This window comes from Coenobita brevimanus, chromosome 71, assembly GCF_032717465.1.
Source record: "Coenobita brevimanus isolate Jiangsu-jjx chromosome 71, ASM3271746v2, whole genome shotgun sequence".
Lineage (NCBI taxonomy): Eukaryota > Metazoa > Arthropoda > Malacostraca > Decapoda > Coenobitidae > Coenobita > Coenobita brevimanus.
In genome coordinates this window covers 2,247,888-2,319,976 of record NC_137024.1, presented here as the reverse complement: position 1 = coordinate 2,319,976, position 72,089 = coordinate 2,247,888, and the positions used below count along the sequence as shown (strand labels likewise).

Here is a 72,089-nt window from a genome sequence, read left to right as displayed (position 1 = left end):
CCTCCCTACATACCTACCAGCTTCCCATCACTCCACAGACCCCTCCACTTCCCATCTCCCCATCACTCCACACCCCTGCATTCTCATCCACCCATCATTCCACATATCCCTCCACCTCCCCACATACCGCTTCTACCCCACTACACCCACACACAACTCCACTTCCCCCTCTGCTCCCCTCCATCTTTCCCCCTTAACCCTTCCACCTCCACACACTCCGGTTCACCCTCCTTCACCCGTGCACCACCACAGGACCCCGCACGTCTTGCATGATACCTTCCTTTTCTGCCTTTGTTCTTATGCAATAATAACCCTTGTAATGGCAGACAAGCAGGAAGGTAGACAGGGAAACAAGCACAAAGGCACACAGGAGAACAGACGGGCAGGCAGACATACACAGAGACAGCAGTGAGGCAGTGTGTGGGTAGTGTCAGTGTAGCGTAACAAGTCATCACCGTACTGAAACCAAATACTCTTCCTTTCTGACTCACTCCTAAACTTTCTTTACTCTTTCTAGCAGCTGCCCTTCCTACCCTTATATTCACCCCCAGCACCCCCTTTGCCTCACCCTCCAACATAACCAACTCCACCTCTCATGGCTGGCAGTACTATATAATTCTTTTTCCATCTCAATCAAGACGCGTTTATTCATCTGGGAGTGAGTTTGACGTTAGAGCCTGAGAGTTTTTACACCATCACCATTAACTTTCATGATCCGGGCAACTTAACATTGTATTCCAGCCATGTGGAGAGGATGGAGAGTGAGAGACTGACGAAGAGAGTGTATGTGAGTGAGGTGGAGGGGGGAGAGGGAGGGGGAGGCCAAGGATGAGATGGAGGGATGGAGTGGAGAGGTATATGAGAGCAGGGGGTGTGAGCTGGGAGCAGGGCAATGAAATGGCTGAGGACAGGGCGACATGGAGGCAATTTGTTTGTGGCCACCCCTGACGGGATTAAGGCGTCTGGCAATGGATAGGTAGATAGATAGACAGCTTTAGACATAGCTGAGAATACGTCAAAGGAAGCTGGTAGTGTTAAGTCCCAGCCTCCCACACTTTATCACACTTATATATATTTTTCATTGCTGCCCCACTGAGTCATGTCTACCAGGATTTTAAAACGTGGAAAATACGATCAGGATGGCCATTCTCGTCGCCAGCAGTGGTGGAATGTGTCGCCCAGTGTGAGCATAGCAGGTTAATTTATTTATGGAAAACCGCTCTGACGTGTTCACAAAATATTACCCTAGATGAACTCGAATCGACAATGGTCATTAAAAGACTGTCATTTCTTTTCTGTCCGTAGCTAGACACCTTATTCCCTGATGGGGTGGTTGCAAAACAAGTCGCATTTCATGTCAACCTGACCTCCGCCATTAGGCTGCCCTTCATCCAACTCACACCACCCTTTTTCTTATATCTTCACCTTGTCCCTCCACCTCATCCTCGCTCTCCCCCTCACCATCCACTCAGAGTGTAGAGCTACCATTAGTTTATTCTACAGACCTGGAAATACAAACACGCCATGACAAGACCCAGACTACTTAAAATTCCTGGCATCATATAAACTCCATAGTGCGTCTGCTGGCTGTAGTGAATAGGCCTGGTTGGTGAGTGGCCGGGGCTGGGATGGGGAAGGTGGGGGAAGCAGGTTTGTGCGGGTGTTTCAAGGCTACATGTGTGGAGGCTAAGATTATGTATTTCTTTATTTACTTATTTATTGCCATATTAGGGATCAAAATCCACTGAGGGATGCTTTGTACGCTGTTAAAATCCGTCCCATTAACACTCAGGCTATTGTTACTCGTCCTTAGCGGAATAAAATCATCTGGTGTTAGCGGGAATAGACTACTAGAGTTGTCCCGACTATGAAAGGGGTAATGGAAGCAGTACAAACACTCATGCTCCTGTGGCTAATCTGGAGTTAGGAAATAATATAAAAGTTCCCTCGCCCTTAAGGGATATTAAAAAAATATGTATCGTGGTTCTAAACGCCCGCATATGCTCTTGAGGACGGTGATGTTAATTTCGGAAAAGCTCAAATGAAGTTGATTAAGCAGTCCATTCTCTCTCTCTCTCTCTGACACACAGACACACACACATACACACGGAGAGAGAGAGAGAGAGAGAGACTGCAAATCATTACCCCTGGCTAGTGACTACACAAGGCCAGTCTTCACCTTCCTCAACCTTCTGCATAACTGATGTACTGAGTCATAGCCAGCCAGCCGTCCACAGTACTCCCACCTCTCTGCTTAGCCTGTCCGCACCCAGTAGGGACCTAGATTGTAAATAGATGGTTGCGTGTGGGTAGTCTGGGGAAGTGTTTGGGTGCGTCCATTCTGTGTGGGTGGGTGGCCTTATCATAACAGGGGACAGTGCAAAGGTGTAGACGAGCTATCATTGACGTTATCTGAAGCATGTAATGATAAGAGGGTCCCTAATGTCCTATCATCTCTAGCCAGACTCCATAATGTGGGCTGCAGACAGGTCACGTTAATCGTAGTTTTTGCATTAAATGAGAGCCAAATTTTCGTGGCTTGGTAGTGTAGTCCTCATAATCTCATTCTTCTTTAGCTGTGACTCATTTGTTCTGCCTCTTGCGCTCTGAAACTACATAAACGGGTCCTGCTTTCTACTCATCCCCGACCCACCGCACAGCCACACCCCATATCGTGTGAGTCATGAGCCACTCACCGCCTTCGTCGTTCCCAGGGAGTGAGGGAAGATAATCCTTGTAGACTGCACAGACCTTCTTCATGGTGCTATTGATTTAAGTTCAGAAATAATTGACATCCTACCCGCAACACACACACACACACACACACACACACACACACACACACACACACACACACACACACACACTGAGAACGTTAGATTTTTACACTGTCGGTGCCTTTATAGAATGGCAAAAATTCTATCACCTTTCACCACACACACAATTAAGAAAGAAACGCGGGTTAAATATTGTTAGTGTCAAGTGAGAGAGAGAGAGAGAGAGAGAGAGAGAGAGAGAGAGAGAGAGAGAGAGAGTGAGAGAGTCCCATTTCACTGGACGCAGGAAATGCCGGTGTGGTGTGAGTTGCGTACGATGCTTATGACAAATATGAAATGTACACTACAAGAACAGCGATGGTAAGTAGGAGGTCGAGAGGGAAAAAGGTGAGGGATTTGAAACGAAGCAGTGACGTGGATATAAACACTGTGGAGGGTTGCGTTAATCAAAACAAATTACGAAGTCTACCAACGCTATGAAACGATTATGGAAATTTTACGACTACACAACGGCCTCTCCCTGCTGAATAAAATCGTCAACAGTCAATGGCAATATCAAAATCGCAGTGGGAGGGGTTGAGGATGCTGAGAGGGGAGGGAGAGAGGAAGGAGGAACTGGGGATAGGTGGTACGGGGGAGGGACATACGGGGAGCGATAGGGAAGGGGGAAGATAATAGCTTTAACCGTCACAGCACCGAACGCCACAAAGAATTTTGGTGTAAGGTTGAGATGCACCCACTTAATTTTCACATCGATTACGATATGATACAGCTTTATCAGGGTTTATCGCACAACCTTAGAGTAGATTACACCCCTCTCGCTGATTGCCGTTCTGTGTACCGTTTTTGCACCGTACTCAGGAAAGGCTAGGCTAGGTTAGATTTGTAGTTAGGTTAGGTAAGTTTGTTAGTCCGGTAAATCTGTTAGTTAGGAGAGGTTGACAGGTTAGAGAAAAACAAAAAATGGAAGAATGATCATACTGGGATAATAAAAGAGCATAGTGCATAAATGGTAGGCTGTACCGGTACAGAACAAATGTGCACTAGTCTACCCTTTCAACACCCATCCATCTCTTCTCTCCATCACCTCTACTCTTCTCCACCTCCACTCCTAATCTGTTTACACTCTCCGCATTCTTTTCGCTCCTCCACATCCTCGTATATTAACCCTCCTCCTCCGTTACAACTCTCGTAACATAACACACTCTTCCACCTTCTCTCTTCGAATAATTTACACCCCTGCACATCCTCAACAACTTTCCAACTTCATTTCTATCCTTTTCACCTCCAGCGTCCTTATAACCTTTCAGTTCCAGTCCTGATCTCTTGTACCAACGTTCACCTCTAATGTGTACCCTACCAACTCTATCGCCACTTCCTCTACAACCCTCCATATCCTCTCCTAGTCTTGCTGCCCCACACCCCTACCTCCCCCTCCCTGTAGATTCAATTCAAACGGTAGAGTGGCGGGTCGCGGGATGGAGGGAGGGAGTACTGTGGCGAGAATGGCGTGGTGTGGTGAGTGATGTGGTGCTACAGTGACGTCATCGGCTTTCCCGCCACTTCACGCTCTCCCCAGCTGCACACACACACACACACACACACACACACACACACACACACACACACACACACACACACACACACACACGTGCTATACCCACAAGATTAGTGTGTTTCTCATTGTGTTTGGTGCCAACGTGCGTGGCTGAACAAACCAATCCTGGATCCGCAGACTTTGCCACACAGACTGTAGGCATATCAAGTCCGGCTTTGCTGGGAGAACTCAATTTTGGTTGTGCCTCTGTTGTCTACGTTCTTCTCTGACCAGGTTCCGAACTTCTTCGAGATGAATGGTTCCTTTCCTGCAGAGGGCTCGCCATCGTATTCTGTCAGAGGCATTGGTGTCAAGGTCTTTTGGTGTGAGTTACAGTTCTTCAGAGTTGTCCTGATAATGGTCTTTGTATCTTTTCTTCAGTCCTGGGTTGCGACGCTGCAGGGAGTTGGTCATACAGAACCTGGCGGGAAAGGTGGTGCTCAGATATGCGGAACACGTATATACTCGACCCATCCCAGGTGCTCTTTTGGCAGCATGGTTTCTATGCTGGTTGACTTCACCCACTGGAGAATTTGTGAATGAGGGACTTTATCCTCCCGTGTGAGTCCTAGGATGCTCCGTAGGCATCCCATGTGAAACGAATCAAACTGTTTCATGCGACGCTGATAGGTAGTCCAGGATTCAGCACTGTATAAGAGGGTGGAGAGGCATACAGCTGTATATACTGATGCCTTTGTCTCGATTCTCAAGTTGGTGTTTTCAAAGACGCAGGATTTGAGACGTTCGAAAGAGGCTGAGGCGTGGTTGATTAGTGCAAGGACTTGTGCATCAATGTTAAGTTTATATGTGAGCACACTTCTATGGCAGGTAAAATTCCCCACCTGTTTTACATTTTCGGCGTTTATCTGAAATGCAAAAGGCTTTGCTGGGTTGTTTCTTTGAGATATCATTTCTGTTTTATTGACATTTATTCGGAGCTCCGTTGCATGGTAGGCTGTATATTAGGGACGATGGTAAGACTCCATTGTAGGACTTCTGGGGTATGTGCAAGGACAGCACAGTCATCAGCATATTGTAGTTTTTGGAAATGAGCCATTTCAGTCTTTGTGCATGAAGACGTCCGAGATTAAGCAAGTTACCGATTAGATGGAAATGGATTTTTATTCCATCATCAAGGTTCATTTGTTGGTTACTTAAAAGGGTGACTGCAGAGAGACAGACGTTGAAAATGACAGGAGCCACAGCACGTCCTTGCATTACTGCCCCCCCCCCACACACACACATACATTAGCAGGTAGCTCATTACATATCACCAACACACTCCAGTCTTTCCACCAGTCACTGACTTCACAGTGTACATTTCACTGCGATAGATCGATTCATGGGCATTGCTTTTAACCCCTTCGGTGCGGGAGGCCTTACCTGAGCGGAATAAAGTTGTCTGGAGATGGCAGGAAGATAACATTAAACATCATCGTAACGAAAGGATTAATATGTATCTTGCGTCTCCGTATTTAATTCCCTCCCATTTTTCCTTTTTCATGTATTACACTTCCCATTCTTTTGTACCACTGATCGCAGAAAAAATAGCGATTCAACCAGCTGTAGACTGAGGAAAGGGGATGCCAACTTATGTCCCAAATCAGTTTTCTATGTTGCATGCACCGGTACACATACATGGCGTGCTGTAAGTTAGTACATGAATATTAAGTGGTAATGTAAGCACGGTCGTAACCTGCTGATCCACCACTGCTCATAACCTGTTGATTAGTTTTCATTCGTATGTTATTTTCCATACCAAGTGGTAGTTTTAAATTCTACTGGCCTGATGCCGTATATGCAAACATTCTAGCGCTTAAATCGTGTGTTTGATTGTTTATACTTCTGTTGTTTCTTATGCATATACTGTATCAAACATTTCACAGTCGAACTAGAGAACATATTAAAGAAAAAATAAAAATAAAAAAGTTCTGGAGACATTTGATCCGGTCGAAATCGCATAAAACTAACGCTTCCACACTACTAAACAAAATCGTCTGGCATTTCCGGGAACAGAATGCTAGAGTTTTCCCGACCATATGAGAATTAATGCTACCTATATAAACACCAGGCTCCTATGACTCACTCAGGTAGATTAATCGTCAGGCATTACATGAATTTGAATACTAGAGTTGCCCTCATTATGAAAAAAATAAATAAATACAAACTGTTTCTGATGGTATATACATTTTTTTTATCCTCGAAATAATTTTAAGTTGTTTGATAAATACGGAGGCAAGTATCCGTGGCGCCGCGCTGTTTTGTTCATGGACAGGAAACAGAGGAGCGTGGCGGATGTGTGTGTGATAGGCACGCATGGCTCAGCACTCTCTCTGCTACGTTACACACAACAGCAACACTATACTGCTCACACTACAACACTTTATAACACTCCATCATTATAAGTCACCTTTTTGGACGTCTCAAGTTAAAATATACACACCACAACACTTTATAACACTCCATCATTACAAGTCACCTTTTTGGACATCTCAAGTTAAAAGTAAAGTACTGAAGAATGCCCCACTAAAGTTCAGTTGTTACCTATAAAGCCGATTTATTATTTCCCCTGGTTTTGTTGGAGGAGGACGCCTTCACGTGGTAGCACAGATATAAACGGTCGTCCTCCTGTGCCCAGTTTTTAAAAAGTACCTCAGCTTCTTCGTTAAGCTTAAAAAGAGGGATGGTGGACTGCAGAACGGTAACGTCAGTCTACAGCTCATATTGGAACAAATCGAGGACAGATAGCATCATCCCCACCACCACCACCACCACCATCACCAGCAACAACGAATTCCCTCAATGTATAGTGTATAGTGCTAGTTGTATGGAAAAATCATTGAGGTTAGAGTACATATTTATAACCAAGACTGCCTGTACTATATCCACTTTAACTTGGCCTAAAACTGCCGTCTCCCCATCTTGAGTGCCGAGCTGTAACAAGAGCTTACCATCAGAATATGTTGCTAGTCGCGAAGAAGTGCTAGGGCAGGGATGTAGACCCGTAGTATTGCGTTCTTCAGCTACTGGACCGCGGGAAATGAAGCTGCAAAATGACGAAAATCTCCGCCAGGCTAAGGTGAACGAACTGGAGGCTACACCACATCAACACATCAAAATATTTACAAACCTTTCAACTCTAGGCCGAGGATCTCATATTCACTTTACTCTTCCTTCCTCCAGACGATTTTAGGGAGCTTTAGGAAAGAGCTTTTGTTATGAAGGGGCAAAGGTTAGCTACATCTACCCCATCGAGCTCAAGCAGGCTCTCCCAAGCTGAAAATAGTCACATGAAAAAACACGTAAGTCCTCACCGTATCCACCCAGACACAACTCCCTTCACCTCGATTTCGTCATTTTCATTTTTCTTGCCATCCCAGACGATTACATTAAACTTCGAGGAGACAGCTTTTAGGCAAAGGTTCATGGAGGCTACATTTAACCCCTCCAGTCTGAAAAGTCTCTCCTAAGCCGAATAAAATCGTCTGACAATGGGATGAATGAAGAGAAGGTACAGGGTCATTGTAGAGGCGTGAACCCCACCTCTAGGAAGTATTTCATTTTTTAATTTTACTTCCTCCAGACGATTTTATTCAGCTTAAAGACATGAACAAAAGGTTAACCCCTTCACACCTAGAGGCCGTCCCTAACTTGAACAAAATCGTCTGGTGGAAGTTTGATTCAAATAGATCCGTATTTTCGTGGGGTAAGGAAGCTCCCTAGCACCTCTTCCTTAGCGATTTATTTCCAAACTACCCATTAATATCATTTTGGCTTCTTATATCGCTTTAAAATCGATATAGATTGCATGGACAACACACAAGAATACAGCAACGGAGCAGACACAGGAATAAACCGGCAAGGAAGAGGCGTTAGTAAGCTTCATGTGGTAAGATTGTGTGTAAAACTGCTTGTTCGTACTTCCATACTCACCCATACAGCAGCCAAATACTACACAATCAAGCCACATTCAATATTAAGCTGAGTGTACAATTGTGTATGTTTTTACCTTCCTTCATGTAGCAACCTAATACTTGACATCCCAGGCTGAGTGAATCTTGCAGTGAAAAAAAATACGATCTGGCTTATTTCTGACGATTTACTTCTATGGAGGTTTGTTCATCTTAAAAATTGGGTGAATGAAGTGTTCAGGGGGGATCTTACTCATTTTAACGGCAAACTAGACGTCAAAGCACTTCATTATTATCGTGAATTATTTTGTCATGTAATTTTCACTTTCAGGGTGCGCCTTCACCTGAACAGCAGAACGGAACGAGCAGAAAGCGCAAGGGCAGACCGAGCGAGCGTGGGTTAGCTGTTTTTGGCATGTTCGCGAGTGTTTGTGTTATTCCCACCTCTTTTCACAGTTGAACCATTTATCTCTGGCAGAAGGTACAGTTGGCATTAAAAGTCCTGTTGCCTCTCTCTCTCCACGATCTTAGAAATATCTGTGTGGTGGACCTGAAAAAAAAAAAAAAAAAAAATGTGGCATTAATTTGAGGCCATCAATGTAGGCTGCTCCAGATTCACCACAGATTGCATGGAGAGAAAAGCGAGAGAGGAGACAGGACTTTTGATAGCTACTGTACGTTCATTATTAGTCACCCTCTAGCAATATATAAATAAAATAAATGAAAATAAAGGGATGTTGAGAATTATTGCACTGTTAAGGCAACTGTTGGCTGGACTTCATACCACGAGTACGTCTGTTAAATAAAACGGATCCTTGTTGTCTGAAAAACAAGAAGACACCATAAGACTTTCAAGCATTAAGTAACCTTGTAAGAGGGAGAATTATGAAGGAGACAGTATTCCGAAGAGGCGTGCCTGTCAAAGATAACTCAGTGTTTTCTAGGCACAGGGAACTCGCACGCCAACATACAGATTTACTTAGGGTAGCCAAGCAGTGAGTGTGATAATCAAAGGAGCGTGCACCGCGTTGAAGCCGTAAAGTAATAAATAAGGTAGCACTAAAACATTAATGTTGTAATAACAGGGATTTCATTAAAGTGTTGGTATACGTAAATATTATATGCGCCTGTTGGTGCAAGATGCCCCAATGATGTATGTAGGAAATGAAGTAAACGAGCTTTATGTAATGGAAACAAGTATGCAGTATAATATTAAGAATACAGTTAACTATTGCAGCCCAGTTGAAAAGCAATTGTGACTGGGTATCTACATGGGTGAGAAATGGAGTTTGGTGAGGAGTGGGTGCAAAAAAATGAGTGGATTTCGTATGTTTCAGGGGAAGGTGTGGAGTTTGGTGAGGAATGGGTGCAAGAAATGAGTGGACTTAGTATGTTTCAGGGGAAGGTGTGGCGTTTGGTGAGGTGTGGGTGCAAGAAATGAGTGGACTTAGTGTATTTCAGGGGCAGGTGTGGATTAACATGAACCAGGTGTAGGGATACTGGAGGCTGAGGTGGGACATACAGAAGAAAGTCTGGCTTCCATGTCAAACTGCCCCATGTCAGCACTAAAGAGTGTGTTGTTGATCAGGTGTTGCACTATGGACCTCGTTTTTGTACTGTAGTTCCTTAATTTGTTAGCCACATGTTGGCCAAAGACGTTACACTCATCTTGTTGAGAAGAAACACTTGCAGCGACACCTTTTATGATGTTCAGAGTTTCGTCCAGGCGTGGGTCATCATTTAACTTGGCTTTCTTTCGCTTCGTCTGTTTATTTGTCTTGGTATCTGGTGGTGGGATGAATACCTGGGTGGCGTCGTCACTGTCGTTTCCATCAGTATGCGTAAGTGTCAGTACTTTGATGTCGTCAGCTGCTGTGTCCTGTTGGTTCGTTGTCTCGTCGGTGTCACCATCCGGAGGCTCATCCTGAAACACAGACAATAATTAAGCTACAGTATAACTCTGCAAATAAGATTACTACCAAAAGAAGTTGAACAGACACACAACCATAAACACACAGTATGCAGTACAATGCTTGCCTCAGCTTAGTTTTAGATGCGGAAACATCCTTTGGAGTGGCCCCACAGAGGGTGGTCCTGTCTGTCTGTCTGTATGTCTCTCACTTAACTATTTCGGACTCAGGGCGTTTCACCCCCGTAGACTTTAACGAAGTAACATCACACCACACCGCACCATGCCACACCCTCTCACACCGCACCACACCATCCCAAGTGCACTTTGGGAAGCGCTCTGAAGCTTCGCATCTAGTGCTTTTGTACTTTCTTTTCAGGTTTGATCAGCACCCAATCTCAAGAAGAAATATAGTTCCCTCACTGTCGTGGTGCAGTAGACAGGAAACATGTCATCGTTTAAGCCCCATTTCATAGCATCAGTGATTTCTATAGCAGCCTATAATTACAAGCCTAATTTCAGCACCGTTTTGTTTGTATTCGTAGACGCGGAGTACAACTATACGAGTATTTGTTCGTGGCAAGGGCTAATCTTACTGTGGTGTCTTTAAACACACCCAGCTCCGCAGTGCTGTATTGCCTGCGTAGGGTGATGCCATGCATAACTGTGGCCGACAGTGCGTCCCTGAAAGGGGAATAAGGTGAAAAAGTATCAATACACATCAGTCATGCAAGAGGATTAGCTGAGAATACCTTTAGAATCCCACCTTCAGTTTTCCGAGTGCACAGAAAAGCCATGCTTTTAAAGCCAGAAAGGCACAAGTTGTTGTCATAGCAACTGCTTGTGTGGACACTTTTCTTAGAAGAAATCGGACTCTGGAAATGTTTGCACGCCTAATGGAATCTTGAACATAGCGACGAGGAAGATATTTTTGTGCAGGCACGACGATAGTAACAATTAGTACTCTCCCACCCCCAGCAAAGTCACCTTTTGCTGTCTTCATCCTACCTTCACTGCTTCCAGCTTTCGGTGCTATTTTACCAAGAAATGAATGAGTCATTCGCTTGTCCAAACTTTGTCAGCGGAGGAGGTACTGAATATTGCACTCCAGTATATCCGGCGATTGGAAAGCATTCTGAAATGTCATCCCAAGAACGTTATCACGGAAATCAGCGAACACACGCACAAAGTGATGCTCTGGGCCAATACGTTTCGAGAAACAGGATGTGTATGTGACGGAAAGTACAGGAGGAAGTGGTAAGTTACAGCACTTATGTGCTTTAAGTTACCGGTATTTCACGTGAGAATGTTATATGCACAGTTATTTACCTTTATTTAAATTGGTAAAGACATCTATAGGACGTGGTAACGTTAATAGCCGATTGGCATTTTTCTTGTGCTTATAAAAACTCGTAATTCATGTTTTATTGTAATGCAGCAAACATTTCAAACTGTGTCTACTCATTTACTCACCTCCATGGTATTCTGACTAACTCTGAGTTCATCCCTCTCTAAAAGAAACGACATCCGCTTGAAGGCGTACCATTTCGACACGTACTGGTACACTTCATGTGCACCTGTAAGAAAAAAGATAATTCTGGTAGTTACTAGTGTGTGTGTGTGTGTGTGTGTGTGTGTGTGTGTGTGTGTGTGTGTGTGTGTGTGTGTGTGTGTGTGTGTGTGTGTGTGTGTGTGTTTAACGCATTATTTTCAATCACATCAGTTTGACGTTTCGTAGTTAATGACTAATCAAGTTTACCTTTACCATTGCCGATGATCTTCCTTCCCTTTGCTCTTTCCCTCCTGAAACTGGCAAGCAGACTTTCCATTTTCTTCCTTGCTTCCTCTATCGTACAGTCCATAGCGTAGGCAATGTCCACCCAGCTATCATGCTTCCTGACTTTACTGTAGTACTGGCTATGCAGATTATTCCACAGCTCCGGATGCTTCTCATATTCATCCAGCAAGGCTAAACACTTCTCCCTGTCCCACTCCATAACACACAGCACATCAACCACCGCGAACACCTCAAACACTGCCAGCACCCCCCCTTACGGCGCACCACCAAGCAACTGATTCCCTTTTAGCAGTGAGCACGCACCACGACAAGCCTTGGAGAACAGTCGGCACGCTCCGCTCGGCTCGGCTCGGCTGGGAGGCGCGCCCTTATTGGCCGAATACCGCTCGGCACATTTTGTTTTAGTTCGTTTGGGCTTACAGGGCTTAAGGCGCACCTAACATCCGCTCAGTTTCGTTCTGGTGTGTGTGTGTGTGTGTGTGTGTGTGTGTGTGTGTGTGTGTGATAAACAAGCATCCTCATACACGCCTCAACCTCTTCAGTATAATACCGTCTTTCATACTGACTTCTTGCTCTCTCTAGACAGTTATATTTTGCCGGGAAGACTAGACAGAGCCTGCACAAATCCCATAAATCCGTTGGCGTGTTTTTGCATGTATTTTTTCACTTACAGACGATTTTATTCAGCTTAGGGGAGACGTAGGGGAAGGGTTTATGGAAGCTGTAATTCGTAAAATCCCACTCAAGCTAAATAAGAGTCTGCTGGTAATGAGAATGCCATGGAAAATACGTCGTAGGGGTGAAGGGGTTACTCAAGGCTAACCGTTAACCCTTCCACTTCTAGGGTGCTCTCGTGGGTAAAATGACTGTTAAATTACTGCTACTACTACTACTACTACTACTATTTTAAAACTGTAAATATTGCTACTCGCGCACCACCACCACCACCACCACCAACAACAACAACTACTACTACTACTACTACTACTACTACCACCACCAATAATAATAATAATAATAATAATAATAATAATAATAATAACAATAATAATAATAAAGCCATCGCCAGACTGAAGGATGAACATAAAATCATACACCAGGTAATCAGGACATTTCTAGAGCCGTATTCTGGTGTAGGAGGGTTCGTAGCACATCCACATCACCAACTTACTTTTTATATCTCATCATAAAAATTCCTGGCATGATATTTGTAACGAGTTTGATATCGACTTAGTTTGCATCAGTGACACACTAGAGAATGTTGAATTGCAATGTGCCGAAAAAAAAAATCGCCAAGGAAGAGGTGTTACGAGGTGATAATCTGCCGAAATATCCAGGATCAGGAAGAAAGAAATTCGCGGGAAGTTTTCGTCCTCACGGTTCCTTGTCCTTACTAAAATAAATAAATAAAGACGAAGGATAAAGGAATAATGTAGATGTGCTGTTTCTTCGTGTGCATTCAGAGAAGACATGGAAATTGCATCCTGTGACACGCATGCCGATTTGAAAGAATTACAAAATAGTAGTAGTAGTAGTAATAGTAGTAGTAGTAATAATAGTAGTAGTAGTAATAATAGTAGTAGTAGTAGTAATAGTAGTTGTTGTAGTTAGACGATGGAAGCCCAATCTAAAACATGTGCTAAGATATCAAAGCGATGTCTGCTATCCTTCCTCAGTGTGTATCCTTTATAAGTTTTGGAGGGGCCTGACCCCCCTAAACATATTGGTTGAAAATTAAGGAAGCAGACGAACTGACCTGAAAAGTCACGTTGACATCCATGCTCTCATTTCTCCATATTTCCGATTGTTTTTATTTTGGGAGGGGGGCCAAGAACCATCGGGGGCGCGAGGGGGATCACGCACCCTAAATATGGCGTTAGGGATGAGAGTCAGTTGTTCACCATTTCCTAAGATGTCAAAGCCTTATCTACCCTCCTTTCACTTTCTGAGATTTTTTATTTTGGTGAGGGGGGGGATGACGCTGTGTAAAAAAAATCATGGCTGGAAAATTGTATGTAATGGAAGACCTTTCAAGTAGCCAGACGAACTCACCTGGGAAGTTTCAATCAAATCAGTCAAATAACCTAGGAGGAGTTGAGGCACACACACACACACACACACACACACACACACACACACGGGGGAGGGGAGGGGAGCTGTGAATCTCGCGCAGCAGTACAGGGCGAGTTGCCAAAAATGATACCATTGATGAATAAGTAAATAAAATGAAGAAAGAAATACGTCCGTAGTGTAACCGAGATTTGTTTAAATAGAGCATAAACAAGGGAGGAGCTTGCTTTTTCCTTGTGTCCTCCCCCCCTCAAAGAAAAATTGTAGCAAAGGATAGTTGATTGTGAGTTTCTTTGTGAGTGTGGGCCATGGAAAGATTTTCACCTCTTGGTCGAAACATTTATTCCAGTTAGCGACATACATTTTTATTAAGTCGTGTGTCATAGGAACTCCAGTGTTAGTATCAGCATCATTAAATCGTGTGGTCGCAACAGCTTGATTATCCTCTCCCCGGTAACGCCAGACGATTTTTATGCAGGAAAGAGTGGATATGGAGGGCATGAGTCACTGTGGTAAGGGTTAGTGGCGACGGTTCCTGTGATTAATGCACACTCAGGCACCGTCCCTGTTTCAAGACTGCTTTGTCGGTGATGTAACTTCCTCTTTTATATTTGCCCTCTTTGCTAAGAAGTAATAAACTCATCACACAGCAGATATTTCCTGTATATCTGCGAATTTTATCATACATTACATGCTGCATTTTAATTCAGTGATGTACAGTTACGGATATAAATACTTATTCACTTTCTTACAATAAATAACGAGGCACTGAACAGTAATTTTCGAAACCCAGTTATGTGATCCCCGGATCCTAAGAAACTTATATTGTGCTGAGAGTTTCCCAGTTGTCCGCGTCCCGGAGAAGGGAGACCATTCCCAGTCCTCTATACTGTCGCCCAATTGCTTCAACATCCTGTCTTTCTAAAGTTTTTGTTAATCCATTCTGACCAAGTTAATAAATGAATACCGGTAGCGTCAAACACCTTCCCTGTCTTAACATTCATTCCTACCGCCAGCGACGCTTCACTGGCGAGCTTCCCACCTTCCTTTCAGACTGTTTGTCATCTCCATTTCGGGACTTTGACGAAAGCTTTGACGTTGCACTTGACATCTCAGAGGCTTTCGATTGAGTCTCGTTTTTTTTTTTTTTTTTTCCCAAACTGCCCTCTAACGGTTTCTATCTTTCTGTTTGTTCCTCCATCTGTAGCACCGTTTTTCTCCCAGAGCTGTCAGTAGTGGTGTTCCTCAGGGTTCTGGTGTGTCACCAACTCTTCCTTGTATTCATAACTGATCTTCTAAGCTGTACATTAAACCTTATTCACTCATACGCTGATGACTCCTTCTTGCACCTTTCCATTCGCTTCTCGCGGCATCCATCACAGCAGTTACTCCAACAAACACATGATGAGGCTATGGCATTGCCAGTATTTAACTTGGTTCATAGCTCTGATTGAGGTAAAAGCAACCTTGTTGTTTTTAATACATCAAAAACATGGTTTCTGTATCTTTCGATCCACCAAAATCTTCCACAGGAGTGCCCTTTGATATTTAATATCCAACTCAATACTGTAACTGCCTTGAACATACTTAAGGTTTCATTTTCTCGGGATTTATCTTGAAAGAATCACATTACCTCTTGTAAAATCTGCTTTCAAGAGATTAAGTGTGCTAAGCCGACTGCATGCCTTCTTTACCCTCGCATAGCGGTTGACTTTATGCAGGTGTTTTGTTCGCCCCTGTGTGGAGTACAACTCTCATGTGATTGTGTGTATGTGGTGGGGGTGGGGGGTGGCTCCCAGCATACAGCTTTTCTCAGTAGGGTGGAGCCAAAGGTTTTTCGTCACATTAACTCACCTTTTACTGGCTTCCTTCAGTCTCTGTTTCTTCGCTGCACTGTTGCATCTTTACCTCTTTTCTGTCGCTGCTTCAGTGATCTCTGCTCTTGAGAGTTGTTTGCTTTTTCCCTCCATTACGGCGGCCGCGTGGCACCCGTCTGACAGCAAATTCTCACCCTCCTCTGTACTCCCAGGTCAACTTTGGAACTGTCTTCCTCTATCTGGACTTCCTTCTTCCCATGACCTTCAGTCTTTTAAATGCAATACTTTCAGGTCTCTCTCTCTCTCTCTCTCTCTCTCTGGAACAGTTTTGCGGCCTTCTATTAGTTCCATGTTAAAAAAAAAAAAAGATAAAAAAGTAGACTGCTCGTTACTTGATTCGTGTCTAGTGTTGCGCAATACCGTCTGGCTCCAACAACGCACAGCCACAACGTCTACGATGCTAACTAGATATATTTGCCAGCACACAAAGTCAAGCCCGCGTTGTGCCTGCATCACCGCTTACAAACAATCCCTTTCTCATGTTTTCTCTTGCATTTAATTCCACCTAACACAAGACGATTTTATTTAGGTGAGTACAGGAGCATGGGGGAGTTCATACCGTCCCCATTAACCCTCTCATAGGAGTGTGTTTCACCTTCAGACGATTTTTATTTAGCAAGTAACAGTCGCCTCGTTGGTCGCCTTGTGGGGTAGAGAATTAAATCTGGGACTGTATTCATAAACTTCCCTAAGCTAAGGTTGGGTATAAGATTGTATATATGTGCCCTTCTCCCATATAGCCACCAGACGGGTCAATCAAAGTATAGTAGAGTGAATATTTAAGTGAAAATATACGAAAAACAAAACGAGCTGTGCTATTAGTTAGTTTTTTTTTGTCCTGAAACTGGTTAGACTCCTTAGCCAACACGACTCCATGAGGCAGTGCTCTCCCCGGCAGCCTGTGTTCACCGCTAAAGTCTGTCATAATACGGTCAGACGCCTTCATCCCAGAAAGGCTGGCCACGAGCCAGTCTCCTCCATGTTGCCCTGGTCACCGCCAAAGTGCTGATCCATAATTCAGGCGGGGCGGCGACCACGTGGCTCCTCTCTCTCAGATATCAATACTACAGTCTGGCGAGAGGTTCTTAAACGGGTTCGGGAACACCCAGGGGTATACAGAAGGGCTTCCAGGTGCTACACCAAGGGCTGAAAAAAAGTTAATAATGTACTGTATTTACTGAATCGGTAGAGAGGCGGCCTGCAGTCCTAATGGACCCAGGATCGAATCCCGGCTGGGGCAGGGAACAATTTGAGGATTTGAAATTCATAAAAGCAGAATTTACTGATCTACCAGAAGATCGGCCGACATGTAAAAATAGCCCCGCTAATACCAGTACACCAGTCCTTTATTAGACAGCCCTAACTTGTGTTCAATATGGACGGTGGGTGCCGAAGTGGTGACATGTGGAGGTGTGTAGGAAGACTACTGGGCCTTGGGATTGGCCATGAAGCCTTTGCTCAGAGTTGACACACACACACACAAAAAAAAAAAGATGGAGTGATATTGAGAACTGTCAAAATTGAAGTACAATAATGTTAATAACAGTACTTATTTACTTCATATAGCAGTTATAGCTTCAATAGCTTTACAGTATCCCTTGTAGTACTAAATGTATGTTTACGTAGTACATGTACTGTACCGTTCTGTATTCAGTTTGTCAGTAGTGGGGGCACAGGTCGATATTCTGATACATCCGCCGGTACCTGGTGAGAAGAAGTTTGAGAACCCACCGCTTTAAATGTTACTTGGTGCATGGGCAGCAAGGTCCTCGGAGTACAGTAGACACACTATTAAGAGTATGAAAGTGATAATAGTCTCACCAGTAATGCTTTCGTGGTCGGAGCAACTCTATTAATCTATTCAAGCTTACACCAGACGATTTTGTTCAGTTGAGAGTAAATCATGAGAGTCTGAGAAGTTCATACTACCACCATTGACCCTCTCATGGTCGGGACAACATTATTTGATTCAGTTGAGTTAATATAGAAGCCTGAGAGTGTTAATCATGGTCAGAGGTCAAGTTACTGGTACTGGTATTTGCCGAGGTCGACCCGGAAGGACGAAGTAAACGGTCCGATTATGAGAATTTAGCCTTGCCAGGTATAATTTGCCACAAGACCCACTGACAGCACAAATCCCTCAGCCACTGCCGTCACACTAGCTTTGACTCAGACAACCCTAGCATGTATTCAGTAAGGTCGATATGGGATAAGTGCCTAAGCTATCATATATGAAGGTATATACTGTACAGTTATATACACGGTACCTCCTTGTTTCATGCTCGGCCTAAGAGTGCCTAGTGTCTACCTGCTGCGTATCCGCGTATCGCATCATCGTTGCATATCACCCGTTGATACGAGACGGTGCAACAGTGTCCTAAATCGGATAATCACTCCTCCGTATCATCACTGCATATCCGTATCAAAACAGAGGACATTGTTCTTCTTCCTGTAGTTGATGCTGGCTACAACTTCATGTTTGTGGACGTGGGTGCCAAGGAAGAATATCGGACGGTGGAGTGTTCGGAGACACAGAGTTGTACAAACAGATGGAGGAAAAAAGCCTAAACCTACCACAGCCTACTTCTGTTAACGAGAGAAGGTTTTTTTTTTTTTTTTCGGAGGTGAAGCTTTTGCTCTGCGTGAAAACCTTATGAAAGTTTATCCAGGTTACTGCACCAAAGGGTCAAAACAAAGAATTTTTAACTGCAGGCTTTGTAGAGCCCGCAGAGTAGTTGAAAATTACTTCGGTATAGTATCATCAGTTTTCCATGTGCTAAGGAAACCCATGCTGCCGGAACACGAAAAGGCTTCCCGTGTTACACTGTTGCCATGACAGGTGTTTTGCTACACAACTTGCGACGAAGACCTGATTCAGCTGCATTGTACGCTTCACCACGAACATTTGATTCTGAAGAGGCAGATGTTGTGAGAGATGGACTTTGGAGAGGAACAAATTATGAGATGGGTTCACTTCTACCCCTGAGAATAGTTGCACGTAGAATAAAGTCTAGATTATTAAGTGTGAGGGAGGAACTAGCTTGCTATGTTTTGAATGAAGGGAAAGTAGTGTGGCAAGATGACTGTGCGTAGAAGACAAGCAGTGATGAAAAAGTACTTGTGGTTTTGCGTTTTGTTTTTACAAGCAAAATTACAATAATTGTAATGTAGCGTACAGTAAATGTAATTTAGCTTTAACATGATTATTATTTGATTAGGCAAAATACGGTTTACTTACTGTACTCAGTGTTGGTCTCGGCTTGTTCTTGTCCCATATAAATCTCATACTGTCAAAGGCAAACCAAGAGCTTTTGTAAACATCACGATCTCCTAAAGGAAAAAAAAAAAGTTAAGTTTACTACGTTTTCGTAAAGAATTACTAGAATAAGTGTTGAAGATATGCTAGACTTTTCATCTTTATAGCTTTTGAAATCAATTAGTTCTGAGAATTTTTATGAAAACATGTAGTGAAGGTAAAAATAGTCAAGATTTGTTCTTTTATCACAAGGTTAGTTACTGAGTATATGAGTAACATATTATGTGGAACTGTAAAACAAAATAAAATGCAGAATAGGAGTAGAAATGACAACTGCATATATTATAGTCAAAAAAAGATTATACAGTAGTGTTTACTCACTTTTTCCAGTGCCAGTGCTCTTTTTCATCTTCATTTTCTCCCTCCTAAGGGCTGCCAGAAGGTATTCCATCTTCTTCTTGCACTCATCTACCGATTTTCCTATTTCCTTGGCGATTTCCTCCCACGCATCTTGTTTTCGCAACTTGTTGTAATGATCCGGATGTTTGGGGTCCCAAATCAAGTCCCTTTTATGGTAGGTTTGTATGAACCTTATGGTCTCCTCCTTACTCCACTCCATTAGTACAGATTGGCTTCACAGTAAAGGGGGAAAAAACAGTAAACACTAAAGAAAGATAACGAAATCACAATCACACACGCGCACAAATTTAGCTCTGTACGCCCTGCCGTCTACGGCAGGAGTGAGCATGCAACGGGTCAATCATGACACGCTCCCCGTCCACTCAGGCTCAGCGAGTGCCGTTTCATCCCTTTGATGTGACTGCGAAAAACCGACAAATGGCCGATCGAGCCCGTTGCGTATCTTTATACCGCATTTTGACATGCAACGTTTGCCCGTCCACGCTGATACGCAACGATGATACGATACGCGGATACGCAACAAGTGGATACCGGTATCGTACACAGTAGGGAGTTAGCCTTCAGGTGAGGTAGAGTTGAGTGTGCGATTAACCCCTTCAGTATGGTGATGTATTTTTACCTTCAGACTATTATATTATATTCAGCTTAGGATAGGCTCCTTGTACTGAATGGATTAAAAAAAATGCCATGTCTGACTCCTCCAGTTTGAAGTTTCACGTAAGTTGAAGTAAAACGAGCTAGCAAGAATGAAATGAACAATACTCTATCGGAGTGAAATGGCAAACCTATTGAAGTGGCTGATAGATGGCATATTTCCGTACTGTACACTATTTCAGCAGACTGAGCTAAACTTTCTCTTCTCAGAATGATTGCTTTAACTTTCAAACTGGTCATCCTGACTTAACCTAACCCCGATCCCAACAGCCGAACTTAACTAACCTAGCCCTAAATGATTAACGTGACCAAACCGATTAACGTAACTCCCTGGCTGCCTAACCAAATCAAACGTACACTCTCCTGGAGAAGAAAAAGTGCCGAAAGTGTTGCATAGGAGCGTGAGAGAGTTAACCTGTTGGGGTGGGTGAACGGCTTGGCCACAGTTGTACAAAACAGAGGATCGAGTCCGGTGACGTGTTCTTTAGCGTATGTGTCAAGCAGCCATCAGACGATTTAAAACTTAGGACAAGCTTTTAATATTGGATGGGCTAATGAAGGCCATTTATAACCCCTCCAGTTCGAAAAATCTATCCAAAACTGAATAGCAAGAATATAAAGTACGTCGCCACATTGAAAGGGTTGAGGCCACACTCGATGCACCTTACGTGGATAACCTCTCAGGCTACCATGACTCACTCTTACATGAATGTAATTGTATGGCGTTAGCTGGAACCTAGTACTTGAGTTATTTCCATCATGAGAGGCTAACGGTAACAGTTTTGATACTTATAGTCTTCTTTTAAATAGCTGAATGCGATTGCCTGGAGTTAGCGGTAATACAATCTTAGAGTTGTCCTCATCATAAAGGTAATGGCGAGTGTAAGTCTTAGTCTCCTGTGACTTACTCTCAGCTGAATAAAATATCCTGGGGTTTGCAGGAATAGACCACTACAATTGTTTTGTTTGTAAAATGGTCATCGTATCTTCCTGTGGTCAGATGCATGACCCTTGCATGACACTAGACCCATATTCTCATCAGCTTACAAAGCTCCGTAGCACCTCTTCCTTACCAGTGTATACATAATATGACACGTTAACCATTTCAACAACCCATATATATATATACGGTATCTAGAGAGAGAGAGAGAGAGAGAGAGAGAGAGAGAGAGGAGATAAGATTTATTGAGGTCTCCAGGGACCTCCTTTGGAAAGGCCTCAGTCTCAGCCTTGGCCTTGTTTTCTAAAAGCTTCAGCATTGATGTCTCAGCTCCATGTATGAATCTAAAAAAAATTTAAGATATAACAAAGTTTGATTCTCAGTCTGTTATGGCTCATAGATTACACACTTGTTATATTTCAGCCATTAAATGTTTACTTACTGTATAAGCAAATAAAGACAGTACATATTGGTTCGTAACACCACTCGACCAGAAACTCACCAGGTGGTTTCTTATTTGCTGTGGGGTTTGGGCATGGGTGTGGCAGTGGAAGTAAGAATGAATAAATAATGCAGGACAGACATTGATAACATTAACTTGTCCCCACAACTCACGAAAAAATCACCCAGCAGATTTAAAAAGGAACGTTATATTGTATATAAATCACCCAGTATTTTGGTACGGGATGTTATCCATTTTTGTAAGACCAGTATTACCTCCCAAAAGCAATGAGTAACTATTACCCTTTTTTATTTTTTGTCACAACATCGAGATCAGTGACAGGATGCTGCCTTCCCCAATATAAATTGCTGGAAGAGCCCCTACTCGGGTGTGGTGATGTGATGGGCTGCTGTGATGGCTGCTTTTACTGGCACTGGCACCAGTACATCTAGTACATTACCTGGTCCCCTGACAAGCTCCTTCGTGATCACTAATGCCGTACTATCATGGCAGAACTCAGATGTGCCAAAAGTGGCGTAACAACGTGATTTTAAGCAGTGCAAATATAAGGGTATTTCCTGCTCTTACTGATGAGTTGAGGTGAACCATACTCTTTCTCTCTCTTGGTAATGATTTGCATTGTACTACAGTGAGCAAACAGGTCGCCATCAGTCCTCTGTCTGCATTATGTCCTGCCTTTTGTTTTTCGTCAGATCTCTGTCAGCATTATGTCCTGCCTTCTGTATTTTGTCAGTCCTTCGTAAGCATTATGTCCTTCCTTCTGTATTTCATCAGTCCTCTGTAAGCCTTATGTCCTTCCTTCTGTATTTCATTAGTCCTCCATCAGCATTATGTCTTGCCATCTGTATTTCTCATTTCTCTCTTGGACGTCAAAGAGTGTTCATCCTTCTCATGCCTTTTTGTTGTGTTCTGAGTAATGTCATTGCATAAAAACATCTCATATTACACCTTCCATTGCACAGCCGGCAAGGGGTGTTGGCGATCAGTTAATGATGATAGTACACTAGCTTAGTTACAGAACAGCAGGTTTTATACCATTAATGTTCATCAGCAACAGCATTACCATGAGGGGTGGGGGGCGCGGGGGCAAACGTGGTGGGGCACATAGCCTCACTCACCCTCACCCTCTCACCCAGTGTCCCTTTGTGCAACTCCCCAGGCAGCGACTCCTCCCTCTCCAAGTATCTCTCAGCATGTATGGTCAACCTGCTCCAGCCATGAACTCTGTGGCAGAGACATGATATTCAGGGGTGGGTTGTAGGCCCTCACCCTGTTGTGGACAGTATTCGAACAAGTGTGTGTGTTTTTTTTTTTTTTTTTTTTTTTTTACAGGATAAGAGAAAGGCATGTTTATTTTTTTTTATTTTTTTGCATTAGTCAAAGGATTGTATGCTTCCATGCTATTTAACTCATTTATTTTCCATTATGTACTTCAAATCCCACTTCAGGAGGGGACCATCGGACTTACCAGATTATCAGCTTTATCGGATCGGACATCCCCCTGATTGATGTGGCGTAGAGAGGGTCTGCTGTATTACATCGTGTGTGTGTGTGTGTGTGTGTGTGTGTGTGTGTGTAAATATCTAGGTGGTGGTGACCATCATCCACTCACTTGATGTAGTGCTACCTACTTCTTCCTTAGCCTTTATCATTCATTTTCTGTGTCTGTCCTCCTCTCTTCCTATTTCTCCCATCTTTCCTGTCACTTCTTATTGCTTTTCTTTCCTTCACAGGTGGCTTTACATTCAGTGACAAGCCAAATGGTTTCCTGTAAGCCAAGAAACCATTACAACGCTGGGTGGTAACCATATAACCAACCCATACGTGCTTCCTACGTGTCAACAATGGGGTTGGTGGAGGGTTAGTGCCCCTCCCCATAAAACAGGTAACTCAAAGTCAAGTGGCCACCCCTTACGGGATTATGGCGTCTGGCAATAGATTGATAGATAGATCTTTGTACACACACACACACACACACACACACACACACACACACACACACACATATTGTAAACAGTGCTTGATACTGTTGGTAATCCAGTTGTCTGGTACTGTACTACCAGAAATTGCAATGAACTACAAAATTTTTCATAGTGCTATAAGTCTGATGTGCACTATCAAGACAGTAAAAAATCTAACCCACAGTAAAATATAAATAAAGGCTCACATTTATTCAGTGTATCATGATGTCTTTCTGTCTGTCTATTGCCAGACACCATAATCTCATAAGGGGTGGTCGTTTTTCTTGAGTTAGTTGTTTTACGGGGAGGGGCACTATAACCCTCCGCCAACCCACTTGCTAACACTTAGGGAACACGTATGGTTTAGTTATATGGCTATAACCCAACAATGTAAATTATTTCCTGGCTTACAGGAAACTATTTGGCTTGTCACTCAATTTAAAGCCACCTGAAAAGGAAAGAAGAGTAATAAAAAGTGACAGGAAAGAGGGGAAAAAAAGGAAGAGAGAGGGCAGATACAGAAAGAGTGATATTGGTGAAGGAAGAAGTAGGCAGCACAACATCAAATGAGTGGTTGATGGTTGCCACCACCTGTACCGTGATTTAATTATTATTTAATACCCTGGTTGTAATTTTAAGATCCAGAATAATTCAGGTATTACAAAAATATTATTGCGCTCCAATCGGATTGAGCCAGTGATGGTTTATATCCAAAGGGTGGTTGGGATTGATTGCTCATGTAATGCCACTCAGGGATGAGTGAGGCTGGTCACTCTCATCTTAAATGTCGGGACCAACTGCCTAGCCCCGGGCTCCTGCGCTCCTCATGGGGCAATGTAGGATTGGATGATGGATGGATGGACAAAAATATTTAGACTACTGAAATCCCAGTGGACTACTTGTCTGATTTTACAAATAAGTAACCCTGGCTTAAATGCCGATATGCTCATATCATCAGTGATACTGTATCAAATCTGTGAACTGAAGAAATTATGAGCTAAAGATGTGGGGAAAAAAAAAAAAGAAAAAAAAAAAGGTGAGTTAGAGTATACACAAACATTACCTGCATGAGTGTCATGTAACAAAAAGCTCAGCAATAACAATGTATGCACACAACAAACTTTACCTAAACAAGCTTCCATACAGTGCTCAGAATATGAATACAAAACTATGAAGTGCTGTAAAATAATTATGGGTCTTTAAGTGGCTAAACCAACTCCTCTAGTTTAATTCCATAATTCTTTAATATTGGCTAATTTCATTTATTTACCATAAAAGAAACGTCTAACAAAAAAGGTTAATAAGCATGATCTACAACAGCAAAACACGATGCATACTGGAAAAATGATACTCGAACACAAAAGTGTTATTTATTGAGAAGATAGTTATTATGTATATATAATTTTAGCACTACAAAATGCAACAAAATTAACTATTCACAATAAATGGACAGTACAATTATTTCATCACTACACGTCTATAACAAACCAAGTTACAGATTAATAACCATTACTTGCCATTAATTTCATGATGCAGAGGGAGTATGATTGCCAATGTTTTGTCCTATTTCTTACCTTTTTGTTTTGAAGGCTTTCCTTTTGAGCCTTTACCTTTTGAACCTTTCTCTTTAGTATTCCCTTTCCTCTGTCCCAAAAACTTCTTTTTGCTAAACCCAAGATTCATGTTGGCTCTCTCTTTCTTGGCTGCCTCAAGTGCTGCTTTCTCCCTCTTTGCTTGCTTGGCTTCATTCTTGAGTCGACCTTCCAAGTGCTTCTGGCGCTCACTCTCTTTCCTCTTAGTTTCCTTCACAATTTCATCATCAGTTCTCAGTTCTCTCTTGAGGGGTCTGTGTGGTTTCTTCTGTCCTCTCAGCAGTGGATGGATATTAGTGAATGACCGATTCTTGATGGCTGGAAGGGAGGCGTTAGGGACAATTAAAGGCATGGAAAAAATGAAATATCAGTACAGCATATGGGTACTGTAACATCTTAGTATGTCTGGGATGTGTCCCAAAATATTACAACTATCCACACTAATGGGGCTGTAAATGTGTGGGACTTATGATTTTCTGTGGACTTTTAATGGAAAAATTGCAATAAATAAATAAATAAATAAATAAAGGCAGCTTGTAATGAGGTCAACTATAGCTTTCATATCTTCAACAAAGCACAAATGCCTGCAAGTACAGGACCTGGAACAAACTAGTCTGACAAAGATGTGATAGTCCAGCAGGGTACAGTATGGATACTGATAGGTACATCTTTTTATCTATCTTACTGTAGCTTAATTTCAAGGGCTGATCTTGGAGGGTCATGAAAAAACACTTTTGTGTCTATCAATAACTCACCATGCCTCTCACCACCACCCAGGGCCACCCTCTATCATGCACCCCTAAACTTTTTTTTTTTTTTTTTTTTTTTTTTTTTTTTTTACCAATCATTCCCCATGCATGCATGTGTCTAAACCACGAAATATTCCTCTCAACTTTTCCACCTGAAAGAGGAAGGAAGAGTGTATAAGGGTGAGGGCAAAGAACAGCATTCTGGAGATGTTTAAGTCATGGCCATCCACAATAGGGAGGTTCCCAGCAAGGCACTGATGATGATTTTCCTACTGCATGTAGGCAAGAACTACAGTGTCCAGTTCATCACTCTAATGTGATGGTCTGAAAATGCAAAGAAACTGGAGGATGAAAAATAGGTGTAAAGATCTAGGAGTGGGATTGTGGAGGATACAGTACCAAGAGGTAGAAATCTAGGAATGGGACTGTGGGGGGTGTAGCACCAAGAAGTAAAGATTTACGAGTGGGACTGTGGAGGGTAGAGCACCAAGACGTAGAGCTATAAAGGCCTATGATTAAATATAACAAAATGACCGCATGGGTTTGAGAATTAACAACGAGGTTGCCAGACTCTTTGTAAGTGTGAGCTGACATTAAGTGAACAGGGTCAACACATTCAGGAATGTAAAAATTCTTTTAAAATGAGCAAATGAATATCATTCAGCACACTTATCCTATAATAATTTTTGTTTTCAACCCACTTCATTTTTTTATGTACAAATGACAATTAAAGCCTTCTTCCATTCCACTCGTCTATGCCTTCATCATCTCTACATAAACAGTAACTCATTAGCACCTGCTGGCATTTATTTTTCAACCCATTCAGAGCATTCTTGACTCCTGTCTTTGCCACATTCTCAGGCGCCACATTCCTTCTTTGTGCTGCACCAAATTTAATCATGTTTACCACTGCTCTGCTAGTGCCATTTTCTGCCATCAGTTTTTGAACAACTGTATATAAAGAGCAATGAGAGGACAATGCAGAGATTTACCTGATCATATGATTGTGGTATGTAAGGCAGTACTGACAGAAGCATGTTGGATACTGACAGAGAGAGAGGAACAGTCAGAGTGAATGACTGGAAATGGAGAAGTTGAGAAATAAAGAAAAGAGAGATGAATACCAGGTTTTGGTAGTAAAGGACATAGAGCCAATGCATGTGGAGCAAATGAATCTGGAAAACTTGTGGAACAGTGTCTTTTTTTTTTTTTTTTTTTTTTTCTTTTTTTTTTTTAAATGTATATGACTCTGGGCAAAGGCTTCAGGGCCCAACCCCATGGCCCAGGGTTAAGAACTAAAGCTGTGTGTGGCGTTTTGCAAAGTTGGCACCTATTAAGACAAGAACCGCACACTTTGGTGGGATGAAGAGGCTGAAAGGACAGAGAGAGACAAGGCACTTTAAAGCATTTAAAGTGAATCCAAGAAGGAGTGTCAAGTGAAACAAGAAGGGAAAATACTGACAGTAACATGCCCATGAAGTAATTACTAAAGAGGAAAAAAGGAGGTAATTAAGAATCTTGGGAAAAAATGAATGTAAATTATTCAGGAAATAGGAAACTATTTTGGAGGGGTGTGAATATGCAGAAACAATGGTGGAAAAAAGTGAAAGTGTAAGAGATCAAAGTGAGTGAGAAGCAGGAACAAAAATATGCTGTATTTCAAAAAGCTGATGAGTGGGAATGATGAGAGAAGTGTGGCAGCAAACATGATTGGTGATGTGCAAAGAAAGAACATAGTGCCAGGAAATGTGACACTGGTAAAAATGAAGAATGGTGTGATGTGGCTGAAGCATTAGGTGGCTGCAGGCTTTGATGTTATGTATGCTGAGATGATTAGATGTGTCTGTTAACAATGTTAGTAAGCTTAGAAGAGCAGATCTGTGTAGGTAGAGTGGAAAAAGACTGACTGTACCCTTGTAAGACAATAAATGATTGATGAATAGACAAAAATTATCATAGTATAAGTCTACTAACTACTGCACAAAAGGTGTATGGCAGGACAAGAAGGTGGTGAGTTTGTGAGAAAATGAGGTATGGATGTTAATGAAGCTAGGAAGTGATGGAGTTGTCGCTAAGATGAATATTGTACAGGTGAATGCACAACATGAGACTGGCACTTGACATAAGTGCATAAGTGTGGATGGTCATTTCCAAGGGCATGAATCAGTGAATGACAGTGTGGCACATTTTAAATGAACATGCTGTTCATTAGCTTTCCTTCTATCAAGTCTTTTTTCTTTGCTCTGGAACCTCACCCCATCTATGGGTGGATAAGAGACACTGGAAAGGATATGATGATATGATAAATTATTTTTTTTTTTTCATCCAATCATTAACTGTTAGCATTTCCTCAATGTCATCACTGACATTTCCAGATTCATTCCTAGTTCTGTATTTTTTTTTTTCTAAAAGTTTCCAATTTTCTGAGTTTTTTTTTTTCTCTAAATTTCCTTTTCATGGAAATTACAAAATACTGTACTATAATGTCTGAATAAGTACTGTAATGATAAACACTGTATCACAGAAAGTAATTCTTTTATTTTACTCTAATAACTCTACACATAAACAAAGAACATAAAACACTCAGCTCCCTACATTTGTTTTAGAACAAATGCTACTGTATCATCCACTTTATCATCATCATCACATGGCGTGAGGATATCAAGAGCACACTCGCAACACAAATGCTGGTAAGTGAGGCTGCCATATTCAGTGTCACTGCGCATACCTACCAAACTAAATGTGTATGTTTAACCTCCTCACAGTTGAGACAACTCTAATATTTAAATCCACCTAACAACATATGATCTTATTCAGCTTAGAGCCAATCATAGGAACTTGCATGTACCATAATTACTATACCTCATACCAATTAATCTGGCCAGGCATGTATGGCAACACTGTTCCCACCGAGATTCTGATTGGCTGGAGGTGTTTGTTCAAGTTCGTTGTTGCTTAAACCGATACTCTCTTTATTATCAGATGTGATACTGAGTTTGTCGACAGTACAATCGTCAAAAGCAATAAGAAATCCGTTATATACTTAACAACAATGAAATATTCGTAGAAAGATAGAGATATGAGTCAACAAAGTATTATAAAGTCAAGGTAAGTATTCGAACAATTCCTTTAAGTCTCTGACACTTCGTAATCTAACAGAAAATTAAGGAAACCTGCTTAATCTAAGTGTTGGTATAACACACATTTAAATTTTAAGATCAGTCCGTACTGTGATAATAGAGGAGATATAACGAAATAGTTTTCCTTTAGCCTTCTTCGATTTTTGTGATTTTTTTCAAAACTCCTTCCCCGCAGAACTCGTCTTTTCAATAGAGTTTTTAATTATTCAGAGTTGTGGCACGATTTAAGGATGCGGACTGATCTTATAATTTAAATGTGTGTTATACCAAAGCATAGATAAAGCAGGTTTCCTTAATTTTCTGTTATATTACGGAGTGTCGGAGATATAAAGGAACTGTTCAAATGCTGACCTTGACATGGACTGTTATACAAGTAATACATTGTTGACTCATATCTCTATCTTCCTATGAAAATTTTATTGTTGTTAAGTATATAATGGATATCTTATTGCTTTTCACGATTGTACTGTCGACAAACTCAGTACCACATCTGATAATAAAGACAGTATCGGTTTAAGCAACAACGAAATCGAACAAACATCTCCAGCCAATCAGAATCTCGGCAGGAAGTGTTGCCATACATGCCTGGCCAGATTAATTGGTATGAGGTATATCAACATTAACCCTATCGTGATGGGGAAAACTTCAGCATTCTATCTAAGCTACAGATAGATAATTTTATTCAGATGAGAGTGAGTCATAGGGTTTTGAAAGAATTAATACTGTAACCACCCAAAATAAACACTTCAATACCAAAGAATGAAATAGTACTTAGGATACTTTCATTAAACATCATCATCATCAAACTTACCTTTGAACGTTTTTGCATTTCCTTCCTCCTCTTCATCATCGCTCTTTGTCAGTGAACCTTTACTTCTGCCCTTTGCCATCCACTTCTTGTACCTGTCAGTCTTGTATGATGCAGCAATCCAAACACCTGATTCAGTCTTAATCCTCTTCTGTTGATTCTGTAAAATTATAATAGGACATGATGTTGATAACCAGTTAATGGACGACATATCATTCTCTCATCTGCAGAGAATAAAAGGTGGTAATGTAAAAACTGTGTTACCAGAACCAGTAACCAAATTCATTAACTAAAATGTTGTCATTTTCATTTTTTAAAAGTTTATTTTTGCTAGGGTCTTCACAGCCTAAACACTCAATTTCCTTGGGCAATCTCTTACCCACTTCCTTTTCAATAGTGCCTCTCTTGTCTGGCACTGGGACTTACTGCACATGGGTACTTAAACTCTTCCATCAATACCTGGTACTGATGCGGGAGCTGTTACCTCTCCTGGCATTGAGAGGGCTCTCCCTCCATGCTAGGGGATGTTATGTGCTATGTGCACTCCAAATGGACTGAGACTGAGTAGGTTTATATCCAAATGGTGGGTGGGGTTTACTGCTCACGTAATGCCACTCAGGGATCAGTGAGGGTGGTAACAGTCATTTTAAATGTCAGGACCAACTTGCCTAGCCCTAGGCTCCTATGCTCCTTGTGGGGCAGCATAAGATTCGACGATGATGATGATGATGATGATGATGTTAAGAGTGTAATGCTGTATGGTCGTGAGGCCTGGGCAGTAAAGGAAGAGGATCTTCGTAGGCTCAAACATACAGAAGGACAATGATTAGGTGGATGTGTAGTGCGTCCTTGAATGCAAGGCCTGGTGGGGCTAGGTTTACAATGGACATGTTGAGAGGAAGGATGGGACTGGAGTGTATTGGTGTTGTGATGAGGAGGGGTAGACTGAGATGGTTTGGGCATGTGGAGAGGATGAGGGATGACAATTGGGTGCAGAAAGTGAGAAGTGTGAATGTTGGAGGACGGGCTGTGAGAGGCAAACCAAAAAAGACCCTGGGATCCCACACTCCTGATGGGGCAACAATAGACTGGGTATTAGACATAGACGGATTTTCAAGATGCTGTATTTTTCTAACATGAATAACTATACAGTAAACCCTTCATATATCAAGCCTCATTAATCGAAACTTTGGCTGTATCAACTTCTTTAAGCCTATTAAATTACCTTCAAGTATAATGAACAAAAGGTCAACTTATTAAGGTGATAGAGACACCTGCCTGACCTAAGGTAATTAAAACAAAATTTTGCTGTATTTTGTGCTCTGTTGGCTATTATTGATTGAAAATATTTAACATTTATCTACAAAATATCAAGGCAAACACTATAAACCAAACAATACTGTGTACAGTATATAGCTAATTCCATTTGGTATGAACTGAACAAATCCCCCAACAAACATCAGCTATATCACCTAATCAGCTTTTCCCCCAGTTAGTTTGATATATTGAGGGTTTATCATATGTGTACTAATGAGTGAAAACTAACACTAAGTACTTGGGTAAAGAATGCCTGCTAACACTAATGTAATGGATAACATCGAGTTTAAATGTCTCACTTGAAACAGTATCATTCAAAAAAATTCTGTGAAGTTACCTGCACAGCTTAGATTACTGACAATCATTATGTCATCATAGTGATTATTAAAAAAAAAAAAAAAAAAAAAAAAAAAAAAAGTGATCTGTCTGAAATAGTAGTTTCAGGTAAGTTAGTGGGATATGTCAAACATTCCCTCACTGCCAAGGAAATGCATTAGAAGGTAAATGCATTTTCTTATTTAGTGCACTGTATTCTACCTCTTTAAAAGGCTAAAGGTGAGCTTTCTTTGAAAAACTTGAAAAATTGCCATTTAAGAGACAGTTGCAAAAATGATGCAATATCCCACCATGGAGGGGTTAATTTTAACTTCTGGGTTTGGTGCTTTCTGAATTTCATGACTCTGAAGTTATTAGACTGACCTGTGTGCCAACAAATTTCTTCTTGTATCGGTCCCATCTGTGTAGTGCTGAAGTCTTGCGTTGTGCACCATCTTCATCAGCAACCATGTCTAGCGATGCTGCCTCTGCTGCCTGGTTGAAGCTCCCACCAACTTTGTACCTGCCAAAAGTCACATGAAGGCAACTAGCTGGTGTATCATGGGTCAGGAGATTGGTTATTACTGACCTACATCAATTGCATATAATATAGGCCAGAAGTTGAAATGCAAGATCAAGCTTATAGCCAAATCTGGTTCAACACAATCTAATGAGCCTAGACTAATAACCTAGCTGAACCAACACTCCATACTTAACCTTAAGAACTAGTTTTTTAGATCTAATGGGTAACAGAAATAAAATACTGTACAAAGGATCTCTATTATAATGATCGAATTTCTGTATGTTTGTTAGTTTGTGGGTTTGCTGGTTTGTTACTGTAACACAGCAAAAATAGCACATGTAGTGCAAATTTTTTTTATTAGGGCAAGGTAATACTGAAATGCTCTAACTTGAAGAATAATACAATTTCCAGACAACTTGGGCCACCGGTTCCTGAGCCATAACTCATTTCTGGCCTTCTGTTTCAACTTAAGTAGTGCAGTGGATGGATTCGTCCTTGGTCCAGCGTTGAAATTGCCAGTATAACACAAGAAAGAAGTGTGACATGTTTCTTGTATTACAGCTATCTCGCCTCTCTTTCATTCCTCCTTGGCCTCTTAAAATTGTACAGTATAATGGTACAGTATAATCTATACTATAATGATCCAATTTCTGTGTGTTTGCTGGTTTGTTTGTTACCATGACACAACAAAAATGGTGCATGTAGAGCAAATTTTTGTTACAGCAAGGTACCCTTTAAATGCTCAAACTTGAAGAATACAACAATTTCCAGTCCAATCAGGCCACCAGTTCCCAAGTTATGACTCATTTCTGAAGATAGGAAATGATTTGATATCAAGCAGAGGCATAAAAAATAAAATAGCATCCTAAAAACATATACAATTATGGTAGATTTCTGACCACTAGAGTTATGATGTTATTGAAATAAGTTTCTTAACAAAATACACTTAAACTTCTGTACATCTTTTCATTCTAAAAAGAATTCATAAACGAAATTTGTACTCTTCATAATGAAATCAGAAAGAGGACATTTTCATTATTCATAATATATCCTGTTTACTACTGTACAAAACAATGAGAAAAACTGACAACTCACCCTTCCTCAGCAAACTCATTATTTTTGGTATATGGAATGTAAAATTCTTTGTCCTTAAAGGTTTGATTTTCTTTATTCTTCTTTTTCTTGCTTCCAAGGATTACTCCATTTTTCTCTGACGCTTTTCTTTTACGTTTTTTGCCAACAATGGATGAAAATGATTTTTGTACTTCTACTTCTGTACTCTGCTCCATCTTCCCTAATCGCTCCAATGCCTGGAATGCAACAGTGAAGGGTATTAGAAAAATTCACTCACAGCAATGATTCTTTGCTTACAACATACACAGTATCCAATACAGTACTGTACAGTGAAGATGACGTGAAAATAAAGGGCATCCCAGCAAGACTGAAGGGCAGAGTAATGCAAATACAAGGGATGGCTTTTCTGTGTGTATGTGTGTGTGTGTGTGTGTAATTCACCGGGTCGGTCAGGATCACCTGATGGTCTTGATCGTCAGCTTTTACCCTCCCGGAAGGGAGCTGAGAGCTCATATAGTCCGATCTATGGGCAAGGCTGTGAGCTTCACACACGCCCACACCCGTCCCCTTGCTCCAGGGGGACAGTAACCACCCACTTCGTCAGTGAAACTTTTCGCAACCTGAGCGAGGCGCGAACTCCCCTCTAGCAGATGGCAAGCGAGAATGTTACCACTGCACCAGCAGTGTGTGTTTACCTAGTTGTAGTGTACAGGATTTGAGCTATACTTGTGTTGTCCTCACATCTACACTTATCCAAGCTAGACTTAAACTCATCCATGTTCTTTGGTCTCACCAGCTCCATCCAAACTTGTCCACTTACCTATACAGCAAAACCTTCATAAGTCGGAACCCTGTTAGTCGCGATTATGCTAACTTGGCATGGCATATGGTACTGATGAAAATAACTTAGAATTTTTGACTTTTTTGTAATAATCCTGGAAAAAAACTCCCATCCATCCATCCATCTATCATCCAATCCAGTGTTGCCCCATAACAAGCATAGGAGCCCGGAGCCCAGGGCTAGGCAAGTTGGTCCTGACATTTAAGATGAGAGTGACTAGCCTAACTCATCCCTGAGTGGCATTACATGAGCAATAAACCCCAACCACTCCTTGGATATAAACCTACACAGGCTCAATCTGATTGGAGCACCTTAATTACCCACTAAACCACCAGGTGCCATAATTTGGTTATATGGTTACCACCCACCGTAGTAAATGGTTTCCTGGTGTACAGGAAACCATCTGGCTTATCACTCAGTGTAGAGTTACCCACAGGCTGAAGCAAGAGGAAAGAGTGAAGGAAAGAACGACAAGAGAGAGAGTGGAAAAGTCACCCGTAGGCAGAAGGAAGAGGAAAGAATGAAGGAAAGACAGACAAGGAAGGAAGGAAGAAAGAAAAGGGCAGACACCCAAAGCAGCATTACAATGAGTGGGTGGATGGTGCGTGCTCCCACCTACAAACACTAATAATAATAATCCATCCATCCATCATCCAGTCCTATGTCGCCCTATAAGAAGCGTAAAAACCCAGGGCTAGGCAAGTTAGTCCTGACATTTAAGATGAGAGTGATTAGCCTCACTCATCCCTGAGTGGCTTTACATTAGCAATAAAGCCCAACCACCCCTTGGATATAAACCTACACAGGCAGAATCTGATTGGAGCACCTCAACCTTAATTACCCACTAAACCACCAGGTGCCATAATTTGGTTATATGGTTACCACCCAGCATATAAATGGTTTCCTGGTGGGCAGGAAACCATTTGGCTTGTCACTCAGTGTAAAGCCACCCATAGGCAGAAGGAAGAGGAAAGAATGATGGAAAGAAAGACAAAAGAGGGTGTGTAAAGTCACCCGCAGGCAGAAGAAAGAGGAATGAAAGAAGGAATGAAAGACAGAAGAGGAAGGATGGAAGAGAGGAAAGGGCAGACACCCAAAGCAGCACTACATCGAGTGAGTGGATGGTGAGCGCCCCCACCTACCACTAAAGTGGCCCCACCTACCACTAAATAATAATAATAATCATCATCATCATCATCATCATCATCATCTGGACCTCATTTCCCACCCAAGGGCAGAGTGAGGAGTAGCAATGTCCAGACGGCACAAACTTGCCCAATCCAACAGACCACGCTTCCATTCACTCATCATTCGAGCCCCCGGAATCTTGGCTCTACCGGATACGCCAAAAACATTCACCACATTCTGCAGCGTCACACATAAGTATCCAGTTGAGTCAATCCGGATGCTGCCATGCTCACAAGGGGTGCCAAAATCCCTGATCATGCACTTCTCCTTACAATATTCATCCAGCGAGATCAATCTCTTGTCAGTTAGTTCCCTAGCCTCACCGACTTCCAAACCTCTCTTCCTCAAACACTCATCCACCATATCTCTCCACCTTCTCCTTGGCCTACCTTGCCTCCTCCCTCCTTCAAATTCGCTCAGGTATACCTTTTTCACCACTCTCTTGTTATCCATTCTTTCCACATGACCATACCATCTCAGGAAACTCTCTTCGATTCTGGTGTCCACTGACTAATAATCATCATCATCATCATCATCATAATAATAATAACAATAATGCTAACAATAATTAGGTGTTGGGGAACAAACTCACCTGCAAGTACTGAAAATCTGTTGCTGATGAAAACCTACTTAAAAGGGCCTCTGCAACAATAATTTAACTGCATGATTGTGTAAAACCCCTTTATAATGCCTTAAAACATCACCAGACATTTGACTCTAATTGCGATTCAACAAAAATTTGTAAATCATTCCAAAATACACCTTGAACTAGTGTTCCATAGTTTGTGATGGTTTACTAATCTGTTGTTGTTGTTGTTGTTGTTCAGTAACCTCGATCTGTGCCTTGCAGGGCCATGTCATGCAGTGAACCGATATTTGCCACAGCAATGTTTGGAGAAGACTGTGGTTTGGTTCCTGGATGGATGCTGCATTTGTCTCTCTCCACCAAGTTAAAAGGGGCACCATAGCAGGTTCCACATCATCCTCTTATTATGAATACCGAAACCAGCAAAGTTGAAACTGCAATAAATGAAAGATGACTGCAATAATAATAATAACCATGGTTCTTACTTCTTTTGCTTTGGTTTCTTTCTCCAGCTTGGCTGCTTGGCGTGCTTCAAGGTTCTTGTGGAATGCCTCAATTCTTTTGCCATCATATTCTCTCTTCATCTTCATACTCGTCATTGCTTGGACATGAGTGGCATTTTTGGTCTTGTTCATTTCAAATACAGTCTGAAACAAACATATTATCATCATTACTCTCTCTGTCACATAGGGAAGGGAAAGGTCTCTAAGTAGATGAGGAAACAGGTAATTATGAGTATCTATCACCACTGACCAATGCTGTGAGCCAAACATCCATTTCCTGACATATCCATATGAATCACTTGATTCAAAAAGGTCTGACAGAGTCTTTACAAGGGTAAGTAATGCTTTCACCCAGAAAGGCTCCTCAAAAGTCAAAGAAAACCATCTGGCATGACATCTGTTCATCATCATTTATTCCAGTACTGCCCCAACAGGATCATAAGAGGTAAGCTACTAAGTCCATACAGATAAAGCACAAATGACCAACTGCTTGCCCCTTAGCAGCATTATGTGAGCAACAAGCCCTAATCCGCAAGGAGATGCAAGAAGAGTGAGCAACACCTGTGTTCTATATATAAATGGTCTTAGGGTCTATCATTTGACTTTGCCTTGTGACCCTGACCTTCAACCCAGTGTTCCCAAAACCAAACTTCTTCATTCTTACATAACCTTCAACCCTTCCACCAACTTTAGCCCATATTGCATCAAAACTGTCTGAACTGTTCATACCTTGTGACCATAAGGATCAGAACTGTCTGAGCTGAATCTCCTGTTCTCAAAACAGAATTTCTTCATCCCTGATTGACCCTCAGTCCTTCCAGCCAGATTGGCCCAAAATTGCAAGAAACCTCTCTGAGTTATGAAGGGATCTGATTTTGAGAACAGTCTGTCAAAGGTCAAGATCCCTTCTTTCATGTCTTACCTTCAACCTTTTCACTAAATTCTGTCTAAGTTGGACTGAAAGTGTTTGGGCTGATCTTGCCAACTGACTTTGACTTTTGACTTTTCCCTTTGAGCTGTGACACTGAATTTTGATTGATTTTCTCAAACCTAAATCCCTTTATGCTTGCCTTTTCCTGAATTCTTCCACACAGTTTAGTCCAAAGCAAGCAAAAACTGTTCAAACTGTCCTTACAGTGTGACCTTTGCCTTTCATCTAGTGTTTTCATAAACAATATGTTAACCTTTCTGCTACCTCTCAATCCTTCCAACAAGTTTGTTTAAAATAGGTTGAAAACTATTTTAGTTATTCCATTCACTTACAGATAAGCGTGGGTCAAACTTTGACCTTGCCCTGTGACCCTGACCTCCAACTTCTCAAAAGTGAATACTTTTATTCTTACCTAATCCTTAACCTTCCTCTAAGTTAGGTCTAAATCAGATCAAAACTAATTAAACTGGCCTTACCATGTTACCTAAACCCCTTGTACCAGATGTCTGCCACAGTCACAATCAATGTCGTTGTTGCTTAACTCTGGTGTGTCTGGCCAAGTTCCTTGTGATCAAATGCATTTTCCAACATACAGACCTTAAGGTTTGAGAATTTTTGTTGGTAATGCAGATTTTGACACACTAGTTCTCTGACAAAGAGTCTCCAAACACAGTGCAAAATGTTATATACTGTATACTGTATACATAAATACATCCATCCATCCATCATCCAATCCTACGTTGCCCCATGAGGAGCATAGGAGCCTGGGGCTATAGATATTCTACTGTGACCAGCCAGCATTAACTCACCCCTTTAGGCTGCAGATTCTTGAGTGACAGCAACATGGCAAGGCGCTGTTCCTCGAGGTCAGCTGCAGGTGTGTCTTGAATCAGCAGAGGGTGGAAGCCAATTGTGTTCATCAGTTCAGTCTCCTTCATTCTTTTCACACTTTCAGCACTTGGAGCTGGGCGGGACTTGCTATACTGTTTGTAAGCATTGTTGCAAACTTGCTTCATGTTGCTCTGTGGGATATTAGAAGGACGAATGACTGAATCACATGTATTCACTGACTTAACCAATGAAAATTTTAGTAAAATTCTAGTATTAACTGTTCTGTAAATGAATGGCCTAGCTTCAGGCCCATACACCATGTAAGAGGTATGTGGTGAGCAATTGTGGTGTTATTCAACACTGCTTCCACTCATGCTGACTCATGAGCAGCAGCTCCTATTCTGTAAATCACATTGTCTCTTCTAATAACTAGTATTGTATTCTCACTATCATTAGCCTAATACTGATATTCTCTTGTTCCAGGTCTATGTTGTATTATTTAATTTCATTTTGTTTCGTTTATAAAGACTCCAACATGCTTGCATGCGTCAGCCTTGGTTACCTACTGGTAGCTCTCCACGCGGCTAGATCTTTGGCAGCCTCCCTATTCAGTCCCTTATCCCTGAGGTCACACTCTATGATCTCATCCCAGGTTTTTTTTGGTAAGAAAGAGAATGGATGTTAAAAGGATCTGTCCCTTCTCCCCTTTGGGGCTAAGATGCGAATGAATGTGTTTGAATGGATGAGTAAATGGGGAGTGTGTCATCCGGTCTCAGCTACCTCCCTTTCCTTGGGGGAGCAGCCTAGGTTTATAGATAGATAGATAGATTTATGGATCAGAAAAAAGCATAGGGCAAGGTAAATGGAGAAAGATTAAGGAAGACACTACGTGTTTGCTGTGTGGATGAAAACTGCTGACTGACGTAAAGTTTCTACGATGGCAATGAAGCACGTACAAAAGTAAGCTGCTGTTCGAGTGGGTGCTCTAATATCAGAGTTGGAGCAACACAAGGGTGTGTAATGTCCCCACAGGTATTCAATACAATAGCTCAAAGTGGATGTACAGTAATGGCGATGGGTGGAATAGCATATATACGATGGATGTCGATGGTCCTATGTTACATGCAGAGTGACCAAGAGCTTTTCAGGCTGGTGCAGTGTTTTATCAATATCTGTGAACTGCATGGTTTGAAAGTAAATGCAATGAGTAAGGTGATGGTTCTTGAGAAAGAAAATGTGACTCCCAGTGTGGTGTGCTGGTAAATGGAGAGAAGCATGAACTATTTTTTTTTTTTTTTAATGCGAGGAAGAAGGAACCAAAGGCCATGAACCCACAAAAACAGTTCCCTTCAAGAGAAAAACAAAATACAATAGAGGGCCAAATTCAAGATCCAATCATTTTGAAATGCCTGGGCTCACTGCGTTTGAAAGACTGGAGATCATAGGCAGCAGGAAATACAGACAGAGGGAGACAGTTCCAGAGTTGACCTGTTCCATAAATGAAAGACTGGGAGTAACGGTTAACTCTTGCATTAGAGAGATGGATAGAAAAGGGATGAGAGTTTGCTGCTAGACGGGTGCTACGCACCCGTCGTAGAGGTGGAGGAATGCATGCAGACAGTTAAGAGGAGCAGTGACCATTAAAGTAGCGACAGAAAAGAGATAAAGATGCAACAGTGTGGAATGTGTTCCATTGTAGAAGTAAGATAGTCGAAGAATTTTTGATAGTCAGTAGAATTAGGGGATAAGTAAACAGCACAGATATACAGTAGAACCTCTCTCATTCGGACTATATGGGGGGAAGGGTTGTCCGAATTAGCAGATTGTCCGGACCATCAGGGTAATCTCCAGTTCATACCAAAAACTCTCTACATATGGTATGTTTGTTAATTATTAACATATGTTGCATATGTTAACCCTACGTAACTGCAAAAGATGAAAGGATACTAAAATAACCAAACTAATCATGTACGATAGTTTTGTATTGCATAATTTACAGGTAAGGCCATGACAAGAAACTAGCCAACATTTTAAATTGTAGTAAGTGACTAAGGCCCGTGCAGGCAAAAAAATAAATTAATTAGTTAACTGTAATATTCGGAATAAAAATAAAACTTATGTAGGCAAAAAATACATTGTCATCTTTGGCATATTGATAACGCCCATATGGGCAAGAAGCTAATGTTTGATGTACAAGTAAAGCACATTTAAGTACAAAAAATAAATCACTAAACACTGCAGAATATTCTGACCCATTTCTGTGTAAGCAAACTCCTCCTTTTAACACCTTTATTCATTGCAGAAGCTACACTTGCATTAAGGGGCATGGTAAGGATTAACTTTTGAAATGCAGTGTAAAAATATTAGTGGTTGGTGAACTAGTTGGTGGAACGAATGCTAGCATGTGTTTAAACAGGCGCCCATGTTCAGACCTAGCGTGATCCGAGGCTAAACGAATGATGATCGCTTTCCGCGCTGATACTGAAAATGACTTTAGAATTACTTTCAACATATTTTTGGAGCTTATTATTTTTAAATTTTGTCCGAATTAACAGAAGTCCGGATTAAAGGGGTCCGGACCAAAGAGGTTCTACTGTATTTAGTCAGAGAATGACAGGAAAGCCAAAGCCAGAGTGTAGAGAATTCAGAAGAATTGAGTTCAGGAACATGAGAGCAAGATAAGTCGTTGCGTATATATACACAACAGCCTCCTTTGGCTTTGAAATGAGTATAGAGAAAGTAGGAGGATACAGAAAAGGGTTTGCTGTCAGTTGCCTCAGACAGAGGTTGAAAAGACAGAGGTTGAAGGGAGTCAGTAAGAGGAGAGTTAATGAGACGAAAAACCTTTGACTCCACCTTATTGAGATGAGCTGTATGTGGGGAGCCTCCCCACACATGAGAGTTGTACTCCACACAGGGGTGGATAAAACCCCAGTATAGAGTCAACAATTGTGCAGGGGTAAAGAAAGAACGGAGTCGGCTTAGCACACCCAATCTCTTGGAAGCAGATTTAACAAAAGATGTAATATGATCTTTCCAAGATAAGACCCAAGTAAATGAAACCCTAAACATGTTCAAAGATGATGCAGGATTAAGCTGAATATTATTAAACATTAGTGGGTATACCTGTGGAAGATTTTGTCGGGTTGATAGGTGTAAGAGCTGAGTCTTAGATGCATTAAAAACAACCATATTATTTTTACCCCGGTCAGAGATACAAGCCAAGTCAGACATTAGGTGTGCCATAGCCTCATCCCTTGTTTGGTGAAGTAACTGCTGAGATGGGCGTTGGGGGAACCGAATGGAAAGGTGAAGGGTGGAGTCATCAGTGTATGAGTGGATAGGGTTAGATGTACAGCTCAGAAGGTCATTGATGAATAAAAGGAAGAGAGTTGGTGATAGGACAGAACCCTGAGGAACACCACTGTTGATAGATCTAGGAGAAGAATGATGGCCGTCTACAACAGCGGCTATAGAACGACCAGAAAGGAAGCTAGTGATGGAGGCACAGATAGAAGGATAGAAACCGTAGGAAGGCAGTTTGGAAATTAAAGATTTATGCCAGACTCGATTGAAAGCCTTTGAGATGTCGAGTAAAATGGCAAAGCTTTCGCCAAAGTCCCGAAAGGAGGATGACCAGGAGTTTGAAAGGTAGGTGAGAAGATCGCCAATGGAGCATCCTTGATGGAACCCGTACTGACGATCAGAAAGAAGGTTGTGATAGGAAAGATGCCTTAAAATATTTCCATTGAGAACTGACTCTAAAACTTTTTGAAATACAGGACATTAAAGCAATTGGACAATAGTTGGAGGGTTGGGAGTGGTCACCCTTCTTTGGGACTGGCTGAATGAGAGCAAACTTCCAGCAAGAAGGAAAGGTACAAGTTGACAGACAAAGGCGAAAGAGTTTGCCTAGGCAGGGTGTAAGCACAGAAGCACAGTTCTTGAAAACAACAGGAGGGACCCCATCAGACCCATATGCCTTGTTAGTATTAAGGCCAGTGATGGCAGAAAATACAACAGCTGAAGAAATTTTAATGTCAGCCATGAGGAAGTCAGAGGGGGGAAGTGATGGAGGAACAGCACCGGAATCGTCTAAGGTGGAATTGGAGGAGAAAGTCTGTGCGAAGAGATCTGCTTTATCAGTAGAAGAAATAGCTACAGAACCATCAGAGTAGAAAAGAGGAGGGAAGGTTGATGAGGTAAAGTTGTTAGAAAGGTTTTTGGCAAGGTGCCAGAAGGAGCGGGAAGAATTCAAGTTGGAGAGTTGAGAGCATTTAGCACGGATGAAATTATTTTTAGCAGAGCAAAGACAGACTTAGGACAATTCCGGGCAGAAATGTAAAGATGATGTGATTCAAGGGTGGGTTGGCTCCGGTACCTTTTGTAGGCCCTCTCCTTGTTGCGGACAGCATGATTAAACCAAGGCTTTCTTGCGTTAGTCAAAGGATATGAGAAAGGAATGTATACTTCCATGCCCGAGAGAATAACCTCCATAATGTGCAAGACACACTCAGATGGCTCCCGGCCATGGAAGCAATAATCATTCCAAGGAAAATAAAAAAAAGTACTACCTGAGAGCCTCCCAATCTGCGGCTCCAAAATGCCACAGATGACATTTCCCTGGAGGGTCCACAGACCGTACCAGAGTGACAGGACAGGTTAAGGTGATTAAGTTGTGATCGGAGGAGCCCAATGGAGAGAAAAGATTAACAGTGTAAGCAGAAGGATTAGTTGTATGGAAGAGGTCAAGTATGTTGGAGCTCTCTCCAAGGCGCTCTGGGATACGGGTAGGGTGCTGTACAAGCTGCTCTAGGTCATCAAGGATAGAAAAGATGTAGGCTTGTTCACCAGGTGGATCAGTGAAAGGAGGGGAGAGCCAAAGGTGGTGGTGAACATTGAAATCTCCTAGAATGGAGATTTCAGAGAAAGGAGAAATGGATAGAATGTGTTCCATCGTAGAAGTAAGATAGTCGAAGAAATTTTGATAGTCAGTAGAATTAGGGGATAAGTAAACAGCACAGATATATTTAGTCAGGGAATGACAGGAAAGCCAAAGCCAGAGTGTAGAGAATTCAGAAGAATTGAGTTCAGGAACATGAGAGCAAGATAAGTTGTTGCGTATATATATACACAACAGCCACCTTTGGCTTTGAAATGAGTATAGAGAAAGTAGGAGGATACAGAAAAGGGTTTGCTGTCAGTTGCCTCAGACAGCTGAGTCTCAGTTAGAAAAAGAAGGTGAGGTTTAGAGGAGGAGAGGTGGTGCTCAACAGAGTGAAAGTTAGAGGAAAGGCCGCGAATGTTGCAGAAATGAAGAAGAAGAGAGTCAGACAGTGAGGAGTTTAAGAGTCTGGTGCAAGAAACATGAACTGATGGAGTTTAAGAGTCTGGTGTAATAAGAGAAAAGAGAGGTAAATGTACACAGGAAATGAAAAGGAGAGTGGCTCAAGGAAGAAATGTGGGTGTTGTGTTTCTGTTTACTCTAATGTACTGTAAAGGTAGGAGTACCAAGTAGTAGTTGTTCCCTAGGCAGTCTGGCCGAACAGCCCCGAGTCCCTTAGGAGGGCCACGGCCAAGACCGAGCTTATTGTAAAGTTGAGGAGTTTGGTACAGCATGAGTCTGAGGTAAAGAATGAGAGCATTGTCAGTCTGTGTGGGTTGTATCAATAGGTAAAGAAAAGAAACACAGAAATTACTGAAAGATGTGATGTATGGAGGTGGTTTACTGATCAACGAGCAGGAGGGAGTGGGCTTTGATGGTATGGTCATAGAAAGAGAGAATCAATACATCATACAATGGGTGGTGAAAAAGTGCCAGTGTACTGTATGTGTGACTATGAAGGTGTGAGGAGGTGTAGTACACCAAGAATACAGTAGATGATGGATGGATATCATAAATTAGTGTTTGAGAAAGGAAGGCATGCAACATGAGGAAGCTAAATACTGTAATTAATAAGGGATCATAATAAATGGATTAAGTCTAAAGTCGCATGTGACAAAAGTATAATTACTTTTTTAAACTACACAGGTGACAGAATGATTATTCCACTAGATGTGTGTGAAGTGCAGTGAAAGGGGAAAACATTAAATAAATAAATCAACTGTACTGTTTGTAACATTTATAAAGGCGCCAAAATGCTTGCATGCATTGGCCTTGGCCACCTAATGGTGGCTCTCCATGCAGCTCATTGGGGGGGGGAGGGTGTACAGATGGCCTACTTATGAGATGAAGATTTTCAAGGTTTTGATAATGTATGAATGGTTATATGGTTAATCTCACTGAGCAGTTAGTCTGATACCTTTCCTACTTTTCTGTTTCAATCCCTTAGGTGGTCATAAGGACTGGGATGATGCTGATGTTGCAATACCTTACCAGATCTAAAGAAGTTGTGTGCATCTGATGAACTTTTTCCGTTTCACTGTCCACAATGCTTTGAGGTACTGATCCATATAGGTAGTTCCAGTCAACATTCTTGTCAGGAGGGTGAGGAGCCAATCTGCAACATAGAAGAGTATACTTTTCATTTCTGAACCTGTACTTATTCTGTATCTAGTAACTCAAAGGATCCAAAGCTTACAACGTGAATGGTGGATTTATTCACTAATTCAACCCCTGGGGCAGGGTTGCCAGGTCAGAAACTGCCAACCCGCCGAGTTCCTCTCCCAAACCCGCCCAATCCCGCCAAAATGTCAGCCTTCTCACCCGCCCCAAAACCGCCTTGTCAGTAATTACAGACTAATAATATTAGGTTTACAGGTGAGCAACAAATGACGTGAAAAATAGTTATATCTTATACAAACTTCATACATTAGCCTCACATTAGTCATATATTAAATTTGCAAAATGCACTTGTTTCATCACCTGGGACAGACAATCTATTATCGCAATCCATTTTCTTTTTCACAGATTTTATTGTATTTTCTGTTATACTTTGCATATTTATCCACTGTCTTCCCAGTTCCACTATCCAGCAAACCTCCCTTCACTGCTCCCTGACTAATTTTGAAATGCTGCCTCTCTTATTTTACCACCACGGCATACATGGCCGCCAGGCCCCGTGACCTGTGTTTGAGTGTGGATTAGGGGAGTCATATCCCGAGGGAGGGCTGGGCCGGGTGCTAATGGTTTCGTCAGTTCCACCCACCACCACCTGCCCTCGATCTTGATCTCTCCGGTCACCCTTGTTTTTGCTAAGAGACAAGAGTTACAGTAAGGTTAATTTAGCAAATACCCTCTCGAGCTGAAGCCGCCGAAAACCCGCCAGTTAAGATATTAACTCGCCCAAAAAACCGCCCAACCGCCAATGTTAAATTTTACCCACCAGCCTCAATTTAATACCGCCCAATTTGGCGGAAAATCCGCCAACCTGGCAACTCTGCCCTGGGGGAAATGATTCAAATGCTCACCAAGTTTCACATTCATGGATCTCACACATCAGCAACATACAAACATAGCCTTCACTCCTCCATCATTCAGTCCTTTACTGCCACTTCAGACTGATTCAAGACTGTCTCTGCAAACTCATAAGCACATTCCACATCCCTGAGTTTTTCATGATGGAACTGTTTTTGGCAGGATACTGAACTTTGCTGTGTCGATTTGTAGCCTTAGAGTAGCAACATGTGCACGATCAGTAGCAAAGAACTCTGTACTCCCGAAAACCCTGCAGTTCTGAAGCATCCTCCAGTGGGTAATAACAAAGATGTGGTCAATCTCCTTTGCAGCCCATGTGGTATTGGAATACCAAGTCCAACAGTGAAGATCTGGCCACAGGAACCAGGACCCACCAGTTCTCAGTTTAACCCTTTAAACGCGGATCGTCGCATTTGCGACGCTCAGCGAAAAGGACATAACGGCGGAGCGTCGCGTTTGCGATTCTAGTAAATTCTGAATAACCGCGGGCAGGCAGGCTCCAGCTGGTATTGTCTATCAGTACCACCACCCTTTGGCTACTTTTAGCACACTTGACCTTTGTACCACTGACTTCCGTTGTTGCCAAGTATCGCGTTTTTTCCCCCGTCCCCCCCCCACCACGGCCCCTGCCAGCCTGGCTGTGATACATGGCAGCGCTCTGAGTGTTCAGAACTGTAAATCTGCAATCTCCTCTCACAAGCAGTTTATGCTAATAGGAAACGCTTGTTTCCCCAGTTGTAACACTAGCTTTTTTTCTCACGGTTTGCCCCTGTTTAGCGTCAGTTTACCGCAGGCTTTCAAAGTGACATTATGGCGAGTTCTAGCTCTTCCGAGTCAGTGTGAGCGGCCGACAGGAACGAGAATAAAGTGACGGGCGTAAGGCAGAATAAAAAGCGCGCCGTGGTGATCTTTTGGGAAATAATGATTGAAAATAATGTAGTATATATGTTTTTAACTGTGAAAATGGAAATGTTTGTTGAGTGACGGGAAGACCGCCGCCGCGCTGCATGTCGGCCGTATGCTCCATTGATTTTAGCCTTATTTTCAGTGCTTATTGTACAAATACGGATTCCAAACTACCTTTACGTTGTAGTATAAAGTTTACTGTGACAGAATGAGCCTGTGGTAGAGGGGAAACCGGGTTGCTGGAGGTGTGAAAGTGAAGATTTGGTTACCCAACTTTGCAAGTCTCCACAAGTCCTTGGGTAGTCCACGAAGGCTCAACACCTGTCTCTGGAGAAAGCTGAATGTAAGTACTATCTGCCATACCAAGTATAATGTTCTAGGGTTAATCTCTGATTTTTGGCTAATATTTTCCTACAGGTACTCAGACAGCGATACAACCCCGCCACTTGAGGGGAGGCGACTGTTCATGGCCACGTTTAAGGGGTTAAGGGACTTTGTGAAATCCAGAAGGTAAGTCCATCCACCCATCATCCAATCCTACATTGCCCCATGAGGAGCATAGGAGCTTGGGGCTAGGCAGTTGGTCCCGATATTTAAGATGAGAGTGACCAGCCTCACTTATCCCTGAGTGGCGTTACATAAGCAATCAACCCCAACCATCCCTTAGATATAAACCTTCACCGGCTGAATCCAATTGAAGTGCAGTAATGAACTATTGGAATTCCTGGTTTCAGAGCCATAGGGACCTACACATACCTTGAAGCCTTCTCTGTTTGAGCCAGTTCCAAGGTCCTTCAGAACACTTCAAGTCTGGTCAAACCCTTCACATCCATGCCTACACCATCAACTCTTATTTCAAATCTTTTAGGTCACTTCAGTATCTCTGGACCAGTATGGATGCCTGGTGCAGATGTCTGCTGATGGCAACCAAATTCAAATGACTGTACTGTACACTAAACAAAAAATACAATTGTTATTTCATCACACTCACTTAAGTTCCTTTGAAAGGAAAAGATGCAAATCCAAAAGGTATGGGGCTTCATCTGGTGCCACAAAGGAATACGCCACACCAGACCTGCCAGCACGAGCCACTCGACCTGCAAGCAGGCAACTATTATCATACACTACACAAAAATCATAAAAGTAAACATGACAACAACAAATAATAATAAATAAAAAAATAAATGAAAGTAGGAAATGGGACTTTGTAAAAAAAAAATAAATAAATAAAATTAGGAACTGCAACTTTAACTGCACTTCATTTACTCAGACTGATGCTGCAAACATGTCCAAAGAATCTGTCTCTTCATGTCCAAAGAAGCTGAGTAATTAACATATAAGAATTTTTATTACTAATGTTACCCTCAAATTTGTCTGTTGCTTATTTAAATTGATGAAGGAACACTCCAAATCCAAGATCAATATGGAGTACAGTTAAATATGTAAAAATGTATGAAGGTCTTTTTGTTGCAGCCACCATTCACAGACCACACCATCAGCCAACTGATACAAAAATTACAGGTCACATTTACCTTGTTTGTCCTTTTTTTGCTAAATAAGTAATCAGACATTAACTGGAATAATATGCTACTAGTTGTTAAGTAGTGAAAGGGTTAACCTTTGATGCCTATGGTTATATTTTTTTATGGCTATCACCAGCCAATTTCATTCAGCTTAGGAGAAACCTGTGAAATGCAGGGGTTTAAAAAGCTTTTCCACAGAATACAGTACCCAAATGAATTAAAAGTTCTTTATCCACAAGTACTTCAGTAATTAAACTGAAAGTTTTTCATTCACAGGAATTACAGGGAAAAGCAGTCCAACTTACCAACTCTATGAACAAAAAGTTTTGACTTCCCGGGAAAGTGGTAATTAATGACATTATCCAGAAATGGCAGGTCAATACCTCGGGCAGCAACATCTGTCACCAGGAGGCACCTCACCTGCAAGTGGTGACAATATGTTACATCACACCTTGACTTAGCATTACAGGACTCACAAATTCAATTAGTATCAGTCATCATTTGTGGTAGGTGGGGGCACTCACCATCCACACACTTGATGTAGTGCTGCTCTCGGGTGTCTGCCCTTTCCTCTCTTCCATGCTTCTTTCCTTCCATCCTCTTCTGTCTTTCTTTCCTTGTCCTTCTGCCTACAGGTGACTTTACACTCCCTCTTCTGTCTTTCTTTCCTTCATTCATTCCTCTTCCTTCTGCCTGTGGGTGACTCTTCACTCAGTGACAAACCAAATGGTGTCCTGTACACCAGGAAACCATTTCCTATGCTGCGTAGTAACCATTGATTACCACCCAGCGTAGTAAATGATTTCCTGGTGTACAGGAAACCATTTGGCTTGTCACTCAGTGTAGGGTCACCCACAGGCAGAATGAAGAGGAAAGAAAGAAAGACAGAAGAGGGAGTGTAAAGTCACCCATAGGCAGAAGGATAAGGAAGGTAGCACTACACTGAATGAGTGAATAGTGGTTGTTCTCACCAAACAGTTTAAGCCATTATCTCCCCATGTAATCCTCTATGACACTTTCCCATCTATTGTTCAGTCTTCCTATCCTCACTTTATCATTAGCTATGCTTCTATAATGTTCTCTGCCAATCTTTCAGTCATCACAGGTTTCAAATCATGCTGATACATTTTTTTGTAACTGTGTATACATTTCTGGCATTAATACAAAACCTGTACATACCACTTTATTATGGAACTTGGCTACGTTGATCTTCCTGGCAGCAGGGTCTAGGGTGGAGTAACAGTATGTGTTTGGGATGTTGGCCAAGTCCAGAGCCTGAAACACCATGGAAAAAAAAATGTAAATAACACTCTCACTGGCCTTTTTCATTAGATATATCATTCAGCAAGTGACACTCTCACAGGTTTTCTCATAAGTTATATCATTCAGCTTCTTGCCTACATTTTTATGCAACCAGGTACTTATTCTGAAGTTTAAACTGTAATGTTCAGCCACAGTCATAATAGATATTTCAGGATGCCAACATACCTGATGAAGGTACTCAACATGGTGCCTGGTGGCAGCAAATATGACAGTTTGTTCATCATTGCTCAGCACGTTCTGAAGAACATAAAGCAGCAGCCCCAGTTTGTTCTCTGTGTTTACCTTGAAGAATGCTAGTTTCAGGTTCTCAGAAAGCACATGTTCAGCATCTAATCTGTGAAAATGCAAATCACTGGGTTTACAGTCTAATCTGCTGGGAACTGTATTTGATATCCAAAGCCTGCTGTATCTCTGGACCTTGTGCATAAACATTAGGTCCTCATTATACATGTATATAAGAGATGCATTCCAAAAGAAAACTAGGATTGAATGTATGCATGTAATATCTAGATGAATACAAGATCTGAATCTCCCTATCATCCACCTGGATGGCTTTGTGGGAGATGGCATCAGGTGGGGGCTAGAAAAGGACTTTCGATTACCCCTACAACCCCAGTCCAAGACATTAATGGATATAACTTCCAACCCTTTCAGCTCTTTTGGACTTGCCTTTAACTGCATAAAATTGACTGGCACTAGCCACAATAAAATACAAATCATATTCCTTGGCTGAAGGGGTTAAGAACTGTATACCAAAGTGGCACTGAGCCATCATTCTCACTTACCGTAAAAGAACTGGATCAGTAAGACCTGCTCTGGCAAAGTCCACTAATAGCTTGGGCAGAGTTGCTGAGAAAAGAAGCGTCTGTCTGACCTCGGAAAGCCTTCCCAAGATCTCGTTCAGCTGTACTGCAAATCCTAACTCATACAGTCGATCAGCCTCATCAAACACTACATACTCCACACTCTTCAACTTTAAGTCCATCTCAATGCACACATGAACCAATCTGAAAATTGCAAAAAATAAATAAACAAATAAATAAATAAATATATATATACATGGATTTCTGATGATCTCACTTACATGTGAACATACAGTACAGCACAATTAAAATTAATGCATTCAGTATTGCCATGCAATACAAAGTCTCCTACCAGATGATTATCAAACATATGTTATTGACCTTGAGAGCAGATGGCTCGTTGTTCCACGCGACACATCATCGTGGTATGGGGAACAATTGTGTGAAGTTTTATCAAAATTTGTCCATGCATGTGGAAGTTACAGAGTGGACACAAATTTAGGTATGGCTGTTAAGTACGACAGCACTCGACTTTGTTTGAGCTCCAATTGTGGCCTTGACCTTTGAAGTAGATGGCTGGTTGTTGTGTGTGACACACCGTCATATGGGGAACAAATGTGTGAAGGTATATCAAAATCTGTCCATACATGTGAAAGTTACAGAGCGGACATAAAATTGCAGACGCACTGATATACTGACAGAGCCGTGCAAACCGGTATCACCAGTAGGGGATAATAATCAAAAGGCAGTATGTATTTATATATACTGTACTGTAGATCAGCAGATGGAGTACAGTATATACTTTCTTCCTCGATGAACAGCTCTATTATACTGTACACAGTCATATTGCATTTATAGGTCCTGATGGGTAAAAAGTGGTGATCAAACAATAATTGTGAAACTGCAAGAACAATCCTGGCTGAGGATGGGAACAGTCTGCGGACTTGAAAATTCAGAAATGGGTTACCAGTACAGTATACTGATCTTACACTCGACAGACTGACATCCTCCACACGCACCATCACAATAGTTCTATGAAGTAGCTCTGGTATATTTCAGTACACAGGTGGTAACAGTAACATGAACTGTTTTGTCACCAACATTATTTGTAATAAAAGATCCTTGTCACCAATCTGTTTTGTTATCACATCCCCTTTTACTACTGACTTGTTTTGTCACCAATTCTATTCATTCAAATACAATTTTCATTCTATTTGTCTATGTATATTTATAGGTCCCAATAAATACAGCAGAGTTGAAGGGCTGTTGGTCTGTCAAAGGCAGTCCATTCCTGGTTTCTTCTTACTTTTCGCATCATAATATCTAACCTCTTCTCAGTTAGCTTTCTTTTTCCTCCGACCTTAACTTTATGATTTAATCACAGTTAATAACGAACAAGAATCCACTCATTTTTGCTGTCTTGGAAAATTAATAAGGATTAAGCCACCAAAGTCAGTGTGCAAGTAGCAGATGCTAACTTCAAAGACTTCAGTATCGATGAACCACAAACATTTTGACTGATTCAGCTACTCAAATGAGGGTTGGAAGACAACTTGTGACATATTCTATTCTACGCTACTTCATTTTCAACATGTATTTAGTTGCTTTGAGGTACTACAGAAGTCTGTCAGGCATAATGGTTTTTGTACAGGCCACACTAATGAGATATAACTAGATTTTTTGTGTTTGTTTCACTACAATACCTCTGAGGAGTCCTAAATTATGACAACCACTTACGGCATGTGGCTTCACCCTGGCAGTTGAAATGCCACAACAGGCAGGTCCAACATCCGCAGATGAGATATGAACCATACCCCCTTTCACAATGAGGATGTTTGAAAAAATCCACTGCATACTGATTTAACATACAGTATACTGATGCAATCATAACAGAGGTTCAACGGGGATATTTTGGCCAAGGGTAACCTACTCAACTAAGTCTAAAAACAAGCTTCCATCTCACCTAAAGTGGTAGTTATTGCACTTCACTGCACATCATTTACTGATTACAGTACCACCAAAAATTAACTATAAAAGTTAGCTTCCAACTAACCTAAACTGGTGTTATTTTATTTCACCATACTTCACCCACTACATTAACTCAAACACTACACTACTGTTCCATCACTGACACAAGCACACTTGATTGTAACTAAGTTTAAAGACCATCCTGGAACAAACCAATGACTGTAAGCTTGAGTGTCGGCAAATGTCATAAACCTGTGATGCTTCATAAAGAATCATAACGATCGAGTGAGAGACAACGTTACTGTATACTGAAAAATGCCCTAACTATTTAAGTCATCACACATGCGATTCATCATAAACTGTTTCATCATAAAATGACAGTCTGCTGTACTACACAAGGAAATATAACATACAGTAACAGTTTTGAGTAGCCTGGCTCTTATTTTCTTTTTTACCCCCCTCTCCCTTTTTCCTGAGTATCTAACAGCCAACCATTGAGTAGTTACAGGAGCTCACTGCATTTAATATTTGATGTTGGTTCACAGCTTGTAAAATGGTGATGGCAGTAATAGAAATGACACCCACCGGTCCTAAGCAAAAAATAAACCATATTCATTTCTAAACCTTTTTGACATATGGCTCTAATACTTTCTCAGTTACTATTTACTAGCCATTACAGATAAATCTGCCTGAATAACTGGTGATGAATGGGCAGGATCTCTGTGGTAGACTATGGTGACAAAATGGGCAGTACAGCACACCATTGTTTTACAAATGGAATGTGCTTTTGTACACTGATCATTGTACTGTATTTCACAGCATCTAAGACACTGCATTTTGAAAGCTGCACCCTAATTATGGATGGGTAGTTGTAAAAAAAAAAAAAAAAAAAAGTCTCAACCAACACTGCAGAAAGGATTGACTGATATGAACCATTTTCACTCAAATACACACTCACCTTTCAGAATCTCCATTATGTACTGTTCACCAGTCATTGGTTTCTTTATTTAAAAAAAAAAAAAAAAAAAAAAAAAGGCTCCTTACTGCCACACCACCATCTTAAAAAAAAGCTCCTTACTGCCACACTGCCATCTTAATGCTGTTTGTGTTCATGAAGTCTGATTTTGTTTGTACAATACTTGGAATTAATGTTAACCTCCAATAAAGTAAAATTACTATATGTACACCAGTATATAGCAATAAATACTATTTATGCTGAAATGACTTCAAAACTACACAACTGAACTCAATAAAATCTGTTCTTTCATTGGTTTCATAAAATACGGAGGCCATTAAAAGTGGATACTACTTTATCTATAAATCAACTGCTTGTATGTATGGTAATGTCACAGATAACACAAAAAGAATAAAATTCACAAGAACTAAAGTACAATAAAAATTTACAGCATATTATTTACCCTAAAAGTACTTGGTACCAAGCTTGGATGTGTCTAATTCGTACCCAACGCCTCTGATGTTATGGTATTTTCTCACATTATCTTGACAAATCCTGTGTTTTTAAGATGGTTTTATAAATCACCCCTGATGCCTCAATACCTACAGACAACACATTCACTTAACTGGAAAAATATCCGTTAACAAACAAACAAAATAAACTACATGAGTCTTTTCTGATTGGCTGACTGGCACAAACATGCTCTTGTATTAGGTACACCACTTTGTCGCCATCACTAATTAAATATGTACTCCCACTAACCTCTAAATACCTCCACAATAGTATCAAAATGTGCTACTTGTATATTATACACACTAAACTAAAAGCAAATGTACAATGTTTTACAAATGAAGTTCATTACAGCAATGCTGTTTGTGAACAGAGGGGACAGCAGTCTCTACTCTCTTCTCTCACTATCACTATCTCACTGTCAGCTATATGTTTGCCTCACAACATAAAAAATTAACAAAGCATACTTAACCCGCCGCGTGCCAGTGCCATTTTAAAATGGTCTGACATAACGCTGCGGCCAGTGCCAGTGCCGTTTTAAAACGGTCTAAAATAAAAAACTTCACTGTGACCGCATTTTTCAAGATTCGTGGGTAAAAATTGGCAAGCATATAAGGTAACTGTTCCTTTACCATCCCCCAGCTGTCAAGGCCATACACTCACTCACTCCCCTCCTCACGCTTGCTCTGCCTCACTCTGCCTGTGTGCCTCACCCAGTCCTGTACACAGTGAAGGAGTACTTGGATGGGTGACCGCCTGGGAACACCAGATGCTGTTGGCATCCCTACGTGTCAAGTGGGGTTGGTGGAGGATTAGTGACCCTCCCTGTAAAACAATTAACTCTAAGCCCTTGGCCACCCCGTCTGGGATACATGGCATCTGGCAATGAATGAAAAAAATGAATGAAGTGTAAGTTGTAAATATTTTCTTGTAAGTGTAAGGACTATATAGTGGTCAAGTTGTAAATACCTTCTTGTAAGTGCCAGGACTGTACGTAATGAAGTCAGGTTGTACCTATCTTCAAGTAAGTGTAAGATAATGCATTCACAGTGAGAAAGACGCAAATTGTGATAGATGCTGAAGTACTGTAATATGTAATCAGAAAAGTGTACTGAACATTGCTATACTTTCCCAGCATAAATACCTGAGTATACCTTACATAGAAAATGGCTTTCTCTCACGTACGTGGTGAGCGTGAGTGGCTATACCTGTACACGAGTATGCAGGACCCAATAAAACCGATTTCCGACCCTCGGTGAGCATTTTAATGGCGAAATTCGTTGTTTTCACATCAAAATCTATAATTTTAGCAAAAAAAAAAAAAAAAAAAAAAAAAAAAAAAAAGGTCGAAAAATGGCTGGCACTGGGGTGACCCAGAGGGCTAAAAACAGCCGGCACGCGGCGGGTTAACTGACCAGAATATAATAAAAACACACTGTCATTCACATAAAAACATAGTGGGTACAGTGAATCCTCTACTGTTAAGACTGGTAACACTGCTACCTCCCTGGTGCTTCACTGCTTGCCCACACACACACACACACACACACACACAACTATATCCTAGCACTCACTCTCCTCTGAACTTACAGTAACTGTACTACATTAGTCACAGTTTTGGGGTACTGGTGACTTCATTATCTGTGAATGATACTAAAACATTTTTGGTTGTGCAGCAATGCATTATAATTGTTATCACGGTTACAATACAGTACATTACCAGTTATACAGTACTATGAAAGCATACTGATTCACTGATTTTTTGGTGGGTTAACAAAGAAAACTGAAGAGACCATTATAGGAATACAGTATTAACTTTCACAGCTGTAAAAACTCTCTCCTCCAAACCATGTTTATGGTTGGTGGGTCCTTCTTCCACAGAATGCCTCATATTTCCCTTCAACTCTTTCTGGCCGATGACATTATTTACATTTTATTACTGCTGCTACCAGACAACTCTACTCTGCTTAAAAGAGTAATCTAGTCAAGCAGTAATGGAGGGATTTAATGAGGGCAATATCTAACTCCTCCAGTTCAAGACACCTTCCTTGGACTGAATTAAACAATCTAGTGATAACAAGAATAATGGTATTATTGTATGAAAGGGTGTTACAGTTCACTGTGTGTGTGTGTGTGTGTGTGTGTGTGTGTGTGTGTGCGTGCATGTTTTAATGTACTGTGCTTTACAGTTGCTATATATACCAGTATATATACATATACAATGTATATTTATTACCTCCCTGGTGTAGCAATGATGATGTCTGGATTTTCATGAATAGCTGCAAACTGACCCTCAAGGCTTTCGCCCCCAAGGATAACTGCTGCTCGTAAGCCAGTGAACCTGCCAAGTTCCTTAGTGAACTTCAACGTCTGTTGGGGAGAAATTTAGTTACCATAGCGCTTTTATCCTAAAGAACTCACTTAAGTTGTCACATACCTCTAGACAACATAAAATGATTTCTGGCCAAGATAAAAATGAATCTAAAAAAGGCCTATGACAGTGTGCTGAGAACCAAACTTAGCAATACTACTTAGAGATGATACAGTATTAGTCCTGAGGTTGCATCCTAAAATGTGTAATATGGTAGGTGGGGGCACCCTCATCTATTTACTAACTGTAGTGCTATCGATAAGCAACTTGTCTACTTGGTTTACTCTTTTATTTAGAAGCCAATCACTACACTAACTGGTGTAAGTGCTGTACTTCCACCCAATAAACACCACACCAAGTGATGTGATTCTCAGTCATTTCCCTGCTCGGTCATTTAGTCCAGAGGTCTCTATACATGACCTCAGGGTGCAGCAACACTGCCCAAAACAAAATAAAACGAAGCACCAGGTTAAAACCACTGCAATATCTGAGTATGAACATTGAACCGGTAATCTGAGCCTTGTTTCCCCATCGATGACACATTTGGAGCAAGTGTGGCCGTACCCTCCCCTTGCTCTTCCTAGGTTTGCCTCTGGGCACTCTACCCTCCACATTCACATAGCCTATGTGATCCTCCTCAGCCACTCATCCTCCTCTCAATACCCAAACCATCTCAACCTTCCAGTTCATATCACTTCTCTGGTATTTCTTGAGCCAAATCTCTCTTGTTACACAATGATCTCAGTTGCGTCACTGGGACGCAACTCATCCATCTCCACACATTCATCAAATACTGAATACACTGAGTAACATGTGGTTTCATGTATGTAGTCAGTCCTCAAATAAACTCTAGGATGTGTGCAGGCATAATGCTACACATCAACTGAAATAACTTTTAGTTAAATGTTTCTGGTTTATATATGGTACACACACACACACACACACACACACACACACACACACACACATATATATACTGTAATTATGGCTCCGAGAAAACTTTAAAATCAATTACAGTATAAACAACTTTAAGTGTAAAATTATGTTAACTCACAATGAAAAATATGACAAATTATGTGAGGGAACTTAACTATCTATTTGGCTGCTTAACAACAGAACCAAAAATCTTCAGTTGTTGTAGCTAAACCACAGTCTGTCTGGTAGGCAGACCCGTTGACCATAGGCATGCACCTGTTTTTGTGGGGCTGTCCTACAGGTAGAGTATAGTACATACACCATGGAGGGATCCGGGGTGCAGGGAAGTATGAGGATGTTTGGTTCTCAAGTGGATAGTGCAACTGCTCCACGCACATGCACACTAGAACTATTGCTAAAATCTTCAGTGAGATAGCTGTTTAGCATTAGTGAGGACATGTGACTATAAAAAAATGATGTCTTTGCAACCTAATGGTAGAAGATGAATCTAACAACAGTTTACAAGGCACATACACACACACACACACATGAGAGAGAGAGAGAGAGAGAGAATGCTGAACCCACCTGCAGTGCCAGTTCTCTAGTAGGTGAGAGGATAAGTGCACGAGCCCCTGTCTGTGCTGAGTGTGTTCGCAGCTTTTCAAACAGTGGGATGAGAAAACATGCTGTCTTCCCACTGCCTGTCCTTGCCATGGCTACCACATCTTTCCCTTCCATTATCAATGGAATAGTCTGTGGATAGGTGCATACTTCTATAACTGTTACAGCTAGCTACAGGTAACACAACACAGTACAGGTATCAAAGAAACAAGATAAACATATGATGTACATACAATATACTGTTCTACAATCCAGTATTCAAAACAGAACATGGTTTTGGAAACCACAACAATCTCTGATGCTTTGCTTCCTCCTGGGAACCCCCCAGTTGGTGGTGGTTCTGCTTCCTCTTCCTCTTTTTGGAAATGGGAACAAAAATGTGGAATAGCTGAAAAGCTGAAGAACAGGATGACAAAGATGATGATGTTGCTACATGTAGTAATAACAAAATTCTCAGTGTGTAATGTCTGATTCTATCTGGGAGTTAATGTGAGGGGCACTTATGAAGAAAAATTATGTGCACACTGTTAGACTTGTGAGGCACAGCTAGAATTCCAGGGATATGAATGGCATGTGAAAAACTATGTAGCCAATACTACTGATCTTGTTGACAGTTCACACTATCATTACGCAAGAAAAAGGGTCAGGATGATGATGATGATAAGATGCTATGGTACCCACATAACTTACTTTTTTTTTTCTTTTTTTTTTTCATTTTTTTTTTTTTTTAAGATACATATGCTTCTCTTTTCACAAATTACATTATGTACTCTGGTAGACTCCTTTTAGACATCTGATATTTCAGGTCCATCTGTTTCTCTCCCCATACCCAAATGCCTTAATCTCAGAGGGGGTGACCATGAACAAATCACTTCTCCATCACCCTTTCCTCTCCATTTGACTGCCCTCCCTCCATCTCATGTCACTCTCACTCATATACCTCTTCACTCTGTCACTCCAACTCATCCTTGATCTCCCTCTCCCCTAGTCATTTCCCACTCTCCACATACCGGACTAAACTATCTCAGGGTACTTCTTCAAACACTTCCCAGCAAATCCAAGTATTTTTGAGTGTGGTTAAAAACAGATTTCGATTATTACTGTCTACTTGTAGTATAAAATTACAATATAAATCAGCAACTGATACTCACTTCTACAATGCCAAGTCAATACCTTGGTACTCTGACAGCTCTACCTGCTGTAACTGTCTATGCACTCTTAACTCTTCGATTCTGACTTTGAATTTTGTCTTAAATCACCTCCATTCATGATATAGGTAAACATACATCTACTGTACAGATACAGTGTAGTGAAATCACATCACTCAGTCCCTTATCCCTGAGATTACACTCTGTGACCTCGTCACAGATCTTTTTCAGTCAGTCTCTCACAACCCTGCGCCCAATGTTCAGTCCAGACATTTCAGGAGAAACTGACAACCTGACTGCCCTTGAGTAGCATTATGCGAGCAAGAAACCCCAACGACTCCTCAGATTTAAACCTCCACAGGCCATATCTGCTTGGATCACCTTAATCTCCTAGACCAGCAGGCTTACATTATCAGCTACCAATCAATATAGTAAAAAAAAGGGTAAAGGGGGATTGTATTGTCCTTCTCCACTTTCCTTTTTTGTAATGCCATAGACATACAGACACCTCAGTGCTCAGCCACAGCGGTGCAGACAATCTCCTCAGCCACAGCGGTGCAGACAATCTCATAGCTTCTAGGACACAACATGGACTGTACCAAAAATAATTTCATCCATACTAAATGCTCTCAACTCTCCAACTCGAATTCTTCCCGCTCCTTCTGGCACCTTGCCAAAAATCTTTCTAACAACTTTACCTCATCATCCTTCCCTCCTCTTTTCTACTCTGATGGTTCTGTAGCTATTTCTTCTACTGATAAAGCAGATCTCTTCGCACAGACTTTCTCCTCCAATTCCACCTTAGACGATTCCGGTGCTGTTCCTCCAACACTTCCCCCCTCTGACTTCCTCATGGCTGATATTAAAATTTCTTCAGTTGATGTATTTTCTGCCATCACTGGCCTCAGTACTAACAAGGCATATGGGCCTGATGGGGTCCCTCCTGTTGTTCTCAAGAACTGTGCTTCTGTGCTTTACACCCTGCCTAGGTAAACTCTTTCGCCTTTGTCTGTCAACTTGTACCTTTCCTTCTTGCTGGAAGTTTGCTCTCATTCAGCCAGTCCCTAAGAAGGGTGACCACTCCCAACCCTCCAACTATCGTCCAATTGCTTTAACGTCCTGTATTTCAAAAGTTTTCGAGTCTATTCTTAATAGAAAAATTTTAAGGCATCTTTCCTATCACAACCTTCTTTCCGATCGTCAGTATGGGTTCCGTCAGGGACGCTCCACTGGCGATCTGCTCACCTACCTTTCAGACTCCTGGTCATCCTCCTTTCGGGACTTTGGCGAAAGCTTTGCCATTGCACTTGACATCTCAAAGGCTTTCGATCGAGTCTGGCATAAATCTTTAATTTCCAAACTGCCCTCCTACGGTTTCTATCCTTCTATCTGTGCCTTCATCGCTAGTTTCCTTTCTGGTCGTTCTATAGCCGCCGTTGTAGACGGCCATCGTTCTTCTCCTAGATCTATCAACAGTGGTGTTCCTCAGGGCTCTGTCCTATCACCAACTCTCTTCCTTTTATTCATCAATGATCTTCTAAGCTGTACATCTAACCCTATCCACTCATACACTGATGACTCCACCCTTCACCTTTCCATTCGGTTCCCGCAACGCCCATCTCAACAGTTACTTCAACAAACAAGGGATGAGGCTATGGCACACCTAATGTCTGACTTGGCTCGTATCTCTGACTGGGGTAATAATAATATGGTTGTCTTTAATGCATCTAAGACTCAGTTCTTACACCTATCAACCCGACAAAATCTTCCACAGGTATACCCACTAATGTTTAATATTATTCAGCTTAATCCTGCATCATCCTTGAACATGCTTGGGGTTTCATTTACTCGGGACTTATCTTGGAAAGATCATATTACATCTCTTGTAAAATCTGCTTCCAAGAGATTGGGTGTGCTGAGCCGACTCCGCTCTTTCTTTACCCCTGCGCAATTGTTGACTCTATACAGGGGTTTTATCCGCCCCTGTGTGGAGTACAACTCTCATGTGTGGGGAGGCTCCCCACATACAGCTCTTCTCAATAGGGTGGAGTCAAAGGCTTTTCGTCTCATTAACTCTCCTCCTCTTACTGACTCCCTTCAACCTCTGTCTCTTCGCCGCTCTGTTGCATCTTTATCTCTTTTCTATCGCTACTTTAATGGTCACTGCTCCTCTGAACTGTCTGCTTGCATTCCTCCACCTCTACGACGGGCGCGTAGCACCTGTCTGGCAGCAAACTCTCATCCCTTTTCTGTCCATCTCTCTAATGCAAGAGTTAACCATTACTCCCAGTCTTTCATTTATGCAACAGGTCAGCTCTGGAACTGTCTCCCTCTGTCTGTATTTCCTGCTGCCTATGATCTCCAGTCTTTCAAATGCAGTGTGTCCAGGCATCTCAAAATGATTGGATCTTGAATTTGGCTCTCTATTGTATTTTGTTTTTCTCTTGGAGGGAACTGTTACTGCGGGCTCATGGCCTTTGGTTCCTTCTTCCTCGCATAAAAAAAAAAAAAAAAAAAAAAAAAAAATTTAAAACTGTTTCTCAAAAGATCAAACAGTCATAATCTAAACTTCCCATCCTATATCTATCTATTGCCAGACGCCTCAATCCCGTTTGGGGTGGCCACAAACAAATCGCCTCCAAGTCGCCCTGTCCCCCGCCATTTCACTGCCCTGCTCCCAACTCACACCCCCCTCTCTCATATACCTCTCCACCCCATCCCTCCATCTCATCCTCGGTCTCCCCCTCCCTCTTCCACCCTCCACCTCACTCACATACACTCTCTTCGTCAATCTTTCACCCTCCATCCTCTCCACATGGCCAAACCACCTCAGTGTGTTCCTCACAACGCTTCCTATCACATCCACATCAACACCACAACGCTCCTTTATATCCTCATTCGTCAGCCTGTCTCTCCACGTGACTCCACAGGCTCCTCTTAAATAACTCATTTCCACTGCTCTCACTCTTGACTTGTGTCCTTCCAACAATGTCCAAGCTTCACTTCCGTACGTTAGAGTTGGTATCACAATACTGTCATGTAGTAACTTTTTTACTTCCATGCTCACTTCCCTGTTTCTTATCACTGCTTTTAAGGAACCAGCAACCTTTCTTCCCTGCTGTACCCTTTCAAGCACTTCACCCTCCAAACCTCCATCCTTACTCATCACACTATATGAATGTATAAAATAGTTGGGATGCTGATGACAAATATTCAGGAAATTCCAAGTTGCAAATTCACAATAATTCATGCTCACTAGGATAAAACACAAAGCAGATACAGTACGGCAATGATATATGATACATACAATAGCCATACAGAAAAGCACTGCATATAATAGTAGAGAAACATTAGTATAATTACAAACACTGCTAAACAGTGGTTTATCTTTACTATTTTTCTCTGCTTATATGTATTTATTTTCCCACATTTCTACAGGCTCTGAAGGAATTCAGGAAGAAACATTCTGCTGCTTTTGAATATGCATAAATACAGCATATTGACCATTAAGCAATTACCGCAAGAAAATCCCTCTCAATTACTTATTAGCTAATGGTACATCGCATTTCCAAAACAAAGTTTAACTAGAAAAAAATAAAGCCCCAAGTGAACAAAAACATTTTTAAAACTATCCCATCTTGCACTTTTACCTGCAGTATAATGAACTGCTATTGCAATTATAATATTTCTGAACTCTACAACTCAAAAACTCAAGTACCGTAACCCAAACCCTGTTTCCAACTAATAAATGGGATTATCATCAGTAGGACCCAGAAATGGGAATGAGAAAGTATAATACTATACTGTGGGAGAACTATCATTAATACATAACGAAATGGATCATACATCCACTCAATATGACTCAACCCTTTGAAATCCTCAGCTTCACTTCACAAGGACACCATCCACACAAAAATAATGTACTACATTGTAAATAAAAAAATTTATTCAGAGGAGTCGATTATTCAGAATTCATGGAATATTCTGTACTCAAAAGAGTATAACAGAGCTTGAAATCATAATCACATAATCTTTCTGAAGTTGTTGGTGTTTGATATACAGTACTGTAATTCTATATCATTCACAAGCTACAGTGTGAAGCTGCAACAACCATCAGTAACTGACCTTACGCTGGATAGGAGTTGGAACTTTGTAGCCTTTCCTCACTATCCCACGATACACAGGGAGGCTTAGACCCATGCTCTGTAAAATCAACACAGTTAAATCATGCAGTATTTAATGTACCATACATTAAAGACTTGGGTAGTGTGATAAGTAAGGATGGAGGTTTGGAGGGTGAAGTGCTTGAAAGGGTACAGTAGGGAAGAAAGGTTGCTGGTTCTTTGAAAGCAGTGACAAGAAACAGGGAAGTGAGCATGGAAGTGAAAAAGTTACTACATGACAGTATTGTGATACCAACTGTAACGTACGGAAGTGAAGCTTGGACGTTGTTGGAAGGTCACAAGTCAAGAGTGAGAGCCGTGGAAATGAGTTATTTAAGAGGAGCCTGTGGAGTCACATGGAGAGACAGGCTGAAGAATAGGATATAAAGGAGCGTTGTGGTGTGGATGTGGATGTGATAGGAAGCATTATGAGGAACACACTGAGGTGGTTTGGCCATGTGAAGAGGATGGAGGGTGAAAGACTGACGAAGAGAGTGTATGTGAGTGAGGTGGAGGGGGGAAGAGGGAGGGGGAGGCCGAGGATGAGATGGAGGGATGGGGTGGAGAGGTATATGAGAGAGGGGGGTGTGAGTTGGAAGCAGGGCAGTGAAATGGCGGGGGACAGGGCGACTTGGAGGGGATTTGTTTGTGGCCACCCCAAACGGGATTGAGGCGTCTGGCAATAGATAGAGATAGATAGAATTAAAGTACTGAACAATATGTCCTAATTTTAGGTCAGGGTTGTTTCCAAAACATCACAACTTTTTCAACAGTTACAACAGGTACAGTAAATTAGAAGGAACCTACATATAATAAAAACTTTCTGTGCATTAACATCTCTGCTTACCCATACATGGGATGCAATGTCTTGACATAACACAGTAAACTAACTGCTGTCCTGGTACAAGTTTTGAATGCTATGTATGTGCTATGTGTAGTTTTGTCTGTTTAACCCCTTCAGTCAGAGGAAATTTTATATTTTTGATCTTGCAACTTCCAGAAAATTTTAGCAAGTTCTGGAAAGGTCTCTTATGTTGTTGTCCCTTAACCCCTGTCTGTATGGATAAGCAGACCTGTCAGCCACAGGTTGCCTACCTGTTATCAAAGGGTCTGCTTGACCAGAGAGACCAGGGTTAAGCAACAATAAAAACAACCACCTGAGGGTGTCATCCTTATTCATGCTGCAGTATCTTCTAATGATTCTCTTCTCATATGGATAAAATTTTAAAACTGAAGGGTTAAGATACAACCTTCAGTAACTCCTTAAGCAAAACCTGTGCAATAAGCTATATATGTGTGAGAGTTTCCAAGTTCCTAAAATCATGCAAGTGGAGTTTCTACTGTATGATACAACATTTGTAACTCTGTAACAGTGAGAGGCAAGCAATATATGGGGCAAACAGGTACTTCATTATTATCTTTATGAAACATGAAAAAGTCTACATATTCAGTAGTCTTGGTAGTTGTAAATTAAATACAGTGGGGCACCAACTTTCGCTACAGCAGGATTCGCGGAATCCACTTTCGCGGCATGCACCAAATATTCCCTAACTTCCACTTTCGCTTGAAAAAAAATCGATTTTCGCGCACAAATTTTGGGTTTGGGACAATATTTTGAACTTTGAATTTCCTGTACCGCCCGCCCGCAACCCACCGCCATCTTGAATGACGTCATGTCAACACTCTGTCCACCCATTCCCGCCATTGTGTACAAGCGTGCTAGCTCCATTGTGTTGGATTCTCATGGTTCAATGGCCTCTACTATACCTGGTAGTGTGGGGAAAAGGCCTGGTGGTGTGGGGGGAGAGCCTGGTGGTGTGGGGGGAGGGCCGGGAGGCAGTGGTGGTGATAAAAAGTGGCCAGGACATTCAAAGTCGGGAGGAAAGGCTCGGATACTTACCCCCAACATCCATTAAACACCTCAACCTGGTCTCTGTGGTATGTTTCTCCTCATATAATGTGTACTGTACAGTTTTTATTGTTTGTATCTCACAATGCAATGTACAATAGTGATTTGATGTACTGTATTGCAAGTGAAAATGAAAATCTGATGTTACTTTAGGATAACCGGGAACCAATTAGCCTTTTTGCCATAAAGACAATGCCCCAATTTTCGCTAATTCCACTTTCGCGCATTATTTTTGGACCCAATCAGGCGTGAAAATTGGTGCCCCACTGTATTGTAAAGTGACAAACAAATCTGAAAATATGCCACTGCAGACAAATTAGTTACATCTCAAAAGTTTATTGCCTTTACTTCCCAGTATGGTACAGTACAGTACATTGTCTTGTGAACTGAAAGGAACTAAAATAATAAAAATTACTGGTAATTTACTATAACATGATTACATTCTTACCTGAAATCCTCCGGATTTTTTCTTTTTATTTTTCATGGAAATTAATTTCCGTGTGTCCAGCTCTGCTTCTGATGTATACCCATCCAGAGGAGCATCCGTTGCTCCCCACCCTTCCAGTTCCTCGGCCATGTTGTAGCCTAACTAACAGAAGATATGTTACATTATTTAATAATAACTCATAACAACTTCACCCCAAGGAATTTTATTCAATCTTATTCTGGTTAACATTAGACAACTGTTTTCACTTTAGGGAAGAAGTACTCAGTCTAGAAGCACTGGAAATTATTTGAAATGTCTTTTATTTAATGTAGCTACTCTGGCTGATGTCAGACAGCTGGATTAAACTTTGGAAAGATGTCCTTGAGAATTTGACTTGAAAAACATGACAAAAATATGAAAGCACTAACTATAAAATAATTATCGGTATTAAGTGAATGGGATAGCTAGTGAGGTGTAGAGAAAGAATATTACTGAAAAGTATAAGATGTAGTGCTTCCTACTTCTTCCTTAGCCTTTATCATTATTTTTCTGTGCCTGCCCTCCTCTTTTCCTATTTCTCCCATCTTTCCTGTCACTTCTTATTGCTTTTCTTTCCTTTACAGGTGGCTTTACATTGAGTGACAAGCCTAATGGTTTCTTGTAAGCCAGGAAACCATTTACAACGCTGGGTAGTAACCATATAACCAACCCATACGTGCTCCCTATGTTTCAACAAGTGGGTTCATGGAGGGTTAGTGCCCCTCCCCGTAAAACAAATAACTCAAAGTCAAATGGCCACCCCTTATGGGATTATGGCGTCTGGCAATAAACAGACAGATAGATAATTTTATATTTAGAGTTACAATCACATGAAATTTTTAATGATTATAGTGAGATCGACAATAAACACTAAACATGCTGCTGCAGTCATACTGGCAGCTTTCTTATATACCTCCATATAGGTATATTTTGTCTGTTCTGTTCAATTTTTGTGATCTACAAACATGTAACTGTCTGTGCTGTATAATGCACTAAAATTACTAAGGTCGTCAGGCTGTAAGACAGCTGGAACCACTGCACCCCAGTGGTAAACTTTCACCTTCATCATCTGTGAAGCTAAAATATAAAGGAGGTGCTAAACCCATGTCTTTTGCTGCTCTGGATTTTCTCTGTACATAGCTACTTCATCCTATGGATAATATTTAGCAGAAGCCATAACTGGAATTCAAGTACAGTAGTTTGAAGTGTTTTCAGTAAATTTTTACAAGTTGCCAATATACCCCCCAGGTTGTGCAGTACATTTTTCTGGACCTAACCTAACCTAACCTGCTGCAGCAGAATGCTTACTTAGAGTTAGATATCTTACTATGTGTCTATGATGGTAATATCTCTGAGCTGCATATTGCCAACTTGTAAAATAATACCATGTTTTCTTTTTATATCTCATCAGATCTGTACATATTTCTTCCATGACACTTTCCTTGCAAATGACCCCTGGGGTGATTCATGACCTGCAGGGAGGATAAATTACCTCAACAGGGGGCAAAGGAGTTTAATCTGCGACAAGTGTCACAGAAGGAAAATGTCAGCAGTCATGTGATATAAACAGAACATACTTCAAACTACAGTACTTTAATTCCAGTTATGGCTTCTGCCAGAAATTTACCCATCCAACCTGATCCCATCCATCTCCCAACTTGGCCTCACCCACTGCATGCCTCGCTTTCTCACACCTACATTTCCTGTATTAATCAGCCTTCATGAACTACATTGGATCTTTCTACCTTTAAGCTTACACACACAATTTTCACAAACCAAGTTATATCCATTCTGGTTCCTTCATATGACCATCTTATCAGAATTAAGCCTAATCTCCAACCCCATCATCAACAAATATCCTAACTCTACATCCTTCGTAAGTCACATAATTTCTTACCCTACCCATTCGACGCACTTCTAAATAAAGAAAAGTAATTATAAAGATAAATAACAACATACCTGGGCACGTGTATCGACACTTCAATGAAAATATTAGCTGATCTTGACTACGGGATGTTATTGTATTCTCATGAAAGCATAAGTTATAACCTATCAAATTGAATGTATATCTATTAAATTGATAAGGTGAAAAGTAGTTTATACAGGGTGCACGGTACTTCATGAATAATTAACAAAAAACAAAAAATCGTAGATGCATTTATATTGAAGATTAGATATTAAGGCATCCCTCAAGAAAACTGTAAACAAAGATCCGATGCCACAAGGACAGATCACATTCCTTAAAACGGTAAAGAGGTTCTCAGCCCTTCCACCGGCTTCCACGTGCTTTCTTTATCTACCCATACGTCCTGTATCTGCCTACTTTGATACTAACAGGTAAGGTCAGCCACTGTTTTGCTATTGGAAACATGCAATCCAGTAGTAGCTGTTTAATGGTTGGATCTTCGGCGACTAAACCGACAACTCCATTGGCCAAGGCCAGTGATGAGGTTAGACATCCCGCAGGACAAAAAAATACTATCTATCTATCTATCTATTGCCTGATGCCATAATCCCGTTAGGGGTGGCCATTTGACTCTGAGTTATTTGTTTTACAGGAAGGGGCACTAACCCTCCACCAACCCACTTGATGACACGTAGGGAGCACGTAATTGTTTGGTTATATGGTTACCACCCAGCGTTGTAAATGGTTTCTTGGCTTACAGGAAACCATTAGGCTTGTCACTCAAAGTAAAGCCACCTGTAAAGGAAAGAAAAGCAATAAGAAGTGACAGGAAAGATGGGAGAAACAGGAAGAGAGGAGGGCAGGCACAGAAAAAGAATGATAAAGGCTGAGGAAGAAGTAGGCAGCACTACATCAAGTGAGTGGATGATGGTCGCCACCACCAAAAAAATACGATCTGTTAAATCAAAGGGCGGATGAGCTACATAATTCAGCAGCCATCCGACAGGGTGGGAGGAGCTCGTTAGGCTTGGCAGTTCACCCAGAAGGAAAACTCGGAATCAAACATGGATAGCACTTGTCAGTGATGCTACGCCCCTTACCATAGGTTAATGTTAAGTCATCTCCAGATTTCGTTGGGGTTCGCCTCCCCCCACTTTGACCCTGTAAAAACTTACATCTCACGCGACGTAAGAAGAGGAAGAGGGATCAGGGTCAGCGTGTGCTGTCTGATCCTGAACCAGTTTTGCTAGGGGGTTCTCGGTAGCCAGCCAGATGGGGCTTTTTTTTTTTTTTTTTTTTTTTTTTTAATGTGACCGACTCTAGGCATAGGCTTCACAGCCTGCTTTCAAGGCCCAGTAGTCCTCCTACGTACCGCACACCTCTCCATGTCACCACTTCGGCGCTAACACCCACCGTCCATACTGAATACATGCTAGGGCTGTCTCATACAGGACTGGTGTATTGGTATTAGCGGGGGTATTTTACGACATGTCGGCGGGTCTTCTGGTAGATCAGTAAAGTCTGATTTTTCTGAAATTCAAATCCTTAAACTCAGCGGGATTTGAACCTGGGTCCGTCAGGACTGCAGGCCAACTCTCTACCGATTGAGTTGCTGGGTAAAGCCTACGGAACCCCTCAACAGCCTCGTGAAGGAGGGGACCCCCTAGCCGCAATCCTGTTTTTATCATGTGTCCTGGTGACGCAGAGGACAGGAACCCGTGGAACCATGCTCGGGTTTAACTTTCAGGGGGTACTCCGAGTGGGGACCTGAGTTATATTCATCGCTGCGTGTTATATTCTAGAAGGGAAAAAATAATAGTCTGTGTTGATGAGTGAGAGACTAACGAGGTGAATGTATATGAGTGAGGTGGTGGGGGAACAGGGAGGGGAAGGCCAAGGATGAGATGGAAGGATGGAGTGGTGAGGTATATGAGAGATGGGTGTGTGAACTGGGAGCAGTGCACTGAAATGGCGGGGATTAAGGCGTCTGGCAATAGATAGACAGATAGTTAATGACCATTGGGTAGTCGATAGATACAGTATTAACCTTAAGTCTTTTTCTATTTCTTGTTAGATATCAGGCAAAGTGGGAAACAGGTGATGTCTGGAGGGAGAACTTAATCCCTGACTCAAATGGCGTGTATTTTGGTTTATTTATGTCTCCAGACGAGTATGCCCGGACAAGGAAAGATTTAGGAGGACTGGAAGTGTTAAATGTAGACGCCATTATCCCCTTGAATACGAGAGGTGTGTTCCTGGCTCAGTCTTAAAATCTGGAAGTCGCAAAATCAAAATGAAAAACATGTCATGGGATTGAAATAGTTAAGCTGCGAGGCCTGGTAGCACACTCTCACCTGCAGCATCTGAGCAACCTGACGCTTTCACCATCTCGCGGGGGGGGGGGTCTCAGCCATGGCACCTGCCCTCATTGTTGCACAGGTGAAGATACTGTATGTAACTTGTCGTCACAGAGGTTCTCCTTTCCTTTTATGTGTCGTGCTTTACGTTCCTTACTTTTATAAATTGTTTTCTAAGCTCACCTCAGTCCCTATCCCTAATGAAAGGGCGGTGGACAACTGGACAGTTCACAATCACGGTCTGATGAGCCTAGGGCCTCAACAACAATAATAAGACCAACAACAACGCCGTTTAGTTTCATAATTTGTTCTGTGTGGTGTCCAACCCAGGCTATTCTTCAGTTACATGGTGTAGTACTAATGACAACAAAGACAGTCGATCATCCCTCGAAGGGTTTAGAACGTTTCAAGTCCTCCAATTGTACTGTATATTGAACAGGGACAAGGAGGAAATTAACTCTTTCTAGGAGTTTGACCGACCCGAAAATCAAACTCATTGTCTTCCAGTTGCGAGCTGGATATGTTACCACTACACCACTGGCTTCCTGTGAAAGTCGCTAACACTATTCCACTTAAAAGACCAGACGTGAAGCGAATACAGAGCAAACGCTTAAACCAAGGTGGAAAAGCGTAGCGTTAGAAATAAATCTCTTAACTACAATAGCTCCAAACAGTTTTTTAAATATCAGGAGAGACTTGAAGGAATTTGAACTTGGAAGAATTCGATATCGCCTCCATTAACTCCTTCACTGCCTGAGATTCTCTTTAAAGTTAAGTGAAATCGTCTGGAGGGAGGATGAGTAACCTAAACTAATACGTCGTGGTGGTGAAGGGATTAATGTCAGATCAGAGGAAGGGAAAGCTGTGGGATGTGAAAGGTGGGCGTCCTACATGTAAACAAATGTCTCCGCGGATGCTTTGCCGTTCCAATAATTCCCCACCCCGACGTATACATGAGGGAAATTGTTCAGAACTTCCTCATCTTATAAACTCATTGTACCACGCCCAGCTGTTCTATAAACGCTTGTAGTTATGTCTTGAGATATACAAAACGGTTATGCTTGGTTTGAGAGAGAGAGAGAGAGAGAGAGTCTTGTCACATTGGTAGTAAGGTGTGTGTGTGTGTGTGTGTGACCGCAGCTTACACCGCCACGCTGCTGCACCATAAATCACACCAGGTAATCCATTTTACAGGGACGGTACGGTACGGTATTACAGTGACAGCTTAGAAGAAAAATATTCCATATGGATATCACATGCAATACTGGGTTATTGTGCCTGATCTTTTCCTATAACGATATACAGCACATGTTTACTACGTATTTAATGCAGAGATATAATACGAGTACAGAAACACGCACATACACTATATATATAATTAATGTGTGTGTGTGTAAATTGGACGACAACCAAATTTGCAGAAAAAGATTAAGTATAACCTGTAGAGTAAATGAGAGCAGATTCTGAACAGCAGTGAAAGAGGCAGTGATAATATTGGGAACAACAACAGGTGGCAATTACTCTCTCTCTCTCTCTCTCTCTCTCTCTCTCTCTCTCTCTCTCTCTCAATATGCGGCAGTGGAGTATCGATTTTTTCTTCCCGATGACAATGGATAAAAAAAAAAAAAAATCCTCGATTTCAGTTTAGGACAATTTAATCGGCCAAAACATAAAACTAACTATACCCTTTTCACTCTAACTTGGTCAAAAATTGCCCTTCTTCGTGAATGGTAAGTTGCAGCAATAGATCAACACTAGAATATGTTACTAGACACGAAAAGGTGCTGTGAAAAGTTTGTAGAACCTTAGTAGTGTCTTGTTCTGCCGCTGAGCTACGTGAAATAAGCTGAAATAAAGACAAAAACCTGGACCTGTCAAAGTAGTGTTTAGTGTCATAAACTTGGAATAATCAATGAATCTAGCGCTGAACTGGCTCAGAAGACTGCTAATAGCCTACTCTGAAAGACGCATCTGCTCTCATAAAGGTTAAAACATTACCCACAGTACAAAATATGGTAACAGAAAACGAACATAATTTAAACTTAAATTTTAGATTAAGAGTTACGTTTACGAATCTTGAAATTGAGGAGACGCATCCAGAAAATGTTATGTACCTGACCTAATCGTGAAGCAGTGTAACTGCGACCTGATTAGATTCACACCCATTTTTTTTTTCCAGTTGTTTTTTCTTCCTTTGTTCTGTTATTAAAAAACAAAAAAAATTCCGCCATGTGTTTACTTCCGCGTAGAACTGAAGACTCACGGATCTTTATCTTCGTCAAAACGCCTCTACGTCCATTTCATACGTCACTTTTCCTTTCCACCTCCTCAGTCTGTTATTCACCATAGTCCATTCTACCTTACTACACACACACACACACACACACACACACACACACACATCTCCACTATACACTTTCGCCCCGTTCTTGATACCACGGCCTCAGTTTCTCCCTGATTTCGTTCTATTAAAAATTCCCCTTTTTTTTTGGGGGGGGGGACATTTCATTCTCCATGCACACAGCGCACGTCCGCACGGCCTCAACACCTTCCTCTTAAGCACTTTAGCCTGAGTTTTTTTTTTTTTTTTTTTTTTAATTCTAGTTTGTCATTTTTTTAAGGGTTGTAGACTTCCATGAGGTGACGGGGTTAGTGAAGGCTGCAGCTAACCTCTCCATTTCTAAAAGTTGTTCCGGAGGTAAAAATAATCTGGGTGTAATACAATATAAAACACACCAGCGTATTGAAGGGGTTAATGATACAGCTGCTAGTGTAGGTGAGGATTATTCGGGGTATA

General features: G+C 41.5%; 2 protein-coding genes across 2 annotated transcripts; both read right to left on the bottom strand.

The window, feature by feature from the left end:
• Positions 1-9,618: 9,618 nt before the first annotated feature.
• LOC145406624 (uncharacterized) lies at positions 9,619-12,191 on the bottom strand. Its single transcript, XM_080277700.1, is given in 3 exon segments — positions 9,619-10,209; positions 11,668-11,771; positions 12,050-12,191. Coding segments are annotated over 3 exon segments (837 nt in total).
• Positions 12,192-25,006: 12,815 nt separating this feature from the next.
• On the bottom strand, positions 25,007-65,143 carry LOC145406855 (ATP-dependent RNA helicase DDX54). Its single transcript, XM_080277962.1, has 16 exons — positions 65,012-65,143; positions 62,617-62,694; positions 57,308-57,475; positions 55,673-55,806; positions 49,986-50,207; positions 49,366-49,534; positions 49,057-49,152; positions 48,183-48,297; positions 47,346-47,451; positions 44,408-44,531; positions 38,010-38,222; positions 36,252-36,413; positions 33,173-33,387; positions 31,939-32,077; positions 29,926-30,082; positions 25,007-25,543 (listed from the first exon to the last, which is right to left on the bottom strand). The coding sequence occupies exons 1-16, from the start codon at positions 65,138-65,140 to the stop codon at positions 25,197-25,199; spliced, it is 2,574 nt and encodes an 857-aa protein (XP_080134088.1). The 5' UTR covers positions 65,141-65,143; the 3' UTR covers positions 25,007-25,196.
• Positions 65,144-72,089: the final 6,946 nt, after the last annotated feature.

Bases quoted from the DNA above. Each gene is read 5' to 3' on its own strand.
- LOC145406855 (XM_080277962.1), bottom strand. From the start codon at position 65,140: ATGGCCGAGGAACTGGAAGGGTGGGGAGCAACGGATGCTCCTCTGGAT. The intron at 48,298-49,056 runs GTATGTACAGGT...CACCACTTGCAG, and splicing joins CCAAGTTCCATAATAAAGTG to GTGAGGTGCCTCCTGGTGAC. The intron at 44,532-47,345 runs GTGAGTGTGATG...TCTATGTTGCAG, and splicing joins TTCCTTTCAAAGGAACTTAA to ATTGGCTCCTCACCCTCCTG.